This window comes from Ranitomeya variabilis, chromosome 4, assembly GCF_051348905.1.
Source record: "Ranitomeya variabilis isolate aRanVar5 chromosome 4, aRanVar5.hap1, whole genome shotgun sequence".
NCBI classification, from domain to species: domain Eukaryota; kingdom Metazoa; phylum Chordata; class Amphibia; order Anura; family Dendrobatidae; genus Ranitomeya; species Ranitomeya variabilis.
The window spans coordinates 349,602,213-349,674,301 of NC_135235.1; positions in this window are offsets into that span (position 1 = coordinate 349,602,213).

Sequence of the window (72,089 nt, forward strand, 5' to 3'; positions counted from 1 at the left end):
TCCTGGCATCCTAGTCTGTGTCAGAGGAACAGATCCTGGCATCCTAGTCAGTGTAATAGAGAACAGATCCTGGCATCCTAGTCTGTGTCATAGAGAAACAGATCCTGAGATCCTAGTCTCTGTCATAGAGAGCAGATCCTGGGATCCTGGTCTGTGTCATAGAGGAACAGATCCTGGAACCCTAGTCTGTGTCACAGACAACAGATCCTGGGATCCTAGTCTGTGTCACAGAGAACAGATCTTGGCATCCTAGTCTGTGTCATAGAGGAACAGAGCCTGGCATCCAAGTCTGTGTCATAAAGAAACAGATCCTGGTATGCTAGTCTGTGTTATAGAGAGCAGATCCTAGGATCCTGGTCTGTGTCACAAAGGAACAGATCCTGGGATCCTAGTTTGTGTCATAGAGAACACATCCTGGCATTCTAGTCTGTGTCACAGAGAACAGATCCTGGCATCATAGTCTGTGTCATAGAGGAACAGATCCTGGCATCCTAGTCTGGGTCATAGAGGAACAGATCCTGGGATCCTGGTCTGTGTCATGGAAGAACAGATCCTGGGATCCTAGTCTGTGTAATAAAGAACAGATCCTGGCATCCTAGTCTGTGTCATAGAGGAACAGATCCTGGGACCCTAGTCTGTGTCATAGACAACAGATCCTGTGATCCTAGTCTGTGTCATAGAAAACAGATCCTGGGATTCTAGACAGTGTCACAGAGAATAGATCCTGGGATCCTAGTCTGTGTCACAGAGAACAGATCTTGGCATCCTAGTCTGTGTCATAGAGCAACAGAGCCTGGCATCCTAGTCTGTGTCATAGAGGAACAGATCCTGGGATCCTAGTCTGTGTCATAGAGAGCAGATCCTGGTATCCTGTTCTGTGTCATAGAGGAACAGATCCTGGCATCATAGTCTGTGTCATAGAGGAACAGATCCTGGCATCCTAGTCAGTGTCATTGAGAACAGATCCTAGCATCCTATTCTGCATCATAGAGAAACAGATCCTGACATCCCAGTCTGTGTCATAGAGGAACAGATCCTGGCATCCTAGTCTGTGTCATAGAGGAACAGATCCTGGGATCCTAGGCTGTGTCATAGAGAATAGATCCTGGGATCCTGGTCTGTGTCATGGAAGAACAGATCCTGGGATCCTAGTCTGTGTAATAAAGAACAGATCCTGGTATCCTAGTCTGTGTCACAGGAGAACAGATCTTGGGACCCTAGTCTGTGTCATAGACAACAGATCCTGGGTTCCTAGTCTGTGTCATAGAGGAACAGATCCTGGGATCCTAGTCTGTGTCATAGAGAACAGATCCTGGGATCGTAGTCTATGTCACAGAAACAGATCCTAGCATCCTAGTCTGGGTCATAGAGGAACAGATCCTGGCATCCTAGTCTGTGTCATAGAGGAACAAATCCTGTGATCCTAGTCTGTGTCATAGAGAGTAGATCCTGGGATCCTGGTCTGTGTCATGGAGGAACAGATCCTGGGATCCTAGTATGTGTAATAATGTAATAAAGAACAGATCCTGGCATCCTAGTCTGTGTCACAGAAGAACAGATCTTGGGACCCTAGTCTGTGTCATAGACAACAGATCCTGTGATCCTAGTCTGTGTCATAGAGAACAGATCCTGGGATCCTAGACACTGTCATAGAGGAACAGAGCGTGGCATCCTAGTCTGTGTCATAGAGGAACAAGTCCTGGGATCCTAGTCTGTGTCATAGAGAGCAGATCCTGGTATCCTGGTCTGTGTCATACAGGAACAGATCCTGGGACCCTAGTCTGTGTCATAGACAACAGATCCTGTGATCCTAGTCTGTGTCATAGAAAACAGATCCTGGGATCCTAGACAGTGTCATAGAGAATAGATCCTGGGATCCTAGTCTGTGTCACAGAGAACAGATCTTGGCATCCTAGTCTGTGTCATAGAGCAACAGAGCCTGGCATCCTAGTCTGTGTCATAGAGGAACAGATCCTGGCATCCTAGTCTGTGTCATTGAGGAACAGATCCTGGGACCCTAGTCTGTGCCATGGAGAGCTGATCCTGGGATCCTGGTCCGTGTCATAGAGGAACAGATCCTGGGACCCCAGTCTGTGTCATAGAGAACTTATACTGGGATCCTATTCTGTGTCACACAGAACAGATCCTAGGATCTTAGTCTGTGTCATAGAGAAGCAGATCCTGGCATCCTAGTCTGTGTCATAGAGGAACAGATCTTGGCATCCTAGTCAGTGTCATAGAGAACAGATCCTGGCATCCTAGTCTGTGTCATAGAGAACAGATCCTGGTATCTTAGTCTTTGTCACAGAGAACAGATCCTGGCATCCCTGTCTGTATCATAGAGGAACAGATCCTGGCATCCTAGTCTGTGTCAGAGGAACAGATCCTGGCATCCTAGTCAGTGTAATAGAGAACAGATCCTGGCATCCTAGTCTGTGTTATAGAGGAACAGATCCTGGGACCCTAGTCTGTGTCATAGACAACAGATCCTGTGCTCCTAGTCTGTGTCATAGAAAACAGATCCTGGGATCCTAGACAGTGTCATAGAGAATAGATCCTGGGATCCTAGTCTGTGTCACAGAGAACAGATCTTGGCATCCTAGTCTGTGTCATAGAGCAACAGTGCCTGGCATCCTAGTCTGTGTCATAGAGGAACAGAACCTCGGCTCCTAGTCTGTGTCATAGAGAGCAGATCCTGGTATCCTGTTCTGTGTCATTGAGGAACGGATCCTGGCATCCTAGTCTGTGTCATAGAGGAACAGATCCTGGCATCCTAGTCAGTGTCATAGAGAACAGATCCTGGCATCCTATTCTGCGTCATAGAGAAACAGATCCTGACATCTCAGTCTGTGTCATAGAGGAACAGATCCTGGCATCCTAGTCTGTGTCATAGAGGAACAGATCCTGGCATCCTAGTCTGTGTCATTGAGGAACAGATCCTGGGACCCTAGTCTGTGCTATGGAGAGCTGATCCTGGGATCCTGGTCCGTGTCATAGAGGAACAGATCCTGGGACCCCAGTCTGTGTCATAGAGAACTTATACTGGGATCCTATTCTGTGTCACACAGAACAGATCCTGGGATCTTAGTCTGTGTCATAGAGAAGCAGATCCTGGCATCCTAGTCTGTGTCTTAGATGAACAGATCTTGGCATCCTAGTCAGTGTCATAGAGAACAGATCCTGGCATCCTAGTCTGTGTCATAGAGAACAGATCCTGGCATCCTAGTTTTGTCACAGAGAACAGATCCTGGCATCCCTGTCTGTATCATAGAGGAACAGATCCTGGCATCCTAGTCTGTGTCAGAGGAACAGATCCTGGCATCCTAGTCAGTGTAATAGAGAACAGATCCTGGCATCCTAGTCTGTGTCATAGAGAAACAGATCCTGAGATCCTAGTCTCTGTCATAGAGAGCAGATCCTGGGATCCTGGTCTGTGTCATAGAGGAACAGATCCTGGAACCCTAGTCTGTGTCACAGACAACAGATCCTGGGATCCTAGTCTGTGTCACAGAGAACAGATCTTGGCATCCTAGTCTGTGTCATAGAGGAACAGAGCCTGGCATCCAAGTCTGTGTCATAAAGAAACAGATCCTGGTATGCTAGTCTGTGTTATAGAGAGCAGATCCTAGGATCCTGGTCTGTGTCACAAAGGAACAGATCCTGGGATCCTAGTTTGTGTCATAGAGAACACATCCTGGCATTCTAGTCTGTGTCACAGAGAACAGATCCTGGCATCATAGTCTGTGTCATAGAGGAACAGATCCTGGCATCCTAGTCTGGGTCATAGAGGAACAGATCCTGGGATCCTGGTCTGTGTCATGGAAGAACAGATCCTGGGATCCTAGTCTGTGTAATAAAGAACAGATCCTGGCATCCTAGTCTGTGTCATAGAGGAACAGATCCTGGGACCCTAGTCTGTGTCATAGACAACAGATCCTGTGATCCTAGTCTGTGTCATAGAAAACAGATCCTGGGATTCTAGACAGTGTCACAGAGAATAGATCCTGGGATCCTAGTCTGTGTCACAGAGAACAGATCTTGGCATCCTAGTCTGTGTCATAGAGCAACAGAGCCTGGCATCCTAGTCTGTGTCATAGAGGAACAGATCCTGGGATCCTAGTCTGTGTCATAGAGAGCAGATCCTGGTATCCTGTTCTGTGTCATAGAGGAACAGATCCTGGCATCATAGTCTGTGTCATAGAGGAACAGATCCTGGCATCCTAGTCAGTGTCATTGAGAACAGATCCTAGCATCCTATTCTGCATCATAGAGAAACAGATCCTGACATCCCAGTCTGTGTCATAGAGGAACAGATCCTGGCATCCTAGTCTGTGTCATAGAGGAACAGATCCTGGGATCCTAGGCTGTGTCATAGAGAATAGATCCTGGGATCCTGGTCTGTGTCATGGAAGAACAGATCCTGGGATCCTAGTCTGTGTAATAAAGAACAGATCCTGGTATCCTAGTCTGTGTCACAGGAGAACAGATCTTGGGACCCTAGTCTGTGTCATAGACAACAGATCCTGGGTTCCTAGTCTGTGTCATAGAGGAACAGATCCTGGGATCCTAGTCTGTGTCATAGAGAACAGATCCTGGGATCGTAGTCTATGTCACAGAAACAGATCCTAGCATCCTAGTCTGGGTCATAGAGGAACAGATCCTGGCATCCTAGTCTGTGTCATAGAGGAACAAATCCTGTGATCCTAGTCTGTGTCATAGAGAGTAGATCCTGGGATCCTGGTCTGTGTCATGGAGGAACAGATCCTGGGATCCTAGTATGTGTAATAATGTAATAAAGAACAGATCCTGGCATCCTAGTCTGTGTCACAGAAGAACAGATCTTGGGACCCTAGTCTGTGTCATAGACAACAGATCCTGTGATCCTAGTCTGTGTCATAGAGAACAGATCCTGGGATCCTAGACACTGTCATAGAGGAACAGAGCGTGGCATCCTAGTCTGTGTCATAGAGGAACAAGTCCTGGGATCCTAGTCTGTGTCATAGAGAGCAGATCCTGGTATCCTGGTCTGTGTCATACAGGAACAGATCCTGGGACCCTAGTCTGTGTCATAGACAACAGATCCTGTGATCCTAGTCTGTCATAGAAAACAGATCCTGGGATCCTAGACAGTGTCATAGAGAATAGATCCTGGGATCCTAGTCTGTGTCACAGAGAACAGATCTTGGCATCCTAGTCTGTGTCATAGAGCAACAGAGCCTGGCATCCTAGTCTGTGTCATAGAGGAACAGATCCTGGCATCCTAGTCTGTGTCATTGAGGAACAGATCCTGGGACCCTAGTCTGTGCCATGGAGAGCTGATCCTGGGATCCTGGTCCGTGTCATAGAGGAACAGATCCTGGGACCCCAGTCTGTGTCATAGAGAACTTATACTGGGATCCTATTCTGTGTCACACAGAACAGATCCTAGGATCTTAGTCTGTGTCATAGAGAAGCAGATCCTGGCATCCTAGTCTGTGTCATAGAGGAACAGATCTTGGCATCCTAGTCAGTGTCATAGAGAACAGATCCTGGCATCCTAGTCTGTGTCATAGAGAACAGATCCTGGTATCTTAGTCTTTGTCACAGAGAACAGATCCTGGCATCCCTGTCTGTATCATAGAGGAACAGATCCTGGCATCCTAGTCTGTGTCAGAGGAACAGATCCTGGCATCCTAGTCAGTGTAATAGAGAACAGATCCTGGCATCCTAGTCTGTGTTATAGAGGAACAGATCCTGGGACCCTAGTCTGTGTCATAGACAAAAGATCCTGTGATCCTAGTCTGTGTCATAGAAAACAGATCCTGGGATCCTAGACAGTGTCATAGAGAATAGATCCTGGGATCCTAGTCTGTGTCACAGAGAACAGATCTTGGCATCCTAGTCTGTGTCATAGAGCAACAGATCCTGGCATCCTAGTCTGTGGCATAGAGGAACAGAACCTCGGCTCCTAGTCTGTGTCATAGAGAGCAGATCCTGGTATCCTGTTCTGTGTCATTGAGGAACGGATCCTGGCATCCTAGTCTGTGTCATAGAGGAACAGATCCTGGCATCCTAGTCAGTGTCATAGAGAACAGATCCTGGCATCCTATTCTGCGTCATAGAGAAACAGATCCTGACATCTCAGTCTGTGTCATAGAGGAACAGATCCTGGCATCCTAGTCTGTGTCATAGAGGAACAGATCCTGGCATCCTAGTCTGTGTCATTGAGGAACAGATCCTGGGACCCTAGTCTGTGCTATGGAGAGCTGATCCTGGGATCCTGGTCCGTGTCATAGAGGAACAGATCCTGGGACCCCAGTCTGTGTCATAGAGAACTTATACTGGGATCCTATTCTGTGTCACACAGAACAGATCCTGGGATCTTAGTCTGTGTCATAGAGAAGCAGATCCTGGCATCCTAGTCTGTGTCTTAGATGAACAGATCTTGGCATCCTAGTCAGTGTCATAGAGAACAGATCCTGGCATCCTAGTCTGTGTCATAGAGAACAGATCCTGGCATCCTAGTCTGTGTCATAGAGAACAGATCCTGGTATCTTAGTCTTTGTCACAGAGAACAGATCCTGGCATCCCTGTCTGTATCATAGAGGAACAGATCCTGGCATCCTTGTCTGTGTCAGAGGAACAGATCCTGGCATCCTAGTCAGTGTAATAGAGAACAGATCCTGGCATCCTAGTCTGTGTCATAGAGGAACAGATCCTGAGATCCTAGTCGCTGTCATAGACAACAGATCCTGGGATCCTAGTCTGTGTCACAGAGAACAGATCTTGGCATCCTAGTCTGTGTCATAGAGGAACAGAGCCTGGCATCCAAGTCTGTGTCATAAAGAAACAGATCCTGGTATGCTAGTCTGTGTTATAGAGAGCAGATCCTAGGATCCTGGTCTGTGTCATAAAGGAACAGATCCTGGGATCCTAGTTTGTGTCATAGAGAGCAGATCCTGGGATCCTAGTCTGTGTCATAGAGAACACATCCTGGCATTCTAGTCTGTGTCACAGAGAACAGATCCTGGCATCATAGTCTGTGTCATAGAGGAACAGATCCTGGCATCCTAGTCTGGGTCATAGAGGAACAGATCCTGGGATCCTGGTCTGTGTCATGGAAGAACAGATCCTGGGATCCTAGTCTGTGTAATAAAGAACAGATCCTGGCATCCTAGTCTGTGTCATAGAGGAACAGATCCTGGGACCCTAGTCTGTGTCATAGACAACAGATCCTGTGATCCTATTCTGTGTCATAGAAAACAGATCCTGGGATTCTAGACAGTGTCACAGAGAATAGATCCTGGGATCCTAGTCTGTGTCACAGAGAACAGATCTTGGCATCCTAGTCTGTGTCATAGAGCAACAGAGCCTGGCATCCTAGTCTGTGTCATAGAGGAACAGATCCTGGGATCCTAGTCTGTGTCATAGAGAGCAGATCCTGGTATCCTGTTCTGTGTCATAGAGGAACGGATCCTGGCATCATAGTCTGTGTCATAGAGGAACAGATCCTGGCATCCTAGTCAGTGTCATTGAGAACAGATCCTAGCATCCTATTCTGCATCATAGAGAAACAGATCCTGACATCCCAGTCTGTGTCATAGAGGAACAGATCCTGGCATCCTAGTCTGTGTCATTGAGGAACAGATTTTGGGAACCTAGTCTGTGCCATGGAGAGCTGATCCTGGGATCCTGGTCCGTGTTATAGAGGAACAGATCCTGGGACCCCAGTCTGTGTCAAAGAGAACTTATACTGGGATCCTATTCTGTGTCACACAGAACAGATCCTGGGATCTTAGTCTGTGTCATAGAGAAGCAGATCCTGGCATCCTAGTCTGTGTCATAGAGGAACAGATCTTGGCATCCTAGTCAGTGTCATAGAGAACAGATCCTGGCATCCTAGTCTGTGTCATAGAGAACAGATCCTGATATCTTAGTCTTTGTCACAGAGAACAGATCCTGGCATCCCTGTCTGTGTCATAGAGGAACAGATCCTGGCATCCTAGTCTGTGTCAGAGGAACAGATCCTGCATCCTAGTCAGTGTAATAGAGAACAGATCATGGCATCCTAGTCTGTGTCGTAGAGGAACAGAGCCTGAGATCCAAGTCTCTGTCATAGAGAGCAGATCCTGGGATCCTGGTCTGTATCATAGAGGAACAGATCCTGGAACCCTAGTCTGTGTCATAGACAACAGATCCTGGGATCCTAGTCTTTGTCACAGAGAACAGATCTTGGCATCCTAGTCTGTGTCATAGAGGAACAGAGCCTGGCATCCTAGTCTGTGTCATAAAGAAACAGATCCTGGTATCCTAGTCTGTGTTATAGAGAGCAGATCCTAGGATCCTGGTCTGTGTCATAAAGGAACAGATCCTGGGATCCTAGTTTGTGTCATAGAGAACAGATCCTGGGATCCTAGTCTGTGTCATATAGGACACATTCTGGGATCCTAGTCTGTCACAGAGAACAGATCCTGGCATCGTAGTCTGTGTCATAGAGGAACAGATCCTGGCATCCTAGTCTGTGTCACAGAGAACAGATCTTGGCATCCTACTCTGTGTCATAGAGGAACAGAGCCTGGCATCCTAGTCTGTGTCATAAAGAAACAGATCCTGGGATCCTAGTCTGTGTTATACAGAGCAGATCCTGGGATCCTGGTCTGTGTCACAGAGGAACAGATCCTGGGATCCAAGTCTGTGTCATAGAGAACAGATCCTGGGATCCTAGTCTGTGTCATAGAGGACACATCCTTGGATTCTAGTCTGTGTCACAGAGAACAGATCCTGGCATCGTAGTCTGTGTCATAGAGGAACAGATCCTGGCATCCTAGTCTGGGTTATAGAAGAACAGATCATGGGATCCTAGTCTGTGTCATAAAGAGTAGATCCTGGGATACTGGTCTCTGTCATGGAGGATCAACTCCTGAAATCCTAGTCTGTGTCATAGAGGAACAGATCCTGGCATCCTAGTCTGTGTCAGAGGAACAGATCCTGGCATCCCAGTCAGTGTCATAGAGAACAGATCCTGGCATCCTAGTCTGTGTCATAGGTAAACAGATCCTGCCATCCTAGTCTGTGTCATACAGGAACAGATCCTGGCATCCTAGTCAGTGTCATAGAGGAACAGATCGTGGGATCCTAGTCTGTGTCATAGAGAGTAGATCCTGGGATCCTGGTCTGTGTCATGGAGGAACAGATCCTGGCATCCTAGTCTGTTTCATAGAGGAACAGATCCTGGCATCCTAGTCTGTGTCATAGAGGAACAGATCCTAGCATCCTAGTCAGTGTCATAGAGAACAGATCCTGGCATCCTAGTCTATATCATAGAGGAACAGAGCCTGGCATCCTAGTCTGTGTCATAGAGAAACAGATCCTGACATCCTAGTCTGTGTCATAGAGGAACAGATCCTGGCATCCTAGTCTGTGTCATAGAGGAACAGATCCTGGCATCTTAGTCTGTGTCATTGAGGAACAGATCCTGGGATCCTAGTCTGTGTCATAGAGAACAGATCCTGGGATCCTATTCGGTGCCACTGAGAACAGATCCTGGCATCTTAGTCTGTGTCATAGAGAAACAGATCCTGGCATCCTAGTCTGTGTCATCGAGGAACAGAGCCTGGCATCCTAGTCTGTGTCATAGAGGAACAGAGCCTGGGATCCTAGTCTGTGTCATGGAGAGCAGATCCTAGTATCCTGGTCTGTGTCATAGAGGAACAGATCCTGGGATCCTGGTCTGTGTCATAGAGGAACAGATCCTGGGATCCTAGTCTGTGTCATAGAGGAACAGATCCTGGGATCCTAGTCTGTGTCATAGAGAACAGATCCTGGGATCCTAGTCTGTGTCACAGGGAATAGATCCTGGCATCCTAGTCTGTGTCATAGTGGAACAGATCCTGGCATCCTAGTCTGTGTCATAGAGGAAGAGATCCTGGGATCCTAGTCTGTGTCATAGAGAACTTATACTGGGATCCCATTCTGTGTCACACAGAACAGATCCTAGGATCTTAGTCTGTGTCATAGAGAAGCAGATCCTGGCATCCTAGTCTGTGTCATAGAGAACAGATCCTGGTATCTTAGTCTTTGTCACAGAGAACAGATCCTGGCATCCCTGTCTGTATCATAGAGGAACAGATCCTGGCATCCTAGTCTGTGTCAGAGGAACAGATCCTGGCATCCTAGTCAGTGTAATAGAGAACAGATCCTGGCATCCTAGTCTGTGTTATAGAGGAACAGATCCTGGGACCCTAGTCTGTGTCATAGACAACAGATCCTGTGATCCTAGTCTGTGTCATAGAAAACAGATCCTGGGATCCTAGACAGTGTCATAGAGAATAGATCCTGGGATCCTAGTCTGTGTCACAGAGAACAGATCTTGGCATCTTAGTCTGTGTCATAGAGCAACAGAGCCTGGCATCCTAGTCTGTGTCATAGAGGAACAGAACCTCGGCTCCTAGTCTGTGTCATAGAGAGCAGATCCTGGTATCCTGTTCTGTGTCATTGAGGAACGGATCCTGGCATCCTAGTCTGTGTCATAGAGGAACAGATCCTGGCATCCTAGTCAGTGTCATAGAGAACAGATCCTGGCATCCTATTCTGCGTCATAGAGAAACAGATCCTGACATCTCAGTCTGTGTCATAGAGGAACAGATCCTGGCATCCTAGTCTGTGTCATAGAGGAACAGATCCTGGCATCCTAGTCTGTGTCATTGAGGAACAGATCCTGGGACCCTAGTCTGTGCTATGGAGAGCTGATCCTGGGATCCTGGTCCGTGTCATAGAGGAACAGATCCTGGGACCCCAGTCTGTGTCATAGAGAACTTATACTGGGATCCTATTCTGTGTCACACAGAACAGATCCTGGGATCTTAGTCTGTGTCATAGAGAAGCAGATCCTGGCATCCTAGTCTGTGTCTTAGATGAACAGATCTTGGCATCCTAGTCAGTGTCATAGAGAACAGATCCTGGCATCCTAGTCTGTGTCATAGAGAACAGATCCTGGCATCCTAGTCTGTGTCATAGAGAACAGATCCTGGTATCTTAGTCTTTGTCACAGAGAACAGATCCTGGCATCCCTGTCTGTATCATAGAGGAACAGATCCTGGCATCCTAGTCTGTGTCAGAGGAACAGATCCTGGCATCCTAGTCAGTGTAATAGAGAACAGATCCTGGCATCCTAGTCTGTGTCATAGAGGAACAGATCCTGAGATCCTAGTCTCTGTCATAGAGAGCAGATCCTGGGATCCTGGTCTGTGTCATAGAGGAACAGATCCTGGAACCCTAGTCTGTGTCATAGACAACAGATCCTGGGATCCTAGTCTGTGTCACAGAGAACAGATCTTGGCATCCTAGTCTGTGTCATAGAGGAACAGAGCCTGGCATCCAAGTCTGTGTCATAAAGAAACAGATCCTGGTATGCTAGTCTGTGTTATAGAGAGCAGATCCTAGGATCCTGGTCTGTGTCATAAAGGAACAGATCCTGGGATCCTAGTTTGTGTCATAGAGAGCAGATCCTGGGATCCTAGTCTGTGTCATAGAGAACACATCCTGGCATTCTAGTCTGTGTCACAGAGAACAGATCCTGGCATCATAGTCTGTGTCATAGAGGAACAGATCCTGGCATCCTAGTCTGGGTCATAGAGGAACAGATCCTGGGATCCTGGTCTGTGTCATGGAAGAACAGATCCTGGGATCCTAGTCTGTGTAATAAAGAACAGATCCTGGCATCCTAGTCTGTGTCATAGAGGAACAGATCCTGGGACCCTAGTCTGTGTCATAGACAACAGATCCTGTGATCCTATTCTGTGTCATAGAAAACAGATCCTGGGATTCTAGACAGTGTCACAGAGAATAGATCCTGGGATCCTAGTCTGTGTCACAGAGAACAGATCTTGGCATCCTAGTCTGTGTCATAGAGCAACAGAGCCTGGCATCCTAGTCTGTGTCATAGAGGAACAGATCCTGGGATCCTAGTCTGTGTCATAGAGAGCAGATCCTGGTATCCTGTTCTGTGTCATAGAGGAACGGATCCTGGCATCATAGTCTGTGTCATAGAGGAACAGATCCTGGCATCCTAGTCAGTGTCATTGAGAACAGATCCTAGCATCCTATTCTGCATCATAGAGAAACAGATCCTGACATCCCAGTCTGTGTCATAGAGGAACAGATCCTGGCATCCTAGTCTGTGTCATTGAGGAACAGATTTTGGGACCCTAGTCTGTGCCATGGAGAGCTGATCCTGGGATCCTGGTCCGTGTTATAGAGGAACAGATCCTGGGACCCCAGTCTGTGTCAAAGAGAACTTATACTGGGATCCTATTCTGTGTCACACAGAACAGATCCTGGGATCTTAGTCTGTGTCATAGAGAAGCAGATCCTGGCATCCTAGTCTGTGTCATAGAGGAACAGATCTTGGCATCCTAGTCAGTGTCATAGAGAACAGATCCTGGCATCCTAGTCTGTGTCATAGAGAACAGATCCTGATATCTTAGTCTTTGTCACAGAGAACAGATCCTGGCATCCCTGTCTGTGTCATAGAGGAACAGATCCTGGCATCCTAGTCTGTGTCAGAGGAACAGATCCTGCATCCTAGTCAGTGTAATAGAGAACAGATCATGGCATCCTAGTCTGTGTCGTAGAGGAACAGAGCCTGAGATCCAAGTCTCTATCATAGAGAGCAGATCCTGGGATCCTGGTCTGTATCATAGAGGAACAGATCCTGGAACCCTAGTCTGTGTCATAGACAACAGATCCTGGGATCCTAGTCTTTGTCACAGAGAACAGATCTTGGCATCCTAGTCTGTGTCATAGAGGAACAGAGCCTGGCATCCTAGTCTGTGTCATAAAGAAACAGATCCTGGTATCCTAGTCTGTGTTATAGAGAGCAGATCCTAGGATCCTGGTCTGTGTCATAAAGGAACAGATCCTGGGATCCTAGTTTGTGTCATAGAGAACAGATCCTGGGATCCTAGTCTGTGTCATATAGGACACATTCTGGGATCCTAGTCTGTCACAGAGAACAGATCCTGGCATCGTAGTCTGTGTCATAGAGGAACAGATCCTGGCATCCTAGTCTGTGTCACAGAGAACAGATCTTGGCATCCTACTCTGTGTCATAGAGGAACAGAGCCTGGCATCCTAGTCTGTGTCATAAAGAAACAGATCCTGGGATCCTAGTCTGTGTTATACAGAGCAGATCCTGGGATCCTGGTCTGTGTCATAGAGGAACAGATCCTGGGATCCAAGTCTGTGTCATAGAGAACAGATCCTGGGATCCTAGTCTGTGTCATAGAGGACACATCCTTGGATTCTAGTCTGTGTCACAGAGAACAGATCCTGGCATCGTAGTCTGTGTCATAGAGGAACAGATCCTGGCATCCTAGTCTGGGTTATAGAAGAACAGATCATGGGATCCTAGTCTGTGTCATAGAGAGTAGATCCTGGGATCCTGGTCTCTGTCATGGAGGATCAACTCCTGAAATCCTAGTCTGTGTCATAGAGGAACAGATCCGGGGGTCCTAGCCTGTGTCATAGAGTAACAGATCCTGGCATCCTAGTCTGTGTCAGAGGAACAGATCCTGGCATCCCAGTCAGTGTCATAGAGAACAGATCCTGGCATCCTAGTCTGTGTCATAGGTAAACAGATCCTGCCATCCTAGTCTGTGTCATACAGGAACAGATCCTGGCATCCTAGTCAGTGTCATAGAGGAACAGATCGTGGGATCCTAGTCTGTGTCATAGAGAGTAGATCCTGGGATCCTGGTCTGTGTCATGGAGGAACAGATCCTGGCATCCTAGTCTGTTTCATAGAGGAACAGATCCTGGCATCCTAGTCTGTGTCATAGAGGAACAGATCCTAGCATCCTAGTCAGTGTCATAGAGAACAGATCCTGGCATCCTAGTCTATATCATAGAGGAACAGAGCCTGGCATCCTAGTCTGTGTCATAGAGAAACAGATCCTGACATCCTAGTCTGTGTCATAGAGGAACAGATCCTGGCATCCTAGTCTGTGTCATAGAGGAACAGATCCTGGCATCTTAGTCTGTGTCATTGAGGAACAGATCCTGGGATCCTAGTCTGTGTCATAGAGAACAGATCCTGGGATCCTATTCGGTGCCACTGAGAACAGATCCTGGCATCTTAGTCTGTGTCATAGAGAAACAGATCCAGGCATCCTAGTCTGTGTCATCGAGGAACAGAGCCTGGCATCCTAGTCTGTGTCATAGAGGAACAGAGCCTGGGATCCTAGTCTGTGTCATGGAGAGCAGATCCTAGTATCCTGGTCTGTGTCATAGAGGAACAGATCCTGGGATCCTGGTCTGTGTCATAGAGGAACAGATCCTGGGATCCTAGTCTGTGTCATAGAGGAACAGATCCTGGGATCCTAGTCTGTGTCATAGAGAACAGATCCTGGGATCCTAGTCTGTGTCACAGGGAATAGATCCTGGCATCCTAGTCTGTGTCATAGTGGAACAGATCCTGGCATCCTAGTCTGTGTCATAGAGGAAGAGATCCTGGGATCCTAGTCTGTGTCATAGAGAACTTATACTGGGATCCCATTCTGTGTCACACAGAACAGATCCTAGGATCTTAGTCTGTGTCATAGAGAAGCAGATCCTGGCATCCTAGTCTGTGTCATAGAGGAACAGATCCTGGCATCCTAGTCAGTGTCATAGAGAACAGATCCTGGCATCCTAGTCTGTGTCATAGAGAACAGATCCTGGTATCTTAGTCTTTGTCACAGAGAACAGATCCTGGCATCCCTGTCTGTATCATAGAGGAACAGATCCTGGCATCCTAGTCTGTGTCAGAGGAACAGATCCTGGCATCCTAGTCAGTGTAATAGAGAACAGATCCTGGCATCCTAGTCTCTGTTATAGAGGAACAGATCCTGTGACCCTAGTCTGTGTCATAGACAACAGATCCTGTGATCCTAGTCTGTGTCATAGAAAACAGATCCTGGGATCCTAGACAGTGTCATAGAGAATAGATACTGGGATCCTAGTCTGTGTCACAGAGAACAGATCTTGGCATCTTAGTCTGTGTCATAGAGCAACAGAGCCTGGCATCCTAGTCTGTGTCATAGAGGAACAGAACCTCGGCTCCTAGTCTGTGTCATAGAGAGCAGATCCTGGTATCCTGTTCTTTGTCATTGAGGAACGGATCCTGGCATCCTAGTCTGTGTCATAGAGGAACAGATCCTGGCATCCTAGTCAGTGTCATAGAGAACAGATCCTGGCATCCTATTCTGCGTCATAGAGAAACAGATCCTGACATCTCAGTCTGTGTCATAGAGGAACAGATCCTGGCATCCTAGTCTGTGTCATAGAGGAACAGATCCTGGCATCCTAGTCTGTGTCATTGAGGAACAGATCCTGGGACCCTAGTCTGTGCTATGGAGAGCTGATCCTGGGATCCTGGTCCGTGTCATAGAGGAACAGATCCTGGGACCCCAGTCTGTGTCATAGAGAACTTATACTGGGATCCTATTCTGTGTCACACAGAACAGATCCTGGGATCTTAGTCTGTGTCATAGAGAAGCAGATCCTGGCATCCTAGTCTGTGTCTTAGATGAACAGATCTTGGCATCCTAGTCAGTGTCATAGAGAACAGATCCTGGCATCCTAGTCTGTGTCATAGAGAACAGATCCTGGTATCTTAGTCTTTGTCACAGAGAACAGATCCTGGCATCCCTGTCTGTATCATAGAGGAACAGATCCTGGCATCCTAGTCTGTGTCAGAGGAACAGATCCTGGCATCCTAGTCAGTGTAATAGAGAACAGATCCTGGCATCCTAGTCTGTGTCATAGAGAAACAGATCCTGAGATCCTAGTCTCTGTCATAGAGAGCAGATCCTGGGATCCTGGTCTGTGTCATAGAGGAACAGATCCTGGAACCCTAGTCTGTGTCATAGACAACAGATCCTGGGATCCTAGTCTGTGTCACAGAGAACAGATCTTGGCATCCTAGTCTGTGTCATAGAGGAACAGAGCCTGGCATCCAAGTCTGTGTCATAAAGAAACAGATCCTGGTATGCTAGTCTGTGTTATAGAGAGCAGATCCTAGGATCCTGGTCTGTGTCATAAAGGAACAGAACCTGGGATCCTAGTTTGTGTCATAGAGAGCAGATCCTGGGATCCTAGTCTGTGTCATAGAGAACACATCCTGGCATTCTAGTCTGTGTCACAGAGAACAGATCCTGGCATCATAGTCTGTGTCATAGAGGAACAGATCCTGGCATCCTAGTCTGTGTCATGGAAGAACAGATCCTGGGATCCTAGTCTGTGTAATAAAGAACAGATCCTGGCATCCTAGTCTGTGTCATAGAGGAACAGATCCTGGGACCCTAGTCTGTGTCATAGACAACAGATCCTGTGATCCTAGTCTGTGTCATAGAAAACAGATCCTGGGATTCTAGACAGTGTCACAGAGAATAGATCCTGGGATCCTAGTCTGTGTCACAGAGAACAGATCGTGGCATCCTAGTCTGTGTCATAGAGCAACAGAGCCTGGCATCCTAGTCTGTGTCATTGAGGAACAGATCCTGGGACCCTAGTCTGTGCTATGGAGAGCTGATCCTGGGATCCTGGTCCGTGTCATAGAGGAACAGATCCTGGGACCCCAGTCTGTGTCATAGAGAACTTATACTGGGATCCTATTCTGTGTCAAACAGAACAGATCCTGGGATCTTAGTCTGTGTCATAGAGGAACAGATCTTGGCATTCTAGTCAGTGTCATAGAGAACAGATCCTGGCATCCTAGTCTGTGTCATAGAGAACAGATCCTGATATCTTAGTCTTTGTCACAGAGAACAGATCCTGGCATCCCTGTCTGTGTCATAGAGGAACAGATCCTGGCATCCTAGTCTGTGTCAGAGGAACAGATCCTGCATCCTAGTCAGTGTAATAGAGAACAGATCATGGCATCCTAGTCTGTGTCGTAGAGGAACAGAGCCTGAGATCCTAGTCTCTGTCATAGAGAGCAGATCCTGGGATCCTGGTCTGTATCATAGAGGAACAGATCCTGGAACCCTAGTCTGTGTCATAGACAACAGATCCTGGGATCCTAGTCTTTGTCACAGAGAACAGATCTTGGCATCCTAGTCTGTGTCATAGAGGAACAGAGCCTGGCATCCTAGTCTGTGTCATAAAGAAACAGATCCTGGTATCCTAGTCTGTGTTATAGAGAGCAGATCCTAGGATCCTGGTCTGTGTCATAAAGGAACAGATCCTGGGATCCTAGTTTGTGTCATAGAGAACAGATCCTGGGATCCTAGTCTGTGTCATATAGGACACATTCTGGGATCCTAGTCTGTCACAGAGAACAGATCCTGGCATCGTAGTCTGTGTCATAGAGGAACAGATCCTGGCATCCTAGTCTGTGTCACAGAGAACAGATCTTGGCATCCTACTCTGTGTCATAGAGGAACAGAGCCTGGCATCCTAGTCTGTGTCATAAAGAAACAGATTCTGGGATCCTAGTCTGTGTTATACAGAGCAGATCCTGGGATCCTGGTCTGTGTCATAGAGGAACAGATCCTGGGATCCTAGTCTGTGTCATAGAGAACAGATCCTGGGATCCTAGTCTGTGTCATAGAGGACACATCCTGGGATCCTAGTCTGTGTCACAGAGAACAGATCCTGGCATCGTAGTCTGTGTCATAGAAGAACAGATCCTGGCATCCTAGTCTGGGTTATAGAAGAACAGATCATGGGATCCTAGTCTGTGTCATAGAGAGTAGATCCTGGGATCCTGGTCTCTGTCATGGAGGAACAGATCCTGAAATCCTAGTCTGTGTCATAGAGGAACAGATCCGGGGGTCCTAGCCTGTGTCATAGAGTAACAGATCCTGGCATCCTAGTCTGTGTCAGAGGAACAGATCCTGGCATCCCAGTCAGTGTCATAGAGAACAGATCCTGGCATCCTAGTCTGTGTCATAGGTAAACAGATCCTGCCATCCTAGTCTGTGTCATACAGGAACAGATCCTGGCATCCTAGTCAGTGTCATAGAGGAACAGATCGTGGGATCCTAGTCTGTGTCATAGAGAGTAGATCCTTGAATCCTGGTCTGTGTCATGGAGGAACAGATCCTGGCATCCTAGTCTGTTTCATAGAGGAACAGATCCTGGCATCCTAGTCTGTGTCATAGAGGAACAGATCCTAGCATCCTAGTCAGTGTCATAGAGAACAGATCCTGGCATCCTAGTCTGTGTCATAGAGAAACAGATCCTGACATCCTAGTCTGTGTCATAGAGGAACAGATCCTGGCATCCTAGTCTGTGTCATAGAGGAACAGATTCTGGCATCTTAATCTGTGTCATAGAGGAACAGAGCCTGGGATCCTAGTCTGTGTCATGGAGAGCAGATCCTAGTATCCTGGTCTGTGTCATAGAGGAACAGATCCTGGGATCCTGGTCTGTGTCATAGAGGAACAGATCCTGGGATCCTAGTCTGTGTCATAGAGGAACAGATCCTCGGGTCCTAGCCTGTTTCATAGAGTAACAGATCCTGGCATCCTAGTCTGTGTCAGGAACAGATCCTGGCATCCCAGTCAGTGTCATAGAGAACAGATCCTGCCATCCTAGTCTGTGTCATACAGGAACAGATCCTGGCATCCTAGCCAGTGTCATAGACAACAGATCCTGGGATCCTAGTCTGTGTCATAGAGAACAGATCCTGGGATCCTAGACAGTGTCATAGAGAATAGATCCTGGGATCCTAGTCTGTGTCACAGAGAACAGATCTTGGCATCCTACTCTGTGTCATAGAGGAACAGAGCCTGGCATCCTAGTCTGTGTCATAAAGAAACAGATACTGGGATCCAAGTCTGTGTTATACAGAGCAGATCCTGGGATCCTGGTCTGTGTCATAGAGGAACAGATCCTGGGATTCTAGTCTGTGTCATAGAAAACAGATCCTGGGATCCTAGTCTGTGACATAGATGACACATCCTGGGATCCTAGTCTGTGTCACAGAGAACAGATCCTGGCATCGTAGTCTGTCATAGAGGAACAAATCCTGGCATCCTTGTCTGGGTCATAGAAGATCAGATCATGGGATCCTAGTCTGTGTCATAGACAGTAGATCCTGGGATCCTGATCTCTGTCTTGGAGGAACAGATCCTGAAATCCTAGTCTGTGTCATAGAGGAACAGATCCTGGCATCCTAGTCTGTGTCATAGAGGAACAGATCCTGGGATCCTAGCCTGTGTCATAGAGTAACAGATCCTGGCATCCTAGTCTGTGTCATAGAGGAACAGATCCTGGCATCCTAGTCTGTGTCATAGAGGAACAGATCCTGGCATCCTAGTCTGTGTCATAGAGAAACGGATCCTGGCATCCTAGTCTATGTCATAGAGGAACAGAGCCTGGCATCCTAGTCTGTGTCATAGAGGAAAAGATCCTGGGATCCTACTCTGTCAAAGAGAGCAGATCCTGGAATCCTGGTCTGTATCATAGAGGAACAGATCCAGGGATCCTAGTCTGTGTCAGAGAGAACAGATCCTGGGATCCTAGTCTGTGTCAGAGAGAACAGATCCTGGGATCATAGTCTGTATCACAGAGAACAGATCCTGGCATCCTAGTCTGTGTCATAGAGGAACAGATCCTGGCATCCTAGTCTGTGTCATAGTGGAACAGATCCTGGCATCCTACACTGTGTCTTAGAGGAAGAGATCCTGGGATCCTAGTCTGTGTCATAGAGAGTAGATCCTGGGATCCTGGCCTGTGTCATGGAGGAACAGATCCTGGGATCCTAGTCTGTGTAATAAAGAACTGATCCTGGCATCCTAGTCTGTGTCATAGAGGAAAAGATCCTGGGATCCTAGCCTGTGTCATAGAGTAACAGATCCTGGCATCATAGTCTGTGTCATAGAGGAACAGATCCTGGCAACCTAGTCTGTGTCATAGAGACAAGATCCTGGCATTTTAATCTGTGTCATAGAGCAACAGATCCTGGCATCCTAGTCTGTGTCAGAGGAACAGATCCTGGCATCCTAGTCAGTGTAATAGAGAACAGATCCTGGCATCCTAGTCTGTGTCATAGAGGAACAGAGCTTGAGATCCTAGTCTCTGTCATAGAGAACAGATCCTGGGATCCTGGTCTGTGTCATAGAGGAACAGATCCTGGAACCCTAGTCTGTGTCATAGACAACAGATCCTGGGATCCTAGTCTGTGTCACAGAGAACAGATCTTGGCATCCTAATCTGTGTCATAGAGGAACAGAGCCTGGCATCCTAGTCTGTGTCATAAAGAAACAGATCCTGGTATCCTACTCTTTGTTATAGAGAGCAGATCCTGGGATCCTAGTCTGTGTCATATAGGACACATTCTGGGATCCTAGTCTGTGTCACAGAGAACAGATCCTGGCATCGTAGTCTGTGTCATAGAGAACAGATCCTGATATCTTAGTCTTTGTCACAGAGAACAGATCCTAGCATCCCTGTCTTTGTCATAGAGGAACAGATCCTGGCATCCTAGTCTGTGTCAGAGGAACAGATCCTGGCATCCTAGTCAGTGTAATAGAGAACAGATCCTGACATCCTAGTCTGTGTCATAGAGGAACAGAGCATGAGATCCTAGTCTCTGTCACAGAGAGCAGATCCTGGGATCCAGGTCTGTGTCATAGAGGAACAGATCCTGGGACCCTAGTCCATGTCATAGACAACAGATCCTGGGATCCTAGACAGTGTCATAAAGAAACAGATACTGGGATCCAAGTCTGTGTTATACAGAGCAGATCCTGGGATCCTGGTCTGTGTCATAGAGGAACAGATCCTGGGATTCTAGTCTGTGTCATAGAAAACAGATCCTTGGATCCTAGTCTGTGACATAGAGGACACATCCTGGGACCCTAGTCTGTGTCACAGAGAACAGATCCTGGCATCGTAGTCTGTCATAGAGGAACAAATCCTGGCATCCTAGTCTGGGTCATAGAAGAACAGATCATGGGATCCTAGTCTGTGTCATTGTCACGATTCACTCTGTGACTGTCAGGATCCCTTAGCCGCTGCCCACAATCTGTCACGGACGGGGGTGACTTTAGACCAGCAGACGGCTATCACATGTGCAGGGGGCTTATCCTAGTTATCCCTCCACTGCCACAATGTGATGAAAAAAAACACACACGAGGCTATTGACCTCTTAGTTTACAGCAGGGGCTTATTTTAGGTATCCCACTGCTCTTCAGTATACCATGAACTGCAGGGATTTGTGTATCCCGCTTACAGTTCCACTTAACACTTGCAGCTCTCTGGCGCCCCCCTTACTCTCAGGTCAGATTAGGTACTGCACCTAGGGTGATTAGTCGCCAGAAATGCTGCCTGCTATGTACTGGCTATTGGGTGCACTGCAGCGATGCGATAACTACTCCCACTCAGGCAGGAACAATAATTATCAAGCCGAAGTCGCTACAGGGACCCCCAAAAGCCGGCACACGGTCGCTGCCACCAGCTCCAATTGAACGGGTCTGGAGCGAACCCCAAAATAGTAGCGTAATTCCCTTCAGAGACAGGGTACGGTTTAGGGCAGGAAGAACGAACTAGTATTAAATATTATACCCCATAAATGATTTTTAGGCAGTGTTTATAAAATATTTCACAAAGATGTTACAAATGAGACAATTGCAAATATGTACAAGGTAATTATGAAAATAAAAGGATTAAAGGAAGAAAAGATAACTCACATGTTCTTAGTTCATATCAGTTCAGGCAAACACCATGCTGGGGGGAGGGGCTCCCAAAAATCCCAATGCATGAGGTACAGCTCTTCAGGTCAGACCCACATGTTCTTCCAGCAACAGACTCAAAATCTCCCTCCTGAAGGGCTGCCCACAACTTAAAACCTACAGTCTGTGACCTCACAGAACGGGCTGGCTTTTCCAGATCCTCCTACCTTTCAGTCTGAGTACTTTGAATACAAATTGGTCTAATGCTTATAACTCCGTTCCAGTACATATCAGAATCATATCACACCCAGCATTCAGCTTGTATTAACATGAACTTTCTTATGAGATCAAATATGTACTATTATTTACAGAGCAATCCCTACTTCTTCCCCCGATGGAGTTAGACGACTGTGTTTAGAGTGATGGGTAGATGCTTCGATGGAGATCAAGAATATGTATTTATCATTCTACTATCCCAAATGGTTTGTCTAATATCTCACAATAACAGAACAAAGGACTTTCATGATTCTAGAATCTTCTATTCCAGTGATAGCTGGAGGAAGCTTCTACCTGGTTGTAAACATTCCTTTAGGCAATAAAACGCTCTCCCCCCATGTACATTGGCAAGGCAGCTCAACTCTGAAGAAAAAGAGAAGGGGGGTTTCTTAGCCCACATCCTGGGCTGACAAGAGAAACTAAACTTATGATATTTTATACCATATCGTGACACCTCCCCCTTTTAGCGTGCGCTACGGCGGCAGAACCTCTCGGTATGCCTCCATGCGCACCTCCGTGGGTTCACCCTGGCGGGAGAGTCCATCTGCATTCCCATGCTCTTTGCCCGCTTTGTGTTTAATGGTGAAGTCAAATTGCTGAAGGGCAAGGCTCCAGCGTAGCAACCTGCCATTGGTTCCACACATGGTGCTTAGCCAGCGCAGAGGGTTGTGGTCTGTCACCACGGTGAACGTGCGACCGTACAAGTAGGGCTGCAAGCGCTGCAGGGCCCAGACTATGGCCAGGCACTCCTTCTCAATGGTGGAGTAGGCCACTTCCCTCGGCAAAAGTTTCCGGCTCAGGTACAACACGGGGTGCTCTTGGTCCTCCGAGTCAACCTGGCTGAGCACAGCACCAAGGCCAAACTCGCTGGCGTCGGTCTGTACCAAGAATGGTCGACGGCTGTCGACTGCTTTCAACACAGGGGCGTTGCACAGTGCGGTTTTCAACGCCTGGAAGGCCCCCTCACAGCCATCTGTCCAGTTGACGATGTGGGGTAGCTTCTTCCTGGTGAGGTCCGTCAAAGGTTTTGCTAGGCTACTATAGTGCTGCACGAAGCGCCTATAGTACCCTGCAGTGCCCAGGAAGGACATCACCTGTTTCTTGTTCCTGGGAGTGGGCCAGTTCACGATCACGCCCACTTTGTCAGGCTCTGGCTTTAGGGTGTTTCCACCTACCCGGTGCCCCAGGTAGTGAACCTCCCTCATGCCCATCTGGCACTTTCCGGGCTTGATAGTCAGTCCTGCTCGGTGAATTCGCCCGAGCACCTCCTCGAGATGCTGCAGGTGTTCATCCCAGGAGGGACTGAAGATGGCAATGTCATCTAAGTACGCCACAGCGTACTTCTCCAGTCCCTGAAGCAGGAGATTGACCATCCGCTGGAAAGTGGCAGGGGCATTCTTCATGCCGAAGGGCATGACCGTGGACTCGTACAGTCCAAAGGGTGTGATAAAGGCGGACTTCTCCTGTGCCTCGGGGCTCAGGGGAATCTGCCAGTATCCGCGACTCAGATCCATTATTGTCAGGTAGTTTGCGCCAGCTAACTTCTCAAGCAGCTCCTCAATGCGCGGCATTGGGTGCGCGTCAGAGGCTGTAATGGCGTTGAGCCCCCTGTAGTCCACGCAGAACCGGGTGGTCCGGTCCTTCTTTGGCACGAGAACTACAGGTGAGGCCCACGCGCTCTTTGACCGTCGAATCACCCCCAGCTGTAACATCTCATCGATCTCCTGGCGCATAATCTGCTGCACCTGGTCAGAGATTCGATAGGGTGTTCGCCGTAGTGGGGCGTGATTCCCGGTGTCCACCTCGTGGACGGCTAACTCAGTCCGTCCAGGCCGGTTGGAGAACACGACCCGGAAGGGTTCCAGCATGGTTTGCAACTGCAACCGCTGTGGTTCATCTAGCGAGGCGCTTACCTCCACGTCCTCAATGGACCCACGGGCCTTGGCTTGGGCCAGCATGTCCAGGAGGGCGTCTTCCTCCCCGTCTTCGGGTGCGCTGCAGACCGGTAGGACGAAAGGTTCACGTTCGTGATGAGCCTTCATCATGTTGACGTGAAAGGCCTTTCGCCTACCCCGAGTGTGGTCAAGCGTGACCACATAGGTGACCGGGTTGAGCTGTTGGTGGACAACGTACGGGCCGTCCCAGGCTGCCTGAAGCTTATCCGTTGGTACAGGAACCAGCACCCACACCTTTTGACCCACGTGGTAGGTCCGCTCCCGGGCGTTCTGGTCGTACCAGTGCTTCTGATCAGCCTGAGCCTGCGTCATGTTGTCATGCACCAACTGTGTCAAGGTCTGCATCTTGTCACGGAAGCGCATGACATACTCCACTATGGACACTTCGGAAGGGTTCGGCTCCTCTTCCCAGGATTCTCTTACCAACCCAAGGGGTCCCCGGACTCGCCTGCCGTACAGGAGCTCGAAGGGGGAGAACCCCGTCGAGGCCTGCGGAACCTCTCTGTAAGCGAATAGCAGGTGTGGGAGGTACCGCTCCCAGTCGCGCCCTTGTGTCTCAACCAGCATGCGTAGCATCTGTTTGAGGGTACCATTGAAGCGTTCACACAAGCCATTGGTCTGTGGGTGATACGCACTCGATACCAGGTGCTTCACCTGCATTTTCTTACAGAGAGCCTCCATTAGGTGAGACATAAATTGGGTCCCTCGATCAGTAAGCATTTCCCTGGGAAATCCTACACGTGAAAAGATGGCCAACAGGGCATCCGCCACCTTATCTGCCCTAATGGACGACAGAGCTACTGCCTCTGGGTACCGGGTAGCGTAGTCTACCACAGTAAGAATATATTGCTTTCCAGAGCTGCTGGTGACGGCCAGCGGGCCCACAATGTCCACCGCAATCCTCTGGAAAGGCTCCTCTATCACTGGCAAAGGGATCAGGGGAGCCTTAAGAGCAGGCCCCACCTTCCCCACTCTTTGGCAGGTGACACAAGAGCGGCAGTAGTTTGACACATCTGTCCCCATCTTAGGCCAATAGAAGTGTTGAGACAGCCGGGCCTTAGTTTTGCTGATCCCCAAGTGTCCAGCTAGCGGGATCTCATGGGCAATCCGCAACAACTCACCCCGGAATTGCTGCGGGACGACCAGCTGTCTTTCCCTCAACCACTCCTTTTGTGATTCTCCGGGTACTGTCTCCCGGTACAACCTTCCTCCTTCCCAGAACACCTTCTCCTTATCAGTCTCGGAGAAGCGCGTCCCGGCGAGTTGTCTCAAACTCTCTAGGCTCGCATCTGTGTGCAGAGCGGCCTGAAACTCCTGGCTAGGGGAAGCCAAAAGCGATGTCAGGGTCCCTTCCCCACGGGAACCCTCTTGGACCTGCTCTGGGTCCACCTCTGGTTCAGTCACACTGATGACTGAGGAGGGTCCGGGAGGCAAACAGTTATCTGCGTTCCGGGCACTCTGACTGCGGGTGACAGCAGCTATGTAGGCTGTCTCCCCGGGGATTTCTACAGACCGAACAGCCGACGCTGCTATGGGCTCTACCTCCCCATCCACCCCCATTACCTCAGGAGCATTGCTACTTATGGGCCAGTTACCTTCCTCGGTGGCACTGGTCAATTGCATGGCATCACCTTGCTCACGGTTCCCATGTATCTCCCCATTTCTTGTAGCACCGACACTTGCCCCTGCTAGGGGTTCCTCAGCCGTCTCACTCCGCAGAGCGACGTGGCTGAGCACTCCTGTACCTATGGACACATCAACTTTCACAGAAACATCATTATCAGATACAGTTGGCACAGGTCCAACATTTTCACCATCGATCCTAGGGAAAAAATGGTTAACAGATGCATCACTACAAGATAAAGCATGGTCAGGTAACACATGCGATTTCCCATCATCATCATCATCATCATCATCAGGGTTAACTTTACCCTCATTAGTAGATTGGGGAGGGGTGTCAATGACGTAGTATGCAAACAACCTCCCCAAATCAGTCCCCAACAAAACATCAGTGGGCAAATTATCAGACAGCCCCACTTCCTTCACCCCGCTCCCGGCACCCCAATCAATAAAAACCCGGGCCATTGGCAAGGGACAGCTGATGCCCCCAATCCCAGTGACAGTTAGGGTTTTCCCCGGAATGATTTCTTCAGGGGCCGCCAGTTCGGGTCGGATGAGGGTTCGTTCAGCCCCGGTGTCCTTGAGGCCTGTAGCAACACGACCTCCCACAGTGACGGGCTGTACGTTGTCACACACCCTCCCAACCACACAACCCACCAAAAGAACGGCTGCATTAGGCCCTGGGGCCTGGGATGAGGGGTTCTTCTGCTTGGCTGGACATTGGTGACTGAGGTGTCCAGTCTGCCTGCAGTGGTAACACTGGCGAAGTTCGGTGGTAGGTCTGGTGTTGTTGGCCACGGGGACAGGACCTCTGGTGTGTTGGCTGGCAGGGGTACTGGCGTTGGCTGCAGGCTTACCCCCTCTCCAGCTGGTGGTGACTGGCTTCCGCACTTCCGATCTACGGTTGGCCTCATAGGCATCGGCAATCTGCGCTGCTTTCATCACATCGTTGGGTTCTCTGTCCATCACGAACTGTCGCACTTCAGTTGGGCAAAGACGGAAGGACTGGTCTTTGATCATCAGGTCTCGCAGCTGTGCAAAGGTGGTCACTGACAGTCCTTGGGTCCACTGGTCAAAGTGGGTCCCCAGTCTATGCACCACATCACTGTAACTGTCGTGTGGGCCACGTAGGAGGGTCCGAAACTTTTTGCAGTACACCTCGGGTGTAAGCTGGTACTTCGCTATGAGAGCCTGCTTGATGGCCTCATAGTCACCATCTTGTTCTTGAGGGAGTGCAGCAAACGCCTCCAGAGCTTTTCCTCTCAGCCCTGGTGTCAGGTACCGTGCCCATTCTTGTGTAGGCAGCTGGTACTGTCTGCAGGCTTTCTCAAAGGCCCACAGAAAAGTGTCCAAGTCCCCATCCTTTTCCATAACAGGAAAGTGGTCGGGCCGGGGCTTTGGTATCTGAGCGCTGCTGGGCTCACGGCTGGACTGGGACGACCCCTGCATTTGCAGTTGGGCCATCTGCAGCTGGTACTCCCGCTCCGCTTGCCGCTCGGCTCGCTCCTGGTATTGCTGGATCAGCTGCAGACGTCTCTCCAGGTCATCTGCGGAGCATTGTTGCAGAGCCAGCTGCAGCAGGAGGTCTGCGCCCCCCTGGTTGCCAGTAGGACCCGTATTCAGCGGTTGGACCTCTGCTGCAGCACCACGTTCGCTGGTGCTGGCATCTGCGGCCTCTGGGCTCTGCGAGTGGTCTAGAGCGGCTTCCCATTGCACCAGTTCAGCGACCATTTGAGTCTTGGTCTTGTTCTGGGGGTTCAGGCCATGGTACATGCATATCCCAGCAAGAGTGTCTTTCTTCTGCTGGGTGTACCAGGCTTCTCCTTTCGCAGCCATGGTTGCCAAATAAAAGATAGAATAGAAAAACGAAGAGAAAGGGAAGGGATAATTACCAGTACACAATTGTCTCACAACTAATAAACACTGAGTTCGTTCTCCAAACTTATTTGCGCAGAGTTCTCGCAAGAACTTTCTGCAAGTTTTTAGTGAGAGGAATGATTGCTCAAACCAAATCACTAATGCTCTAATATCCCACCGCCTTGCCACCAATATGTCACGATTCACTCCGTGACTGTCAGGATCCCTTAGCCGCTGCCCACAATCTGTCACGGACGGGGGTGACTTTAGACCAGCAGACGGCTATCACATGTGCAGGGGGCTTATCCTAGTTATCCCTCCACTGCCACAATGTGATGAAAAAAAACACACACGAGGCTATTGACCTCTTAGTTTACAGCAGGGGCTTATTTTAGGTATCCCACTGCTCTTCAGTATACCATGAACTGCAGGGATTTGTGTATCCCGCTTACAGTTCCACTTAACACTTGCAGCTCTCTGGTGCCCCCCTTACTCTCAGGTCAGATTAGGTACTGCACCTAGGGTGATTAGTCGCCAGAAATGCTGCCTGCTATGTACTGGCTATTGGGTGCACTGCAGCGATGCGATAACTACTCCCACTCAGGCAGGAACAATAATTATCAAGCCGCAGTCGCTACAGGGACCCCCAAAAGCCGGCACACGGTCGCTGCCACCAGCTCCAATTGAACGGGTCTGGAGCGAACCCCAAAATAGTAGCGTAATTCCCTTCAGAGACGGTACGGTTTAGGGCAGGAAGAACGAACTAGTATTAAATATTATACCCCATAAATGATTTTTAGGCAGTGTTTATAAAATATTTCACAAAGATGTTACAAATTAGACAATTGCAAATATGTACAAGGTAATTATGAAAATAAAAGGATTAAAGGAAGAAAAGATAACTCACATGTTCTTAGTTCATATCAGTTCAAGCAAACACCATGCTGGGGGGAGGGGCTCCCAAAAATCCCAATGCATGAGGTACAGCTCTTCAGGTCAGACCCACATGTTCTTCCAGCAACAGACTCAAAATCTCCCTCCTGAAGGGCTGCCCACAACTTAAAACCTACAGTCTGTGACCTCACAGAACGGGCTGGCTTTTCCAGATCCTCCTACCTTTCAGTCTGAGTACTTTGAATATAAATTGGTCTAATGCTTATAACTCCGTTCCAGTACATATCAGAATCATATCACACCCAGCATTCAGCTTGTATTAACATGAACTTTCTTATGAGATCAAATATGTACTATTATTTACAGAGCAATCCCTACTTCTTCCCCCGATGGAGTTAGACGACTGTGTTTAGAGTGATGGGTAGATGCTTCGATGGAGATCAAGAATATGTATTTATCATTCTACTATCCCAAATAGTTTGTCTAATATCTCACAATAACAGAACAAAGGACTTTCATGATTCTAGAATCTTCTATTCCAGTGATAGCTGGAGGAAGCTTCTACCTGGTTGTAAACATTCCTTTAGGCAATAAAACGCTCTCCCCCCATGTACATTGGCAAGGCAGCTCAACTCTGAAGAAAAAGAGAAGGGGGGTTTCTTAGCCCACATCCTGGGCTGACAAGAGAAACTAAACTTATGATATTTTATACCATATCGTGACAGTCATAGAGAGTAGATCCTGGGATACTGATCTCTGTCATGGAGGAACAGATCTTGAAATCCTAGTATGTGTCATAGAGAACAGATCCTTGCATCCTAGTCTGTGTCATAGAGGAACAGATCCTAGCATCCTAGTCTGTGTCATAGAGGAACAGATCCTGGCATCCTAGTCTGTGTCATAGAGAAACGGATCCTGGCATCCTAGTCTATGTCATAGAGGAACTAAGCCTGGCATTCTAGTCTGTGTCATAGAGGAAAAGATCCTGGGATCCTACTCTGTGTCAAAGAGAGCAGATCCTGGAATCATGGTCTGTGTCATAGAGGAACAGATCCGGGGATCCTAGTCTGTGTCAGAGAGAACAGATCCTGGGATCCTAGTCTGTGTCAGAGAGAACAGATCCTGGGATCATAGTCTGTATCACAGAGAACAGATCCTGGCATCCTAGTCTGTGTCATAGAGGAACAGATCCTGGCATCCTTGTCTGTGTCATTGGGGAACAGATCCTGGGATACTAGTCTGTGTCATAGAGAGCAGATCCTGGGATCCTGGTCTGTGGCATAGAGGAACAGATCCTAGGACCCTAGTCTGTGTCATAGAGAACAGATCCTGGCATCGTAGTCTGTGTCATAGAGGAACAGATCCTGGCATCCTAGTCTGGGTTATAGAAGAACAGATCATGGGATCCTAGTCTGTGTCACAGAGAGTAGATCCTGGGATCCTGGTGTCTGTCATGGAGGAACAGATCCTGAAATCCTAGTCTGTGTCATAGAGGAACAGATCCTCGGGTCCTAGCCTGTTTCATAGAGTAACAGATCCTGGCATCCTAGTCTGTGTCATAGGTAAACAGATCCTGCCATCCTAGTCTGTGTCATACAGGAACAGATCCTGGCATCCTAGCCAGTGTCATAAACAACAGATCCTGGGATCCTAGTCTGTGTCATAGAGAACAGATCCTGGGATCCTAGACAGTGTCATAGAGAATAGATCCTGGGATCCTAGTCTGTGTCACAGAGAACAGATCTTGGCATCCTACTCTGTGTCATAGAGGAACAGAGCCTGGCATCCTAGTATGTGTCATAAAGAAACAGAAACTGGGATCCAAGTCTGTGTTATACAGAGCAGATCCTGGGATCCTGGTCTGTGTCATAGAGGAACAGATCCTGGGATTCTAGTTTGTGTCATAGAAAACAGATCCTGGGATCCTAGTCTGTGTCACAGAGAACAGATCCTGGCATCGTAGTCTGTCATAGAGGAACAAATCCTGGCATCCTTGTCTGGGTCATAGAAGATCAGATCATGGGATCCTAGTCAGTGTCATAGAGAGTAGATCCTGGGATCCTGATCTCTGTCTTGGAGGAACAGATCCTGAAATCCTAGTATGTGTCATAGAGAACAGATCCTGGCATCCTAGTCTGTGTCATAGAGGAACAGATCCTGGCATCCTAGTCTGTGTCATAGAGGAACAGATCCTGGCATCCTAGTCTGTGTCATAGAGAAACGGATCCTGGCATCCTAGTCTATGTCATAGAGGAACAGAGCCTGGCATCCTAGTCTGTGTCATAGAGGAAAAGATCCTGGGATCCTACTCTGTCAAAGAGAGCAGATCCTGGAATCCTGGTCTGTATCATAGAGGAACAGATCCAGGGATCCTAGTCTGTGTCAGAGAGAACAGATCCTGGGATCCTAGTCTGTGTCAGAGAGAACAGATCCTGGGATCATAGTCTGTATCACAGAGAACAGATCCTGGCATCCTAGTCTGTGTCATAGAGGAACAGATCCTGGCATCCTAGTCTGTGTCATAGTGGAACAGATCCTGGCATCCTACACTGTGTCTTAGAGGAAGAGATCCTGGGATCCTAGTCTGTGTCATAGAGAGTAGATCCTGGGATCCTGGCCTGTGTCATGGAGGAACAGATCCTGGGATCCTAGTCTGTGTAATAAAGAACTGATCCTGGCATCCTAGTCTGTGTCATAGAGGAAAAGATCCTGGGATCCTAGCCTGTGTCATAGAGTAACAGATCCTGGCATCATAGTCTGTGTCATAGAGGAACAGATCCTGGCAACCTAGTCTGTGTCATAGAGACAAGATCCTGGCATTTTAATCTGTGTCATAGAGCAACAGATCCTGGCATCCTAGTCTGTGTCAGAGGAACAGATCCTGGCATCCTAGTCAGTGTAATAGAGAACAGATCCTGGCATCCTAGTCTGTGTCATAGAGGAACAGAGCTTGAGATCCTAGTCTCTGTCATAGAGAACAGATCCTGGGATCCTGGTCTGTGTCATAGAGGAACAGATCCTGGAACCCTAGTCTGTGTCATAGACAACAGATCCTGGGATCCTAGTCTGTGTCACAGAGAACAGATCTTGGCATCCTAGTCTGTGTCATAGAGGAACAGAGCCTGGCATCCTAGTCTGTGTCATAAAGAAACAGATCCTGGTATCCTACTCTTTGTTATAGAGAGCAGATCCTGGGATCCTAGTCTGTGTCATATAGGACACATTCTGGGATCCTAGTCTGTGTCACAGAGAACAGATCCTGGCATCGTAGTCTGTGTCATAGAGAACAGATCCTGATATCTTAGTCTTTGTCACAGAGAACAGATCCTAGCATCCCTGTCTTTGTCATAGAGGAACAGATCCTGGCATCCTAGTCTGTGTCAGAGGAACAGATCCTGGCATCCTAGTCAGTGTAATAGAGAACAGATCCTGACATCCTAGTCTGTGTCATAGAGGAACAGAGCATGAGATCCTAGTCTCTGTCACAGAGAGCAGATCCTGGGATCCAGGTCTGTGTCATAGAGGAACAGATCCTGGGACCCTAGTCCATGTCATAGACAACAGATCCTGGGATCCTAGACAGTGTCATAAAGAAACAGATACTGGGATCCAAGTCTGTGTTATACAGAGCAGATCCTGGGATCCTGGTCTGTGTCATAGAGGAACAGATCCTGGGATTCTAGTCTGTGTCATAGAAAACAGATCCTTGGATCCTAGTCTGTGACATAGAGGACACATCCTGGGACCCTAGTCTGTGTCACAGAGAACAGATCCTGGCATCGTAGTCTGTCATAGAGGAACAAATCCTGGCATCCTAGTCTGGGTCATAGAAGAACAGATCATGGGATCCTAGTCTGTGTCATTGTCACGATTCACTCTGTGACTGTCAGGATCCCTTAGCCGCTGCCCACAATCTGTCACGGACGGGGGTGACTTTAGACCAGCAGACGGCTATCACATGTGCAGGGGGCTTATCCTAGTTATCCCTCCACTGCCACAATGTGATGAAAAAAAACACACACGAGGCTATTGACCTCTTAGTTTACAGCAGGGGCTTATTTTAGGTATCCCACTGCTCTTCAGTATACCATGAACTGCAGGGATTTGTGTATCCCGCTTACAGTTCCACTTAACACTTGCAGCTCTCTGGCGCCCCCCTTACTCTCAGGTCAGATTAGGTACTGCACCTAGGGTGATTAGTCGCCAGAAATGCTGCCTGCTATGTACTGGCTATTGGGTGCACTGCAGCGATGCGATAACTACTCCCACTCAGGCAGGAACAATAATTATCAAGCCGAAGTCGCTACAGGGACCCCCAAAAGCCGGCACACGGTCGCTGCCACCAGCTCCAATTGAACGGGTCTGGAGCGAACCCCAAAATAGTAGCGTAATTCCCTTCAGAGACAGGGTACGGTTTAGGGCAGGAAGAACGAACTAGTATTAAATATTATACCCCATAAATGATTTTTAGGCAGTGTTTATAAAATATTTCACAAAGATGTTACAAATGAGACAATTGCAAATATGTACAAGGTAATTATGAAAATAAAAGGATTAAAGGAAGAAAAGATAACTCACATGTTCTTAGTTCATATCAGTTCAGGCAAACACCATGCTGGGGGGAGGGGCTCCCAAAAATCCCAATGCATGAGGTACAGCTCTTCAGGTCAGACCCACATGTTCTTCCAGCAACAGACTCAAAATCTCCCTCCTGAAGGGCTGCCCACAACTTAAAACCTACAGTCTGTGACCTCACAGAACGGGCTGGCTTTTCCAGATCCTCCTACCTTTCAGTCTGAGTACTTTGAATACAAATTGGTCTAATGCTTATAACTCCGTTCCAGTACATATCAGAATCATATCACACCCAGCATTCAGCTTGTATTAACATGAACTTTCTTATGAGATCAAATATGTACTATTATTTACAGAGCAATCCCTACTTCTTCCCCCGATGGAGTTAGACGACTGTGTTTAGAGTGATGGGTAGATGCTTCGATGGAGATCAAGAATATGTATTTATCATTCTACTATCCCAAATGGTTTGTCTAATATCTCACAATAACAGAACAAAGGACTTTCATGATTCTAGAATCTTCTATTCCAGTGATAGCTGGAGGAAGCTTCTACCTGGTTGTAAACATTCCTTTAGGCAATAAAACGCTCTCCCCCCATGTACATTGGCAAGGCAGCTCAACTCTGAAGAAAAAGAGAAGGGGGGTTTCTTAGCCCACATCCTGGGCTGACAAGAGAAACTAAACTTATGATATTTTATACCATATCGTGACACCTCCCCCTTTTAGCGTGCGCTACGGCGGCAGAACCTCTCGGTATGCCTCCATGCGCACCTCCGTGGGTTCACCCTGGCGGGAGAGTCCATCTGCATTCCCATGCTCTTTGCCCGCTTTGTGTTTAATGGTGAAGTCAAATTGCTGAAGGGCAAGGCTCCAGCGTAGCAACCTGCCATTGGTTCCACACATGGTGCTTAGCCAGCGCAGAGGGTTGTGGTCTGTCACCACGGTGAACGTGCGACCGTACAAGTAGGGCTGCAAGCGCTGCAGGGCCCAGACTATGGCCAGGCACTCCTTCTCAATGGTGGAGTAGGCCACTTCCCTCGGCAAAAGTTTCCGGCTCAGGTACAACACGGGGTGCTCTTGGTCCTCCGAGTCAACCTGGCTGAGCACAGCACCAAGGCCAAACTCGCTGGCGTCGGTCTGTACCAAGAATGGTCGACGGCTGTCGACTGCTTTCAACACAGGGGCGTTGCACAGTGCGGTTTTCAACGCCTGGAAGGCCCCCTCACAGCCATCTGTCCAGTTGACGATGTGGGGTAGCTTCTTCCTGGTGAGGTCCGTCAAAGGTTTTGCTAGGCTACTATAGTGCTGCACGAAGCGCCTATAGTACCCTGCAGTGCCCAGGAAGGACATCACCTGTTTCTTGTTCCTGGGAGTGGGCCAGTTCACGATCACGCCCACTTTGTCAGGCTCTGGCTTTAGGGTGTTTCCACCTACCCGGTGCCCCAGGTAGTGAACCTCCCTCATGCCCATCTGGCACTTTCCGGGCTTGATAGTCAGTCCTGCTCGGTGAATTCGCCCGAGCACCTCCTCGAGATGCTGCAGGTGTTCATCCCAGGAGGGACTGAAGATGGCAATGTCATCTAAGTACGCCACAGCGTACTTCTCCAGTCCCTGAAGCAGGAGATTGACCATCCGCTGGAAAGTGGCAGGGGCATTCTTCATGCCGAAGGGCATGACCGTGGACTCGTACAGTCCAAAGGGTGTGATAAAGGCGGACTTCTCCTGTGCCTCGGGGCTCAGGGGAATCTGCCAGTATCCGCGACTCAGATCCATTATTGTCAGGTAGTTTGCGCCAGCTAACTTCTCAAGCAGCTCCTCAATGCGCGGCATTGGGTGCGCGTCAGAGGCTGTAATGGCGTTGAGCCCCCTGTAGTCCACGCAGAACCGGGTGGTCCGGTCCTTCTTTGGCACGAGAACTACAGGTGAGGCCCACGCGCTCTTTGACCGTCGAATCACCCCCAGCTGTAACATCTCATCGATCTCCTGGCGCATAATCTGCTGCACCTGGTCAGAGATTCGATAGGGTGTTCGCCGTAGTGGGGCGTGATTCCCGGTGTCCACCTCGTGGACGGCTAACTCAGTCCGTCCAGGCCGGTTGGAGAACACGACCCGGAAGGGTTCCAGCATGGTTTGCAACTGCAACCGCTGTGGTTCATCTAGCGAGGCGCTTACCTCCACGTCCTCAATGGACCCACGGGCCTTGGCTTGGGCCAGCATGTCCAGGAGGGCGTCTTCCTCCCCGTCTTCGGGTGCGCTGCAGACCGGTAGGACGAAAGGTTCACGTTCGTGATGAGCCTTCATCATGTTGACGTGAAAGGCCTTTCGCCTACCCCGAGTGTGGTCAAGCGTGACCACATAGGTGACCGGGTTGAGCTGTTGGTGGACAACGTACGGGCCGTCCCAGGCTGCCTGAAGCTTATCCGTTGGTACAGGAACCAGCACCCACACCTTTTGACCCACGTGGTAGGTCCGCTCCCGGGCGTTCTGGTCGTACCAGTGCTTCTGATCAGCCTGAGCCTGCGTCATGTTGTCATGCACCAACTGTGTCAAGGTCTGCATCTTGTCACGGAAGCGCATGACATACTCCACTATGGACACTTCGGAAGGGTTCGGCTCCTCTTCCCAGGATTCTCTTACCAACCCAAGGGGTCCCCGGACTCGCCTGCCGTACAGGAGCTCGAAGGGGGAGAACCCCGTCGAGGCCTGCGGAACCTCTCTGTAAGCGAATAGCAGGTGTGGGAGGTACCGCTCCCAGTCGCGCCCTTGTGTCTCAACCAGCATGCGTAGCATCTGTTTGAGGGTACCATTGAAGCGTTCACACAAGCCATTGGTCTGTGGGTGATACGCACTCGATACCAGGTGCTTCACCTGCATTTTCTTACAGAGAGCCTCCATTAGGTGAGACATAAATTGGGTCCCTCGATCAGTAAGCATTTCCCTGGGAAATCCTACACGTGAAAAGATGGCCAACAGGGCATCCGCCACCTTATCTGCCCTAATGGACGACAGAGCTACTGCCTCTGGGTACCGGGTAGCGTAGTCTACCACAGTAAGAATATATTGCTTTCCAGAGCTGCTGGTGACGGCCAGCGGGCCCACAATGTCCACCGCAATCCTCTGGAAAGGCTCCTCTATCACTGGCAAAGGGATCAGGGGAGCCTTAAGAGCAGGCCCCACCTTCCCCACTCTTTGGCAGGTGACACAAGAGCGGCAGTAGTTTGACACATCTGTCCCCATCTTAGGCCAATAGAAGTGTTGAGACAGCCGGGCCTTAGTTTTGCTGATCCCCAAGTGTCCAGCTAGCGGGATCTCATGGGCAATCCGCAACAACTCACCCCGGAATTGCTGCGGGACGACCAGCTGTCTTTCCCTCAACCACTCTGTCACGATATGGTATGAAATATCATAAGTTAGTTTTCCTGCTAGCATGCGGGGGCTAAACCCCCCTTCTCTCTGGTTCTCTTTCTTTCCCTGTGTTTCTAGCTGTCTGTGTAGAAGAGCTTGCCTTGTGGGGGAGTTTTATTGACGAAAGGTATTTACGACGGGCATAGCTGCAAGAGAAATTTGTGTTAGCAGGAACTGTTAGAGAAACTTCTAGAATGCATGGGATTTCTTTGTTCTGTTTTTGGAAGATATTATGCAAACCGTTTAAGTTACGAACACCAAAATATATCGTCATAATCACACTCGGAGGATCTACGCATCACTCTAAATACGGGCGTCTAACTCCATCTGGTGAAGAAGTAGGGATTTCTCTGTAAATATGTATCCCAGACAGGGCATATTTGATCTCATCGGAATGCCCACGATACTATGAGATGAACGATGGGTATGGTGCGATTATTTTATGTTCTGTAGCGAAGATACGGGCATCAGATATATTTAATGCCCAGTTAGTGAAACCGAAGAGGTAGGAGGAGTTGGAAAACCAAGCCCTTTCTGTGAGGTCACAGACTGTAGGTTTTAAGTGCTGGCAGGCATCCAAGAGGGCAGAGTTGTGAGTTTTTACCTGAAGCGACCAGACTGCGAGTGCCCAATGCACTGGGATAGATGGAAAGCTCCTAGCCTGTTGCCTGCAATGCAATGATCTAAGAACATGTGAGTTATCTTTTCTTCCTTTAATCCTTTTATTTTTATAATTACCTTGTACATATTTGCAATTGTCTCATTTGTAACATCTTTGTTAAATATTTTATAAACACTGCCTAAAAATCATTTATGGGGTATCATATTTATTACTAGTTCGTTCTCCATGCTCTAAAAACGTACCCTGTCTTTGAAGGGAATTTACGCTACTATTTTGGGGGTTAGCAGCCGAACCCGTTTAATCGGCGCTGGTGGCAGCTTACCGTGTGCCGGCTGTTGGGGGGTCACTGTAGCGACTGCGGCTTGATAATTATTGTTCCTGCCTGAGTGGGAGTAGTTATCGCGTTGCTGTAGTGCGCCCAATAGCCAGTACATAGCAGGCAGCCTTTCTGGCGACTAATTACCCCAGGTGCAGTACCTAATCTGACCTGAGAGTAAGGGGGGCGCCAGAGAGCTGCAAGTGTTAAGTGGAACTGTAAGCGGGATAGACACAAATCCCTGCAGTTCATGGTATTGAAGAGCAGTGGGATACCTAAAATAAGCCCCTGCTGTAAACAAGAGGTCAATAGCCTCGTGTGTGTTTTTTTTTCATCACATTGTGGCAGTGGAGGGATAACTAGGATAAGCCCCCTGCACATGTGATAGCCGTCTGCTGGTCTAAGGTCACCCCCGTCCGTGACAGATTGTGGGCAGCGGCTAAGGGATCCTGACAGTCACGGAGTGAATCGTGACATATTGGTGGCAAGGCGGTGGGATATTAGAGCATTAGTGATTTGGTTTGAGCAATCATTCCTCTCACTAAAAACTTGCAGAAAGTTCTTGCGAGAACTCGGCGCAAATAAGTTTGGAGAAAGAACTCAGTGTTTATTAGTTGTGAGACAATTGTGTACTGGTAATTATCCCTTCCCTTTTTCTTCGTTTTTCTATCCTATCTTTTATTTGGCAACCATGGTTGTGCTGGGAGAAACCTTTTATGAGCAGCAGACCAAAGACACCCTTGTGGCCTTGTGCAAGTCACAGCACATTGACTATGCAAACAAAAACAAAAGCCAACTGGTCGCAGTCCTGATGCAATGGGAAGCCGCTCTAGACCACTCACAGAGCCCAGAAGCCGCAGATGCCAGCACCCGCGAACATGGTGCTGCAGCAGAGGTCCAACCACTGAATGCTGGCCCTGTTAGCAATCCGGGCGAATTGGACCCCCACCTGCAGGCAGCCTTGAAAGAATTCCCCACTGACGACCATGAGGGACGTCGGCAGCTGATTCAGCAATACCGGCAGGAGGCTGAGGCCCGAGCCGAGCGAGAGGCCCAGCGAGCCGAGCGAGAGGCCCAAGCGCAGCGGGAGTACCAGCTGCAGATGGCCCAACTGCAAATGCAGGGGTCGTCCCAGTCCAGCCGTGAGCCCAGCAGCGCTCAGACACCAAAGCCCCGGCCCGACCACTTTCCTGTTATGGAAAAGGATGGGGACTTGGACACTTTTCTGCGGGCCTTTGAGAAAGCCTGCAGACAGTACCAGCTGCCTACACAAGAATGGGCACGGTACCTGACACCAGGGCTGAGAGGAAAAGCTCTGGAGGCGTTTGCTGCACTCCCTCAAGAACAAGATGGTGACTATGAGGCCATCAAGCAGGCTCTGATAGCCAAGTACCAGCTTACACCCGAGGTGTACCGTAAAAAGTTTCGGACCCTCCTACGTGGCCCACACGACAGTTACAGTGATGTGGTGCATAGACTGGGGACCCACTTTGACCAGTGGACCCAAGGACTGTCAGTGACCACCTTTACACAGCTGCGAGACCTGATGATCAAAGACCAGTTCTTCCGTCTTTGCCCAACTGAAGTGCGACAGTTCGTGATGGACAGAGAACCCAACGATGTGACGAAAGAAGCGCAGATTGCCGATGCCTATGAGGCCAACCGTAGATCGGAAGTGCGGAAGCCAGTCACCACCAGCTGGAGAGGGGGTAAGCCTGCAGCCAACGCCAGTACCCCTGCCAGCCAACACACCAGAGGTCCTGTCCCCGTGGCCAACAGCACCAGACCTACCACCGAACTTCGCCAGTGTTACCACTGCAGGCAGACTGGACACCTCAGTCACCAATGTCCAGCCAGGCAGAAGAACCCCTCATCCCAGGCCCCAGGGCCTAATGCAGCCGTTCTTTTGGTGGGTGGTGTGGTTGGGAGGGTGTGTGACAACGTACAGCCCGTCACTGTGGGAGGTCGTGTTGCTACAGGCCTCAAGGACACCGGGGCTGAACGAACCCTCATCCGACCCGAACTGGCGGCCCCTGAAGAAATCATTCCGGGGAAAACCCTAACTGTCACTGGGATTGGGGGCATCAGCTGTCCCTTACCGATGGCCCGGGTTTTTATTGATTGGGGTGCCGGGAGCGGGGTGAAGGAAGTGGGGCTGTCTGATAATTTGCCCACTGATGTTTTGTTGGGGACTGATTTGGGGAGGTTGGTTGCATACTTCGTGGATGACCCTCCTCCCCAATCTACTAATGAGGGTAAAGTTAACCCTGATGATGATGATGATGATGATGATGGGAAATCGCATGTGTTACCTGACCATGCTTTATCTTGTAGTGATGCATCTGTTAACCATTTTTTCCCTAGGATTGATGGTGAAAATGTTGTACCTGTGCCAACTGTATCTGATAATAATGTTTCTGTGAAAGTTGATGTGTCCATAGGTACAGGAGTGCTCAGCCACGTCGCTCTGCGGAGTGAGACGGCTGAGGAACCCCTAGCAGGGGCAAGTGTCGGTGCTACAAGAAATGGGGAGATACATGGGAACCGTGAGCAAGGTGATGCCATGCAATTGACCAGTGCCACCGAGGAAGGTAACTGGCCCATAAGTAGCAATGCTCCTGAGGTAATGGGGGTGGATGGGGAGGTAGAGCCCATAGCAGCGTCGGCTGTTGGGTCTGTAGAAATCCCCGGGGAGACAGCCTACGTAGCTGCTGTCACCCGCAGTCAGAGTGCCCGGAACGCAGATACCTGTCTGCCTTCCGGACCCTCCTCAGTCATCAGTGTGACTGAACCAGAGGTGGACCCAGTGCAGGTCCCAGAGGGCTCCCGTGGGGAAGGGACCCTGACATCGCTTTTGGCTTCCCCTAGCCAGGAGTTTCAGGCCGCTCTGCACACAGATGCGAGCCTAGAGAGTTTGAGACAACTCGCCGGGACGTGCTTCTCCGAGACTGATAAGGAGAAGGTGTTCTGGGAAGGAGGAAGGTTGTACCGGGAGACAGTACCCGGAGAATCACAAAAGGAGTGGTTGAGGGAAAGACAGCTGGTCGTCCCACAGCAATTCCGGGGTGAGTTGTTGCGGATTGCCCATGAGATCCCGCTAGCTGGACACTTGGGTATCAGCAAAACTAAGGCCCGGCTGTCTCAACACTTCTATTGGCCTAAGATGGGGACAGATGTGTCAAACTACTGCCGCTCCTGTGTCACCTGTCAAAGAGTGGGGAAGGCGGGGCCTGCTCTTAAGGCTCCCCTGATCCCTTTGCCAGTGATAGAGGAGCCTTTCCAGAGGATTGCGGTGGACATTGTGGGCCCGCTGGCCGTCTCCAGCAGCTCTGGAAAGCGATTTATTCTTACTGTGGTAGACTACGCTACCCGGTACCCAGAGGCAGTAGCTCTGTCGTCAACTAGGGCAGATAAGGTGGCGGATGCCCTGTTGGCCATCTTTTCACGTGTAGGATTTCCCAGGGAAATGCTTACTGATCGAGGGACCCAATTTATGTCTCACCTAATGGAGGCTCTCTGTAAGAAAATGCAGGTGAAGCACCTTGTATCGAGTGCGTATCACCCACAGACCAATGGCTTGTGTGAACGCTTCAATGGTACCCTCAAACAGATGCTACGCATGCTGGTTGAGACACAAGGGCGCGACTGGGAGCGGTACCTCCCACACCTGCTATTCGCTTACAGAGAGGTTCCGCAGGCCTCGACGGGGTTCTCCCCCTTCGAGCTCCTGTACGGCAGGCGAGTCCGGGGACCCCTTGGGTTGGTAAGAGAATCCTGGGAAGAGGAGCCGAACCCTTCTGAAGTGTCCATAGTGGAGTATGTCATGCGCTTCCGTGACAAGATGCAGACCTTGACGCAGTTGGTGCATGACAACATGACGCAGGCTCAGGCTGAACAGAAGCACTGGTACGACCAGAACGCCCGGGAGCGGACCTACCACGTGGGTCAAAAGGTGTGGGTGCTGGTTCCTGTACCAACGGATAAGCTTCAGGCAGCCTGGGACGGCCCGTACGTCATCCACCAACAGCTCAACCCGGTCACCTATGTGGTCACGCTTGACCACACTCGGGGTAGGCGAAAGGCCTTTCACGTCAACATGATGAAGGCTCATCACGAACGTGAACCTTTCGTCCTACCGGTCTGCAGCGCACCCGAAGAAGGGGAGGAAGACGCCCTCCTGGACATGCTGGCCCAAGCCAAGGCCCGTGGGTCCATTGAGGACGTGGAGGTAAGCGCCTTGCTAGATGAACCACAGCGGTTGCAGTTGCAAACCACACTGGAACCCTTCCGGGTCGTGTTCTCCAACCGGCCTGGAAGGACTGAGTTAGCGGTCCATGAGGTGGACACCGGGAATCACGCCCCACTACGGCGAACACCCTATCGAATCTCTGACCAGGTGCAGCAGATTATGCGCCAGGAGATCGATGAGATGTTACAGCTGGGGGTGATTCGACGGTCAAAGAGCGCGTGGGCCTCACCTGTAGTTCTCGTGCCAAAGAAGGACCGGACCACCCGGTTCTGCGTGGACTACAGGGGGCTCAACGCCATGACAGCCTCTGACGCGCACCCAATGCCGCGCATCGAGGAGCTGCTTGAGAAGTTAGCTGGCGCAGAATACCTGACAATAATGGATCTGAGTCGCGGATACTGGCAGATTCCCCTGAGCCCCGAGGCGCAGGAGAAGTCCGCCTTTATCACACCCTTTGGACTGTACGAGTCCACGGTCATGCCCTTCGGCATGAAGAATGCCCCTGCCACTTTCCAGCGGATGGTCAATCTCCTGCTTCAGGGACTGGAGAAGTACGCTGTGGCGTACTTAGATGACATTGCCATCTTCAGTCCCTCCTGGGATGAACACCTGCAGCATCTCGAGGAGGTGCTCAGGCGAATTCACCGAGCAGGACTGACCATCAAGCCGGGAAAGTGCCAGATGGGCATGAGGGAGGTTCACTACCTGGGGCACCGGGTAGGCGGAGGCACCCTGAAACCGGAGCCTGACAAAGTGGGCGTGATCGTGAACTGGCCCACTCCCAGGAACAAGAAACAGGTGATGTCCTTCCTGGGCACTGCAGGGTACTATAGGCGCTTCGTGCAGCACTATAGTAGCCTGGCAAAACCTTTGACGGACCTCACCAGGAAGAAGCTACCCCACATCGTCAACTGGACAGATGGCTGTGAGGGGGCCTTCCAGGCGTTGAAAACAGCACTGTGCAACGCCCCTGTGTTGAAAGCAGTCGACAGCAGTCGACCGTTCTTGGTACAGACCGACGCCAGCGAGTTTGGCCTTGGTGCTGTGCTCAGCCAGGTTGACTCGGAGGACCAAGAGCACCCCGTGTTGTACCTGAGCCGGAAACTTTTGCCGAGGGAAGTGGCCTACTCCACCATCGAGAAGGAGTGCCTGGCCATAGTCTGGGCTCTGCAGCGCTTGCAGCCCTACTTGTACGGTCGCACCTTCACGGTGGTGACCGACCACAACCCTCTGCGCTGGCTAAGCACCATGTGTGGAACCAATGGCAGGTTGCTACGCTGGAGCCTTGCCCTTCAGCAATTTGACTTCACCATTAAGCACAGAGCGGGCAAAGAGCATGGTAATGCAGATGGACTTTCCCGTCAGGGTGAACCCACGGACGTGCGCATGGAGGCATACCGAGAGGTCCTGCCGCCGTAGCGCACGCTAAAAGGGGGAGGTGTCACGATATGGTATGAAATATCATAAGTTAGTTTTCCTGCTAGCATGCGGGGGCTAAACCCCCCTTCTCTCTGGTTCTCTTTCTTTCCCTGTGTTTCTAGCTGTCTGTGTAGAAGAGCTTGCCTTGTGGGGGAGTTTTATTGACGAAAGGTATTTACGACGGGCATAGCTGCAAGAGAAATTTGTGTTAGCAGGAACTGTTAGAGAAACTTCTAGAATGCATGGGATTTCTTTGTTCTGTTTTTGGAAGATATTATGCAAACCGTTTAAGTTACGAACACCAAAATATATCGTCATAATCACACTCGGAGGATCTACGCATCACTCTAAATACGGGCGTCTAACTCCATCTGGTGAAGAAGTAGGGATTTCTCTGTAAATATGTATCCCAGACAGGGCATATTTGATCTCATCGGAATGCCCACGATACTATGAGATGAACGATGGGTATGGTGCGATTATTTTATGTTCTGTAGCGAAGATACGGGCATCAGATATATTTAATGCCCAGTTAGTGAAACCGAAGAGGTAGGAGGAGTTGGAAAACCAAGCCCTTTCTGTGAGGTCACAGACTGTAGGTTTTAAGTGCTGGCAGGCATCCAAGAGGGCAGAGTTGTGAGTTTTTACCTGAAGCGACCAGACTGCGAGTGCCCAATGCACTGGGATAGATGGAAAGCTCCTAGCCTGTTGCCTGCAATGCAATGATCTAAGAACATGTGAGTTATCTTTTCTTCCTTTAATCCTTTTATTTTTATAATTACCTTGTACATATTTGCAATTGTCTCATTTGTAACATCTTTGTTAAATATTTTATAAACACTGCCTAAAAATCATTTATGGGGTATCATATTTATTACTAGTTCGTTCTCCATGCTCTAAAAACGTACCCTGTCTTTGAAGGGAATTTACGCTACTATTTTGGGGGTTAGCAGCCGAACCCGTTTAATCGGCGCTGGTGGCAGCTTACCGTGTGCCGGCTGTTGGGGGGTCACTGTAGCGACTGCGGCTTGATAATTATTGTTCCTGCCTGAGTGGGAGTAGTTATCGCGTTGCTGTAGTGCGCCCAATAGCCAGTACATAGCAGGCAGCCTTTCTGGCGACTAATTACCCCAGGTGCAGTACCTAATCTGACCTGAGAGTAAGGGGGGCGCCAGAGAGCTGCAAGTGTTAAGTGGAACTGTAAGCGGGATAGACACAAATCCCTGCAGTTCATGGTATTGAAGAGCAGTGGGATACCTAAAATAAGCCCCTGCTGTAAACAAGAGGTCAATAGCCTCGTGTGTGTTTTTTTTTCATCACATTGTGGCAGTGGAGGGATAACTAGGATAAGCCCCCTGCACATGTGATAGCCGTCTGCTGGTCTAAGGTCACCCCCGTCCGTGACAGATTGTGGGCAGCGGCTAAGGGATCCTGACAGTCACGGAGTGAATCGTGACACACTCCTTTTGTGATTCTCCGGGTACTGTCTCCCGGTACAACCTTCCTCCTTCCCAGAACACCTTCTCCTTATCAGTCTCGGAGAAGCGCGTCCCGGCGAGTTGTCTCAAACTCTCTAGGCTCGCATCTGTGTGCAGAGCGGCCTGAAACTCCTGGCTAGGGGAAGCCAAAAGCGATGTCAGGGTCCCTTCCCCACGGGAACCCTCTTGGACCTGCTCTGGGTCCACCTCTGGTTCAGTCACACTGATGACTGAGGAGGGTCCGGGAGGCAAACAGTTATCTGCGTTCCGGGCACTCTGACTGCGGGTGACAGCAGCTATGTAGGCTGTCTCCCCGGGGATTTCTACAGACCGAACAGCCGACGCTGCTATGGGCTCTACCTCCCCATCCACCCCCATTACCTCAGGAGCATTGCTACTTATGGGCCAGTTACCTTCCTCGGTGGCACTGGTCAATTGCATGGCATCACCTTGCTCACGGTTCCCATGTATCTCCCCATTTCTTGTAGCACCGACACTTGCCCCTGCTAGGGGTTCCTCAGCCGTCTCACTCCGCAGAGCGACGTGGCTGAGCACTCCTGTACCTATGGACACATCAACTTTCACAGAAACATCATTATCAGATACAGTTGGCACAGGTCCAACATTTTCACCATCGATCCTAGGGAAAAAATGGTTAACAGATGCATCACTACAAGATAAAGCATGGTCAGGTAACACATGCGATTTCCCATCATCATCATCATCATCATCATCAGGGTTAACTTTACCCTCATTAGTAGATTGGGGAGGGGTGTCAATGACGTAGTATGCAAACAACCTCCCCAAATCAGTCCCCAACAAAACATCAGTGGGCAAATTATCAGACAGCCCCACTTCCTTCACCCCGCTCCCGGCACCCCAATCAATAAAAACCCGGGCCATTGGCAAGGGACAGCTGATGCCCCCAATCCCAGTGACAGTTAGGGTTTTCCCCGGAATGATTTCTTCAGGGGCCGCCAGTTCGGGTCGGATGAGGGTTCGTTCAGCCCCGGTGTCCTTGAGGCCTGTAGCAACACGACCTCCCACAGTGACGGGCTGTACGTTGTCACACACCCTCCCAACCACACAACCCACCAAAAGAACGGCTGCATTAGGCCCTGGGGCCTGGGATGAGGGGTTCTTCTGCTTGGCTGGACATTGGTGACTGAGGTGTCCAGTCTGCCTGCAGTGGTAACACTGGCGAAGTTCGGTGGTAGGTCTGGTGTTGTTGGCCACGGGGACAGGACCTCTGGTGTGTTGGCTGGCAGGGGTACTGGCGTTGGCTGCAGGCTTACCCCCTCTCCAGCTGGTGGTGACTGGCTTCCGCACTTCCGATCTACGGTTGGCCTCATAGGCATCGGCAATCTGCGCTGCTTTCATCACATCGTTGGGTTCTCTGTCCATCACGAACTGTCGCACTTCAGTTGGGCAAAGACGGAAGGACTGGTCTTTGATCATCAGGTCTCGCAGCTGTGCAAAGGTGGTCACTGACAGTCCTTGGGTCCACTGGTCAAAGTGGGTCCCCAGTCTATGCACCACATCACTGTAACTGTCGTGTGGGCCACGTAGGAGGGTCCGAAACTTTTTGCAGTACACCTCGGGTGTAAGCTGGTACTTCGCTATGAGAGCCTGCTTGATGGCCTCATAGTCACCATCTTGTTCTTGAGGGAGTGCAGCAAACGCCTCCAGAGCTTTTCCTCTCAGCCCTGGTGTCAGGTACCGTGCCCATTCTTGTGTAGGCAGCTGGTACTGTCTGCAGGCTTTCTCAAAGGCCCACAGAAAAGTGTCCAAGTCCCCATCCTTTTCCATAACAGGAAAGTGGTCGGGCCGGGGCTTTGGTATCTGAGCGCTGCTGGGCTCACGGCTGGACTGGGACGACCCCTGCATTTGCAGTTGGGCCATCTGCAGCTGGTACTCCCGCTCCGCTTGCCGCTCGGCTCGCTCCTGGTATTGCTGGATCAGCTGCAGACGTCTCTCCAGGTCATCTGCGGAGCATTGTTGCAGAGCCAGCTGCAGCAGGAGGTCTGCGCCCCCCTGGTTGCCAGTAGGACCCGTATTCAGCGGTTGGACCTCTGCTGCAGCACCACGTTCGCTGGTGCTGGCATCTGCGGCCTCTGGGCTCTGCGAGTGGTCTAGAGCGGCTTCCCATTGCACCAGTTCAGCGACCATTTGAGTCTTGGTCTTGTTCTGGGGGTTCAGGCCATGGTACATGCATATCCCAGCAAGAGTGTCTTTCTTCTGCTGGGTGTACCAGGCTTCTCCTTTCGCAGCCATGGTTGCCAAATAAAAGATAGAATAGAAAAACGAAGAGAAAGGGAAGGGATAATTACCAGTACACAATTGTCTCACAACTAATAAACACTGAGTTCGTTCTCCAAACTTATTTGCGCAGAGTTCTCGCAAGAACTTTCTGCAAGTTTTTAGTGAGAGGAATGATTGCTCAAACCAAATCACTAATGCTCTAATATCCCACCGCCTTGCCACCAATATGTCACGATTCACTCCGTGACTGTCAGGATCCCTTAGCCGCTGCCCACAATCTGTCACGGACGGGGGTGACTTTAGACCAGCAGACGGCTATCACATGTGCAGGGGGCTTATCCTAGTTATCCCTCCACTGCCACAATGTGATGAAAAAAAACACACACGAGGCTATTGACCTCTTAGTTTACAGCAGGGGCTTATTTTAGGTATCCCACTGCTCTTCAGTATACCATGAACTGCAGGGATTTGTGTATCCCGCTTACAGTTCCACTTAACACTTGCAGCTCTCTGGTGCCCCCCTTACTCTCAGGTCAGATTAGGTACTGCACCTAGGGTGATTAGTCGCCAGAAATGCTGCCTGCTATGTACTGGCTATTGGGTGCACTGCAGCGATGCGATAACTACTCCCACTCAGGCAGGAACAATAATTATCAAGCCGCAGTCGCTACAGGGACCCCCAAAAGCCGGCACACGGTCGCTGCCACCAGCTCCAATTGAACGGGTCTGGAGCGAACCCCAAAATAGTAGCGTAATTCCCTTCAGAGACGGTACGGTTTAGGGCAGGAAGAACGAACTAGTATTAAATATTATACCCCATAAATGATTTTTAGGCAGTGTTTATAAAATATTTCACAAAGATGTTACAAATTAGACAATTGCAAATATGTACAAGGTAATTATGAAAATAAAAGGATTAAAGGAAGAAAAGATAACTCACATGTTCTTAGTTCATATCAGTTCAAGCAAACACCATGCTGGGGGGAGGGGCTCCCAAAAATCCCAATGCATGAGGTACAGCTCTTCAGGTCAGACCCACATGTTCTTCCAGCAACAGACTCAAAATCTCCCTCCTGAAGGGCTGCCCACAACTTAAAACCTACAGTCTGTGACCTCACAGAACGGGCTGGCTTTTCCAGATCCTCCTACCTTTCAGTCTGAGTACTTTGAATATAAATTGGTCTAATGCTTATAACTCCGTTCCAGTACATATCAGAATCATATCACACCCAGCATTCAGCTTGTATTAACATGAACTTTCTTATGAGATCAAATATGTACTATTATTTACAGAGCAATCCCTACTTCTTCCCCCGATGGAGTTAGACGACTGTGTTTAGAGTGATGGGTAGATGCTTCGATGGAGATCAAGAATATGTATTTATCATTCTACTATCCCAAATAGTTTGTCTAATATCTCACAATAACAGAACAAAGGACTTTCATGATTCTAGAATCTTCTATTCCAGTGATAGCTGGAGGAAGCTTCTACCTGGTTGTAAACATTCCTTTAGGCAATAAAACGCTCTCCCCCCATGTACATTGGCAAGGCAGCTCAACTCTGAAGAAAAAGAGAAGGGGGGTTTCTTAGCCCACATCCTGGGCTGACAAGAGAAACTAAACTTATGATATTTTATACCATATCGTGACAGTCATAGAGAGTAGATCCTGGGATACTGATCTCTGTCATGGAGGAACAGATCTTGAAATCCTAGTATGTGTCATAGAGAACAGATCCTTGCATCCTAGTCTGTGTCATAGAGGAACAGATCCTAGCATCCTAGTCTGTGTCATAGAGGAACAGATCCTGGCATCCTAGTCTGTGTCATAGAGAAACGGATCCTGGCATCCTAGTCTATGTCATAGAGGAACTAAGCCTGGCATTCTAGTCTGTGTCATAGAGGAAAAGATCCTGGGATCCTACTCTGTGTCAAAGAGAGCAGATCCTGGAATCATGGTCTGTGTCATAGAGGAACAGATCCGGGGATCCTAGTCTGTGTCAGAGAGAACAGATCCTGGGATCCTAGTCTGTGTCAGAGAGAACAGATCCTGGGATCATAGTCTGTATCACAGAGAACAGATCCTGGCATCCTAGTCTGTGTCATAGAGGAACAGATCCTGGCATCCTTGTCTGTGTCATTGGGGAACAGATCCTGGGATACTAGTCTGTGTCATAGAGAGCAGATCCTGGGATCCTGGTCTGTGGCATAGAGGAACAGATCCTAGGACCCTAGTCTGTGTCATAGAGAACAGATCCTGGCATCGTAGTCTGTGTCATAGAGGAACAGATCCTGGCATCCTAGTCTGGGTTATAGAAGAACAGATCATGGGATCCTAGTCTGTGTCACAGAGAGTAGATCCTGGGATCCTGGTGTCTGTCATGGAGGAACAGATCCTGAAATCCTAGTCTGTGTCATAGAGGAACAGATCCTCGGGTCCTAGCCTGTTTCATAGAGTAACAGATCCTGGCATCCTAGTCTGTGTCATAGGTAAACAGATCCTGCCATCCTAGTCTGTGTCATACAGGAACAGATCCTGGCATCCTAGCCAGTGTCATAAACAACAGATCCTGGGATCCTAGTCTGTGTCATAGAGAACAGATCCTGGGATCCTAGACAGTGTCATAGAGAATAGATCCTGGGATCCTAGTCTGTGTCACAGAGAACAGATCTTGGCATCCTACTCTGTGTCATAGAGGAACAGAGCCTGGCATCCTAGTATGTGTCATAAAGAAACAGAAACTGGGATCCAAGTCTGTGTTATACAGAGCAGATCCTGGGATCCTGGTCTGTGTCATAGAGGAACAGATCCTGGGATTCTAGTTTGTGTCATAGAAAACAGATCCTGGGATCCTAGTCTGTGTCACAGAGAACAGATCCTGGCATCGTAGTCTGTCATAGAGGAACAAATCCTGGCATCCTTGTCTGGGTCATAGAAGATCAGATCATGGGATCCTAGTCAGTGTCATAGAGAGTAGATCCTGGGATCCTGATCTCTGTCTTGGAGGAACAGATCCTGAAATCCTAGTATGTGTCATAGAGAACAGATCCTTGCATCCTAGTCTGTGTCATAGAGGAACAGATCCTGGGATCCTAGCCTGTGTCATAGAGTAACAGATCCTGGCATCCTAGTCTGTGTCATAGAGGAACAGATCCTGGCATCCTAGTCTGTGTCATAGAGGAACAGATCCTGGCATCCTAGTCTGTGTCATAGAGAAACGGATCCTGGCATCCTAGTCTATGTCATAGAGGAACAGAGCCTGGCATCCTAGTCTGTGTCATAGAGGAAAAGATCCTGGGATCCTACTCTGTGTCAAAGAGAGCAGATCCTGGAATCCTGGTCTGTGTCATAGAGGAACAGATCCGGGGATCCTAGTCTGTGTCAGAGAGAACAGATCCTGGGATCCTAGTCTGTGTCAGAGAGAACAGATCCTGGGATCATAGTCTGTATCACAGAGAACAGATCCTGGCATCCTAGTCTGTGTCATAGAGGAACAGATCCTGGCATCCTAGTCTGTGTCATAGTGGAACAGATCCTGGCATCCTAGACTGTGTCATAGAGGAAGAGATCCTGGGATCCTAGTCTGTGTCATAGAGAGTAGATCCTGGGATCCTGGCCTGTGTCATGGAGGGACAGATCCTGGGATCCTAGTCTGTGTAATAAAGAACTGATCCTGGCATCCTAGTCTGTGTCATAGAGGAAAAGATCCTGGGATCCTAGCCTGTGTCATAGAGTAACAGATCCTGGCATCATAGTCTGTGTCATAGAGGAACAGATCCTGGCAACCTAGTCTGTGTCATAGAGACAAGATCCTGGCATTTTAATCTGTGTCATAGAGGAACAGATCCTGGCATCCTAGTCTGTGTCAGAGGAACAGATCCTGGCATCCTAGTCAGTGTAATAGAGAATAGATCCTGGCATCCTAGTCTGTGTCATAGAGGAACAGAGCTTGAGATCCTAGTCTCTGTCATAGAGAACAGATCCTGGGATCCTGGTCTTGGCATCCTAGACTGTGTCATAGACAACAGATCCTGGGATCCTAGTCTGTGTCACAGAGAACAGATCTTGGCATCCTAGTCTGTGTCATAGAGGAACAGAGCCTGGCATCCTAGTCTGTGTCATAAAGAAACAGATCCTGGTATCCTACTCTTTGTTATAGAGAGCAGATCCTGGGAACCTAGTCTGTGTCATATAGGACACATTCTGGGATCCTAGTCTGTGTCACAGAGAACAGATCCTGGCATTGTAGTCTGTGTCATAGAGAACAGATCCTGATATCTTAGTCTTTGTCACAGAGAACAGATCCTAGCATCCCTGTCTGTGTCATAGAGGAACAGATCCTGGCATCCTAGTCTGTGTCAGAGGAACAGATCCTGGCATCCTAGTCAGTGTAATAGAGAACAGATCCTGGCATCCTAGTCTGTGTCATAGAGGAACAGAGCATGAGATCCTAGTCTGTGTCATAGACAAAACGGATCCTGGCATCCTAGTCTATGTCATAGAGGAACAGAGCCTGGCATCCTAGTCTGTGTCATAGAGGAAAAGATCCTGGGATCCTACTCTGTGTCAAAGAGAGCAGATCCTGGAATCCTGGTCTGTGTCATAGAGGAACAGATCCGGGGATCCTAGTCTGTGTCAGAGAGAACAGATCCTGGGATCCTAGTCTGTGTCAGAGAGAACAGATCCTGGGATCATAGTCTGTATCACAGAGAACAGATCCTGGCATCCTAGTCTGTGTCATAGAGGAACAGATCCTGGCATCCTAGTCTGTGTCATAGTGGAACAGATCCTGGCATCCTAGACTGTGTCATAGAGGAAGAGATCCTGGGATCCTAGTCTGTGTCATAGAGAGTAGATCCTGGGATCCTGGCCTGTGTCATGGAGGGACAGATCCTGGGATCCTAGTCTGTGTAATAAAGAACCGATCCTGGCATCCTAGTCTGTGTCATAGAGGAAAAGATCCTGGGATCCTAGCCTGTGTCATAGAGTAACAGATCCTGGCATCATAGTCTGTGTCATAGAGGAACAGATCCTGGCAACCTAGTCTGTGTCATAGAGACAAGATCCTGGCATTTTAATCTGTGTCATAGAGGAACAGATCCTGGCATCCTAGTCTGTGTCAGAGGAACAGATCCTGGCATCCTAGTCAGTATAATAGAGAACAGATCCTGGCATCCTAGTCTGTGTCATAGAGGAACAGAGCTTGAGATCCTAGTCTCTGTCATAGAGAACAGATCTTGGGATCCTTGTCTGTGTCATAGACAACAGATCCTGGGATCCTAGTCTGTGTCACAGAGAACAGATCTTGGCATCCTAGTCTGTGTCATAGAGGAACAGAGCCTGGCATCCTAGTCTGTGTCATAAAGAAACAGATCCTGGTATCCTACTCTTTGTTATAGAGAGCAGATCCTGGGATCCTAGTCTGTGTCATATAGGACACATTCTGGGATCCTAGTCTGTGTCACAGAGAACAGATCCTGGCATTGTAGTCTGTGTCATAGAGAACAGATCCTGATATCTTAGTCTTTGTCACAGAGAACAGATCCTAGCATCCCTGTCTGTGTCATAGAGGAACAGATCCTGGCATCCTAGTCTGTGTCAGAGGAACAGATCCTGGCATCCTAGTCAGTGTCATAGAGAACAGATCCTGGCATCCTAGTCTGTGTCATAGAGGAACAGAGCATGAGATCCTAGTCTCTGTCATAGAGAGCAGATCCTGGGATCCTGGTCTGTGTCATAGAGGAACAGATCCTGGGACCCTAGTCTATGTCATAGACAACAGATCCTGGGATCCTAGACAGTGTCATAAAGAAACAGATACTGAGATCCAAGTCTGTGTTATACAGAGCAGATCCTGGGATCCTGGTCTGTGTCATAGAGGAACAGATCCTGGGATGCTAGTCTGTGTCATAGAAAACAGATCCTTGGATCCTAGTCTGTGACATAGAGGACACATCCTGGGATCCTAGTCTGTGTCACAGAGATCAGATCCTGGCATCGTAGTCTGTCATAGAGGAACAAATCCTGGCATCCTAGTCTGGGTCATAGAAGAACAGATCATGGGATCCTAGTCTGTGTCATAGAGAGTAGATCCTGGGATACTGATCTCTGTCATGGAGGAACAGATCCTGAAATCCTAGTATGTGTCATAGAGAACAGGTCCTTGCATCCTAGTCTGTGTCATAGAGGAACAGATCCTGGGATCCTAGCCTGTGTCATAGAGTAACAGATCCTGGCATCCTAGTCTGTGTCATAGAGGAACAGATCCTGGCATCCTAGTCTGTGTCATAGAGGAACAGATCCTGGCATCCTAGTCTGTGTCATAGAGAAACGGATCCTGGCATCCTAGTCTATGTCATAGAGGAACAGAGCCTGGCATTCTAGTCTGTGTCATAGAGGAAAAGATCCTGGGATCCTACTCTGTGTCAAAAAGAGCAGATCCTGGAATCCTGGTCTGTGTCTAAGAGGAACAGATCCGGGGATCCTAGTCTGTGTCAGAGAGAACAGATCCTGGGATCCTAGTCTGTGTCAGAGAGAACAGATCCTGGGATCATAGTCTGTATCACAGAGAACAGGTCCTGGCATCCTAGTCTGTGTCATAGAGGAACAGATCCTGGCATCGTAGTCTGTGCCATAGACGACCAGATCATGGCATCCTAGTCTGTGTCATAGAGAACAGATCCTGGCATCCTAGTCTGCATCATAGAGAAACAGATCCAAACATCCTAGTCTGTGTCATAGAGGAACAGATCCTGGCATCATAGTCTGTGTCATAGAGGAACAGATCCTGGCATCCTTGTCTGTGTCATTGGGGAACAGATCCTGGGATACTAGTCTGTGTCATAGAGAGCAGATCCTGGGATCCTGGTCTGTGTCATAGAGGAACAGATCCTAGGACCCTAGTCTGTGTCATAGAGAACAGATCCTGGCATCGTAGTCTGTGTCATAGAGAAACAGATCCTGGCATCCTAGTCTGGATTATAGAAGAACAGATCATGGGATCCTAGTCTGTGTCACAGAGAGTACATCCTGGGATCCTGGTGTCTGTCATGGAGGAACAGATCCTGAAATCCTAGTCGGTGTCATAGAGGAACAGATCCTCGGGTCCTAGCCTGTTTCATAGAGTAACAGATCCTGGCATCCTAGTCTGTGTCAGGAACAGATCCTGGCATCCCAGTCAGTGTCATAGAGAACAGATCCTGGCATCCTAGTCTGTGTCATAGGTAAACAGATCCTGCCATCCTAGTCTGTGTCATACAGGAACAGATCCTGGCATCCTAGCCAGTGTCGTAGACAACAGATCCTGGGATCCTAGTCTGTGTCATAGAGAACAGATCCTGAGATCCTAGACAGTGTCATAGAGAATAGATCCTGGGATCCTAGTCTGTGTCACAGAGAACAGATCTTGGCATCCTACTCTGTGTCATAGAGGAACAGAGCCTGGCATCCTAGTCTGTGTCATAAAGAAACAGATACTGGGATCCAAGTCTGTGTTATACAGAGCAGATCCTGGGATCCTGGTCTGTGTCATAGAGGAACAGATCCTGGGATTCTAGTCTGTGTCATAGAAAACAGATCCTGGGATCCTAGTCTGTGACATAGATGACACATCCTGGGATCCTAGTCTGTGTCACAGAGAACAGATCCTGGCATCGTAGTCTGTCATAGAGGAACAAATCCTGGCATCCTTGTCTGGGTCATAGAAGATCAGATCATGGGATCCTAGTCTGTGTCATAGAGAGTAGATCCTGGGATCCTGATCTCTGTCTTGGAGGAACAGATCCTGAAATCCTAGTATGTGTCATAGAGAACAGATCCTTGCATCCTAGTCTGTGTCATAGAGGAACAGATCCTGGGATCCTAGCCTGTGTCATAGAGTAACAGATCCTGGCATCCTAGTCTGTGTCATAGAGGAACAGATCCTGGCATCCTAGTCTGTGTCATAGAGGAACAGATCCTGGCATCCTAGTCTGTGTCATAGAGAAACGGATCCTGGCATCCTAGTCTATGTCATAGAGGAACAGAGCCTGGCACCCTAGTCTGTGTCATAGAGGAAAAGATCCTGGGATCCTACTCTGTGTCAAAGAGAGCAGATCCTGGAATCCTGGTCTGTGTCATAGAGGAACAGATCCGGGGATCCTAGTCTGTGTCAGAGAGAACAGATCCTGGGATCCTAGTCTGTGTCAGAGAGAACAGATCCTGGGATCATAGTCTGTATCACAGAAAACAGATCCTGGCATCCTAGTCTGTGTCATAGAGGAACAGATCCTGGCATCCTAGTCTGTGTCATAGTAAAATAGATCCTGGCATCCTAGACTGTGTCATAGAGGAAGAGATCCTGGGATCCTAGTCTGTGTCATAGAGAGTAGATCCTGGGATCCTGGCCTGTGTCATGGAGGGACAGATCCTGGGATCCTAGTCTGTGTAATAAAGAACTGAACCTGGCATCCTAGTCTGTGTGATAGAGGAAAAGATCCTGGGATCCTAGCCTGTGTCATAGAGTAACAGATCCTGGCATCATAGTCTGTGTCATAGAGGAACAGATCCTGGCAACCTAGTCTGTGTCATAGAGACAAGATCCTGGCATTTTAATCTGTGTCATAGAGGAACAGATCCTGGCATCCTAGTCTGTGTCAGAGGAACAGATCCTGGCATCCTAGTCAGTGTAATAGAGAACAGATCCTGGCATCCTAGTCTGTGTCATAGAGGAACAGAGCTTGAGATCCTAGTCTCTGTCATAGAGAACAGATCCTGGGATCCTGGTCTGTGTCATAGACAACAGATCCTGGGATCCTAGTCTGTGTCACAGAGAACAGATCTTGGCATCCTAGTCTGTGTCATAGAGGAACAGAGCCTGGCATCCTAGTCTGTGTCATAAAGAAACAGATCCTGGTATCCTACTCTTTGTTATAGAGAGCAGATCCTGGGATCCTAGTCTGTGTCATATAGGACACATTCTGGGATCCTAGTCTGTGTCACAGAGAACAGATCCTGGCATCGTAGTCTGTGTCATAGAGAACAGATCCTGATATCTTAGTCTTTGTCACAGAGAACAGATCCTAGCATCCCTGTCTGTGTCATAGAGGAACAGATCCTGGCATCCTAGTCTGTGTCAGAGGAACAGATCCTGGTATCCTAGTCAGTATAATAGAGAACAGATCCTGGCATCCTAGTCTGTGTCATAGAGGAACAGAGCATGAGATCCTAGTCTCTGTCATAGAGAGCAGATCCTGGGATCCTGGTCTGTGTCATAGAGGAACAGATCCTGGGACCCTAGTCTATGTCATAGACAACAGATCCTTGGATCCTAGTCTGTGACATAGAGGACACATCCTGGGATCCTAGTCTGTGTCACAGAGAACAGATCCTGGCATCGTAGTCTGTCATAGAGGAACAAATCCTGGCATCCTAGTCTGGGTCATAGAAGAACAGATCATGGGATCCTAGTCTGTGTCATAGGGAGTAGATCCTGGGATACTGATCTCTGTCATGGAGGAACAGATCCTGAAATCCTAGTATGTGTCATAGAGAACAGATCCTTGCATCCTAGTCTGTGTCATAGAGGAACAGATCCTGGGATCCTAGCCTGTGTCATAGAGTAACAGATCCTGGCATCCTAGACTGTGTCATAGAGGAAGAGATCCTGGGATCCTAGTCTGTGTCATAGAGAGTAGATCCTGGGATCCTGGCCTGTGTCATGGAGGGACAGATCCTGGGATCCTAGTCTGTGTAATAAAGAACTGAACCTGGCATCCTAGTCTGTGTGATAGAGGAAAAGATCCTGGGATCCTAGCCTGTGTCATAGAGTAACAGATCCTGGCATCATAGTCTGTGTCATAGAGGAACAGAGCTTGAGATCCTAGTCTCTGTCATAGAGAACAGATCCTGGGATCCTGGTCTGTGACATAGAGGACACATCCTGGGATCCTAGTCTGTGTCACAGAGAACAGATCCTGGCATCGTAGTCTGTCATAGAGGAACAAATCCTGGCATCCTAGTCTGGGTCATAGAAGAACAGATCATGGGATCCTAGTCTGTGTCATAGAGAGTAGATCCTGGGATACTGATCTCTGTCATGGAGGAACAGATCCTGAAATCCTAGTATGTGTCATAGAGAACAGATCCTTGCATCCTAGTCTGTGTCATAGAGGAACAGATCCTGGGATCCTAGCCTGTGTCATAGAGTAACAGATCCTGGCATCCTAGTCTGTGTCATAGAGGAACAGATCCTGGCATCCTAGTCTGTGTCATAGAGGAACAGATCCTGGCATCCTAGTCTGTGTCATACAGAAACGGATCCTGGCATTCTAGTCTATGTCATAGAGGAACAGAGCAGGCATTCTAGTCTGTGTCATAGAGGAAAAGATCCTGGGATCCTACTCTGTGTCAAAGAGAGCAGATCCTGGAATCCTGGTCTGTGTCTAAGAGGAACAGATCCAGGGATCCTAGTCTGTGTCAGAGAGAACAGATCCTGGGATCCTAGTCTGAGTCAGAGAGAACAGATCCTGGGATCATAGTCTGTATCACAGAGAACAGTTCCTGGCATCCTAGTCTGTGTCATAGAGGAACAGATCCTGGCATCCTAGTCTGTGCCAAAGACGACCAGATCATGGCATCCTAGTCTGTGTCATAGAGAACAGATCCTGGCATCCTAGTCTGCATCATAGAGAAACAGATCCAAACATCCTAGTCTGTGTCATAGAGGAACAGATCCTGGCATCCTAGTCTGTGTCATAGAGGAACAGATCCTGGCATCCTTGTCTGTGTCATTGGGGAACAGATCCTGGGATACTAGTCTGTGTCATAGAGAGCAGATCCTGGGATCCTGGTCTGTGTCATAGAGGAACAGATCCTAGGACCCTAGTCTGTGTCATAGAGAACAGATCCTGGCATCCTAGTCTGTGTCATAGAGGAACAGATCTTGGCATCCTAGACAGTGTCATAGAGAACAGATCCTGGCATCCTAGTCTGTGTCATAGAGAAACAGATCCTGGCATCCTAGTCTGTGTCATAGAGGAACAGATCCTGGCCTCCTAGTCAGAGTCATAAAGAACAGATCCTGGCATCCTAGTCTGTGTCATAGAGAAACAGATCCTGGCATCCTAGTCTGTGTCATAGAGGAACAGAACCTGGCATCCTAGTCTGTGTCATAGAGGAACAGATCCTGGGATCCTAGTCTGTGTCATGGAGAGCAGATCCTGGGATCCTGGTCTGTGTCATAGAGGAACAGATCCTGGCATCCTAGTCTGTGTCAGAGGAACAGATCCTGGCATCCTAGTCAGTGTAATAGAGAACAGATCCTGGCATCCTAGTCTGTGTCATAGAGGAACAGAGCCTGAGATCCTAGTCTGTGTCATAGAAAGCAGATCCTGGGATCCTGGTCTGTGTCATAGAGGAACAGATCCTGGAACTTTAGTCTGTGTCATAGACAACAGATCCTGGGATCCTAGTCTGTGTCACAGAGAACAGATCTTGGCATCCTAGTCTGTGTCATAGAGGAACAGAGCCTGGCATCCTAGTCTGTGTCATAATGAAACAGATCCTGGTATCCTAGTCTGTGTTATAGAGAGCAGATCCTAGGATCCTGGTCTGTGTCATAAAGGAACAGATCCTGGGATCCTAGTTTGTGTCATAGAGAACAGATCCTGGGATCCTAGTCTGTGTCATATAGGACACATTCTGGGATCCTAGTCTGTGTCACAGAGAACAGATCCTGGCATCGTAGTCTGTGTCATAGACAACAAATCCTGATATCTTAGTCTTTGTCACAGAGAACAGATCCTAGCATCCCTGTCTGTGTCATAGAGGAACAGATCCTGGGATCCTAGTCTGTGTCACAGGGAACAGATACTGGCATCCTAGTCTGTGTCATAGTGGAACAGATCCTGGCATCCTAGTCTTTGTCATAGAGAGTAGATCCTGGGATCCTGGCCTGTGTCATGGAGGAACAGATCCTGGCATCCTAGTCTGTGTCAGAGGAACAGATCCTGGCATCCTAGTCAGTGTAATAGAGAACAGATCCTGGCATCCTAGTCTGTGTTATAGAGGAACAGATCCTGGGACCCTAGTCTGTGTCATAGACAACAGATCTTGGCATCCTAGTCTGTGTCATAGAGCAACAGAGCCTGGCATCCTAGTCTGTGTCATAGAGGAACAGAACCTGGGCTCCTAGTCTGTGTCATAGAGAGCAGATCCTGGTATCCTGTTCTGTGTCATTGAGGAACGGATCCTGGCATCCTAGTCTGTGTCATAGAGGAACAGATCCTGGCATCCTAGTCAGTGTCATAGAGAACAGATCCTGGCATCCTATTCTGCGTCATAGAGAAACAGATCCTGACATCTCAGTCTGTGTCATAGAGGAACAGATCCTGGCATCCTAGTCTGTGTCATAGAGGAACAGATCCTGGCATCCTAGTCTGTGTCATTGAGGAACAGATCCTGGGACCCTAGTCTGTGCTATGGAGAGCTGATCCTGGGATCCTGGTCCGTGTCATAGAGGAACAGATCCTGGGACCCCAGTCTGTGTCATAGAGAACTTATACTGGGATCCTATTCTGTGTCACACAGAACAGATCCTGGGATCTTAGTCTGTGTCATAGAGAAGCAGATCCTGGCATCCTAGTCTGTGTCTTAGAGGAACAGATTACACAAAGCTGTATAATCTGGGGAGTGACCCGGGGATCCCACAACCCTCGGCGCAGGGAATAAAAAATTATCTTAGATCCGTGAATCTCCCTAAGATTTCAGATGAGCAATTGAGCTATCTGAATGCCCCCTTTACAAAAGAAGAGATTATTTCGACCATAAAACAATCTAAGAGGGCTAGCGCGCCTGGGCCGGATGGATTTCCTAATTATTATTATCAAACTTTTCAGGAGGAGCTAGTTCCTTTCTTATTGAGAATATTTTCGAGGTGGAAGGACGAGGGGTCAATTGCTAAAGTCAACTTGGAGGCTACCATTGTCACTTTACCGAAACCCGGTAAAACACCCATAACCCCAGAAAATTTTAGACCTATAGCTCTCTTGAACACCGATATAAAATTTTTTACCAAAATGTTAGCCTCTCGTTTAAATCAGATTATTCCAGATCTGGTCTCACCAGACCAGGTAGGGTTTGTGAGGGGTAGAGAGGCGAAAGATGGAATACGCCGAATGATAGATTTAGTTCGGATTGCGGAGCTGTCAGGCCTCCCCAGTGCATTCCTGTCATTGGACGCAGAGAAGGCCTTTGACAGGGTGCACTGGGGATATGTCCGGGCAGTTCTGGAAAAATTTGGGTTTGGAGGATCAATTCTCGCAGCTATTTTAGCCATAAATGCGGCCCCTTCGGCGAGAGTGTGGACGGCGGGTGCTCTGTCGGAACCTTTTTATATAACAAACGGGACGCGACAGGGCTGCCCCCTGTCCCCAATAATTTTTGTCCTATGTATGGAACCACTGGCGGAAAGGATTAGGATCTCGCCTTTAATTTCAGGGGTAATGGTAGGGAAGGAAGCTCATAAAATAAGTCTTTATGCGGATGATATTATTATCTCTTGTCTGAATATTAAACAGTCCTTATCGACAGTCTTAGAGGAGCTGAAGGAATTCAGTGAGATATCGTTCTATAAATTAAACCTGAATAAATCATCAATTCTTCCAGTGGCAATGTCAATAGAGTCCATACAAGATATGAAGAAATTATTTTCATTTCAGTGGTTAACCCCTTCACCCCCAAGGGTGGTTTGCACGTTAATGACCGGGCCAATTTTTACAATTCTGACCACTGTCCCTTTATGAGGTTATAACTCTGGAACGCTTCAACGGATCTTGGCGATTCTGACATTGTTTTCTCGTGACATATTGTACTTCATGATAGTGGTAAAATTTCTTCGATATAAGTTGCGTTTATTTGTGAAAAAAACGAATATTTGGCGAAAATTTTGAAAATTTCGCAATTTTCCAACTTTTAATTTTTATGCCCTTAAATCACAGACATATGTCACGCAAAATACTTAATAAGTAACATTTCCCACATGTCTACTTCACATCAGCACAATTTTGGAACCAAAATTTTTTTTTGTGACGGAGTTATAAGGGTTAAAAGTTGACCAGCAATTTCTCATTTTTACAACACCATTTTTTTTTAGGGACCACATCTCATTTGAAGTCATTTTGAGGGGTCTATATGATAGAAAATACCCAAGTGTGACACCATTCTAAAAACTGCACCCCTCAAGGTACTCAAAACCACTTTCAAGAAGTTTATTAACCCTTCAGGTGTTTCACAGGAATTTTTGGAATGTTTAAATAAAAATGAACATTTAACTTTTTTTCACACAAAATTTATTTCAGATCCAATTTGTTTTATTTTACCAAGGGTAACAGGAGAAAATAGACCCAAAAATTTGTTGTACAATTTGTCCTGAGTATGCTGATACCCCATATGTGGGGGTAATCCACTGTTTGGGCGCATGGCAGAGCTCGGAAGGAAAGGAGCGCCATTTGACTTTTCAATGCAAAATTGACTGGAATTGAGATGGGACGCCATGTTGCATTTGGAGAGCCCCTGATGTGCCTAAACATTGAAACCCCCCACAAGTGACACCATTTTGGAAAGTAGACCCCCTAAGGAACTTATCTAGATGTGTGGTGAGCACTTTGACCCAACAAGTGCTTCACAGAAGTTTATAATGCAGAGCGGTAAAAATAAAAAATCATATTTTTTCACAAAAATGATCTTTTCGCCCCCAATTTTTTATTTTCCCAAGGGTAAGAGAAGAAATTGGACCCCAAAAATTGTTGTGCAATTTGTCCTGAGTACGCTGATACCCCATATGTGGGTGTAAACCATTGTTTGGGCACAGGGCAGAGCTCGGAAGGGAAGGAGCGCCATTTGACTTTTCAATACAAAATTGACTGGAATTGAGATGGGACGCCATGTTGCATTTGGAGAGCCCCTGATGTGCCTAAACATTGAAACCCCCCACAAGTGACACCATTTTGGAAAGTAGACCCCCTAAGGAACTTATCTAGATGTGTGGTGAGCACTTTGACCCAACAAGTGCTTCACAGAAGTTTATAATGCAGAGCCGTAAAAATAAAAAATCATATTTTTTCACAAAAATGATCTTTTCGCCCCCAATTTTTTATTTTCCCAAGGGTAAGAGAAGAAATTGGGCCCCAAAAATTGTTGTGCAATTTGTCCTGAGTACGCTGATACCCCATATGTGGGTGTAAACCATTGTTTGGGCGCAGGGCAGAGCTCGGAAGGGAAGGAGCGCCATTTGACTTTTCAATGCAAAATTGACTGGAATTGAGATGGGACGTCATGTTGCGTTTGGAGAGCTCCTGATGTGCCTAAACATTGAAACCCCCCACAAGTGACACCATTTTGGAAAGTAGACCCCTAAGGAACTTATCGAGATGTGTGGTGAGCACTTTGACCCAACAAGTGCTTCACAGAAGTTTATAATGCAGAGCCGTAAAAATAAAAAATCATATTTTTTCACAAAAATGATTTTTCGCCCCCATTTTTTTATTTCCCCAAGGGTAAGAGAAGAAATTAGAGCACAAAAGTTGTTGTGCAATTTGTCCTGAGTACGACGATACCCCATATGTGGGGGTAAACCACTGTTTGGGCGCATAGCAGAGCTCGGAAGGGAAGGAGCGCTATTTTACTTTTCAATGCAAAATTGACTGGAATTAAGATGGGATGCCATGTTGCGTTTGCAGAGCCCCTGATGTGCCTAAACATTAAAAACCCCCACAAGTTACACCATTTTGGAAAGTAGACCCCCTAAGGAACTTATCTAGATGTGTTTTGAGAGCTTTGAACCCCCAAGTGTTTCACTACAGTTTATAACGCAGAGCCGTGAAAATAAATTCTTTTTTTTTTTCACAAAAATGATTTTTTAGCCCCGAGTTTTGTATTTTCACAAGGGTAACAGGATAAATTGGACCCCAAAATTTGTTGTCCAATTTGTCCTGAGTATGCTGATACCCGATATGTGGGGGGGAACCACTGTTTGGGCGCATGACAGAGCTCGGAAGGGAAGGAGCGCCATTTGGAATGCAGACTTAAATGGATTGGTCTGCAGGCGACACGTTGCATTTGCAGAGCCCCTGATGTACCCAAACAGTACAAACCCCCCACAAGTGACCCCATATTGGAAACTAGACCCCCCAAGGAACTTATCTAGATGTGTTGTGAGAACTTTGAACCCCCAAGTGTTTCACTACAGTTTATAACGCAGAGCCGTGAAAATAAATTCTTTTTTTTTTTCACAAAAATGATTTTTAGCCCCCTAGTTTTGTATTTTCACAAGGGTAACAGGATAAATTGGACCCCAAAATTTGTTGTCCAATTTGTCCTGAGTATGCTGATACCTGATATGTGGGGGGGAACCACTGTTTGGGCGCATGACAGAGCTCGGAAGGGAAGGAGCGCCATTTGGAATGCAGACTTAAATGGATTGGTCTGCAGGCGACACGTTGCATTTGCAGAGCCCCTGATGTACCCAAACAGTACAAACCCCCCACAACTGACCCCATATTGGAAACTAGACCCCCCAAGGAACTTATCTAGATGTGTTGTGAGAACTTTGAACCCCCAAGTGTTTCACTACAGTTTATAACGCAGAGCCGTGAAAATAAAAATTCTTTTTTTTTTCACAAAAATGATTTTTTTAGCCCCCAGTTTTGTATTTTCACAAGGGTATCAGGATAAATTGGACCCAAAAAGTTGTTGTCTAATTTGTCCTGAGTATGCTGATACCCCATATGTGGGGGGGAACCACTGTTTGGGCGCATGACAGAGCTCGGAAGGGAAGGAGCGCCATTTGGAATGCAGACTTAAATGGATTGGTCTGCAGGCGTCACGTTGCATTTGCAGAGCCCCTGATGTACGCAAACAGTACAAACCCCCCACAAGTGACCCCATATCGGAAATTAGACCCCCCAAGGAACTTATCTAGATGTGTTGTGAGAACTTTGAACCCCCAAGTGTTTCACTACAGTTTACAACGCAGAGCCGTGAAAATAAAAAATCTTTTTTTTCCCACAAAACTTATTTTTTGGCCCCCAGTTTTGTATTTTCCCAAGGGTAGCAGGAGAAATTGGACCCCAAAAGATGATGTCCAATTTGTCCTGAGTACGCTGATACCCCATATGTTGGGGTAAACCCCTGTTTGGGCACACGGGAGAGCTCGGAAGGGAAGGAGCACTGTTTTCCTTTTTCAACGCAGAATTGGCTGGAATTCAGATCGGATGCCATATCCCGTTTGGAAAGCCCCTGATGTGCCCGAACAGTGGAAACCCCCCAATTATAACTGAAACCCTAATCCAAACACACCCCTTACCCTAATCCCAACAGTAACCCTAACCACACCTCTAACCCTGACACACCCAACCCTATTCCAACCGTAAATGTAATCCAAACCCTAACCCTATCTTTAGCCCCAACCCTAACTGTAGCCCTAACCCTAGCCCCAACCCTAGCCCAAACCCTAGCCCTAACCCTAGCCCCAACCCTAGCCCTAACCCTAGCCCTAACCCTAGCCCTAACCCTTGCCCTAACCCTAGCAATAACCCTAGCCCTAACTCTAGTCCTAACTCTAGCCCTAACCCTAACCCTAATGGGAAAATGGAAATAAATACATTTTTTAATTTTTTTATTTTTCCCTAACTAAGGGGGTGATGAAGGGGGGTTTGATTTACTTTTATAGCGGGTTTTTTAGCGGATTTTTATGATTGGCAGCCGTCACACACTGAAAGACGCTTTTCATTGCAAAAAATATTTTTTGCGTTACCACATTTTGAGAGCTGTAATTTTTCCATATTTGAGTCCACAGAGTCATGTGAGATCTTGTTTTTTGCGGGATGCGTTGACGTTTTTATTGGTAACATTTTCGGACACGTGACATTTTTTGATCGCTTTTTATTCCGATTTTTGTGAGGCAGAGTGATCAAAAACCAGCTATTCATGAATTTCTTTTTGGGGAGGCGTTTATACTGTTCCGCGTTTGGTAAAATTGATAAAGCAGTTTTATTCATCGGGTCAGTACGATTACAGCGATATCTCATTTATATCATTTTTTTTATGTTTTGGCGCTTTTATACGATAAAAACTATTTTATAGAAAAAATAATTATTTTGGTATCGCTTTATTCTCAGGACTATAACTTTTTTATTTTTTTGCTGATGATGCTGTATGGCGGCTCGTTTTTTGCGGGACAAGATGACATTTTCAGCGGTACCATGGTTATTTATATCAGTCTTTTTGATCGCGTGTTATTCCACTTTTTGTTCGGCGGTATGATAATAAAGCGTTGTTTTTTGCCTCGTTTTTTTTTTTTTTCTTACGGTGTTTACTGAAGGGGTTAACTAGTGGGCCAGTTTTATAGGTCGGGTCGTTACGGACGCGGCGATACTAAATATGTGTACTTTTATTGTTTTTTTTATTTTATTTAGATAAAGAAATGTATTTATGGGAATAATATATATTTTTTTTTTTCATTATTTTGGAATATTTTTTTTTTTTTTTTTTACACATTTGGAAAATTTTTTTTTAACTTTTTTACTTTGCCCCAGGGGGGGACAATACAGATCGGTGATCTGTCAGTTTGCATAGCACTCTGACAGATCACCGATCTGCGAGAAGTGCAGGCTGCTTCACAGTGCCTGCTCTGAGCAGGCTTCTGTGAAGCCACCTCCCTCCCTGCAGGACCCGGATCCGCGGCCATCTTGGATCCGGGTCTGGAGCAGGCAGGGAGGGAGGTAAGACCCTCGCAGCAACGCGATCACATCGCGTTGCTGCGGGGGGCTCAGGGAAGCCCGCAGGGAGCCCCCTCCCTGCGCGATGCTTCCCTGCACCGCCGGCACATCGCGATCATGTTTGATCGTGGTGTGCCGGGGGTTAATGTGCCGGGGGCGGTCCGTGACCGCTCCTGGCACATAGTGCCAGATGTCAGCTGCGATATGCAGCTGACACCCGGCCGCGATCGGCCGCGCTCCCCCCGTGAGCGCGGCCGATCGCGTATGACGTACTATTCCGTCCTTGGGAAGTAGGGCCCACCCCACATGGACGGAATAGTACGTCTAATGACAGAAAGGGGTTAAAAGAAGGAATTCCCTATTTAGGGATAATGTTGACAACTACAGAACAGATAATAAAAGTAAACTTTACAAATCTACATACACAAATTAAAATTTTATTAGAAGATATGCATAAAATCACCACTTCCTGGGTAGCCCGTATTAATGCTTTCAAAATGATAGCCTTAACAAAGATTTTGTATTATTTCAGGATCCTCCCCCTAAATATACCAAAAAAATATATTAATGATTTACAACTACTAGTTAGTAAATATATATGGGCATATAAGAAACCACGCGTAGCAAGGGCGTCACTATATCTACCTATGGAAGCAGGGGGGATGGGAGTCCCGGATTTAATGGCATATCATAGAGCCTCAATATTAGTGGGTTTAAAAGAATGGTGGCAGAAGAATGGAAACCACAGATGGATGCAGATAGAAAAATTTTATTCTAGACGGGGTTCCACGCGTCTGACGCTAGAAACAGAGTTAATTCAAATGGCACCCACCTCCCCCTTATTGCCAACAATGCAGGCGGCAATCCGGTTATGGAGATTGTTAATACCCTCGCTGCTAGGGATACCATGTGAAACATTGTCAATATATGCCATTGAGCCCCATATTCCTTATTTAAACCTCCAACAATGGCGAGGGGCAGGTATACAAACTTTAGCAGACATAATGGAAATCACTGGAGTTATCCCTTTTGATCAATTAGCCAATAAATATACCGGAATACGAAAATATTTTTATCAGTATTTACAAATTAGGAATTTTTTAAATAAAATTGTAAAAGCTAGATATTCTGGCACTATGGGAGAGGGAAAGATGGGAAAACTCATAGTAACATCAGGTCCAACTATAAAAGGAATATCAGTGTGTTATAGAGCTTTAATTAACCCAGTTGAAGAGATTAAATTGCCTTATATGGAAAAATGGGAGCTAGAGTTAGGGGAGGTATTAGAATTAGAACTATGGGGAAATAGTATAAAGGAGGTTAAGAGAGTGTCATCCTGTATAAATCACGTGGGACAATTAAAGAAGACTCAAATGAGATGGTATCTATGCCCAGAGAGAATTGCAAAATTTAATCCGCAATCCTCCCATTTATGTTGGCGAGGATGTGGACAAGTAGGCAACCAGAGACATATCTGGTACTCGTGCCCGAGGCTTCTATCCTTTTGGGGCAGTGTGTTGAAGCTGATTATGGAGATTTCAGGGGTAACGGCACAAATTACACCCTCAATGGCGATTTTACACATTGGTTTGGAAATATTTCCTAAACAAATTAGAGGGTTGATATCACATATACTGATAGCAGCTCGAATATTGTTGGCTAGAAAATGGAAGGAGACCTTTCCTCCAACCCTAAAAGAGCTGACCGAAAAGCTGAATGTGAATTGTAAATATGAACTAGATGGGCATTTCCTGAAGGAAATACATGGTGCTTGAACAGCGCTGCCAGCTGCCAATGAACCTCAGGAGCAAGTCTGGCATGCAGGGCCCTGCCCCTGGGTATCCAATTTGGCCCCTTGGTAGCCACTTTGATGTGCGGGGCCCCTTGTTAGCAACTTTGGCCCCTTGGTAGCCATTTTAGCATGCAGGAATCCTTGGTAGCCACTTTGGCCACATCCTCTTATATACAAACATCACTCCTATATACAGACACCACTCCTATATACAGACATCCCTCTATATACAGACACCACTACCATATACAGAGATCCCTCTATATACAGATACCACTCCTATATACAGACATACCCCTATATACAGACAGCACTACAATATACAGAAATCCCCCTATATACAGACACCACTTCTATATAAAGACATCCCTCTATATACAGACACCACTCCTATATACAGACACCACTCCTATATGCAGGCACCTCTCCTATATACAGACATCCCTCTATATACAGACACCACTCCTATATACAGACATCCCCCTATATACAGACACCACTCCTATATTCAGACATCCCCCTATATACAGACATCCCCCTATATACAGACATCTCTACTATATACAGACATCCCCCAATATAGAGACACCACTCCTATATACAGACATCCCTCTATATACAGACATCTCTCCTATATACAGACATCCCTCTATATACAGACACCACTCCTATATACAGACATCCCCCTATATACAGACACCACTCCTATATACAGACATCCCTCTACATACAGACACCACTCCTATATACAGACATCCCTCTATATACAGACACCACTCCTATATACAGACATCCCCCTATATACAGACACCACTCCTACATACAGACATCCCTCTATATACAGACATCCCTCTATATACAGACATATCTCCTATATACAGACATCCTTCTATATACAGACACCACTCCTATATACAGACATCCCTCTATATACAGACATCTCTCCTATATACAGACATCCCTCTATATACAGACACCACTCCTGTATACAGACATCCCCCTATATACAGACACCACTCCTATATACAGACATCCCTCTATATACAGACACCTCTCCTATATACAGACATCCCCCTATATACAGACACCACTACTATATACAGACATCCCTCTATATACAGACACCACTCCTATATACAGACATCCCTCTATATACAGACATCTCTCCTATATACAGACATCCTCCTATATACAGACACCACTCCTATATACAGACATCCCTCTATATACAGACACCTCTCCTATATACAGACATTCCTCTATATACAGACATCTCTCCTATATACAGACATCCCTCTATATACAGACATCTCTCCTATATACAGACATCCCTCTATATACAGACACCACTCCTATATACAGACACCACTCCTATATACAGACATCCCTCTATATACAGACACCACTCCTATATACAGACATCCCTCTATATACAGACACCACTCCTATATACAGACATCCCTCTATATACAGACATCTCTACTATATACAGACATCCCTCTATATACAGACACCACTCCTATATACAGACATCCCCCTATATACAGACACCACTCCTATATACAGACATCCCTCTATATACAGACACCACTCCTATATACAGACATCCCTCTATATACAGACACCACTCCTATATACAGACATCCCCCTATATACAGACACAACTCCTATATACAGACATCCCTCTATATACAGACACCACTCCTATATACAGACATCCCTCTATATACAGACACCACTCCTATATACAGACATCCCCCTATATACAGACACCATTCCTATATACAGACATCCCTCTGTATACAGACACCACTCCTAAACACAGACATCCCCCTATATACAGACACCACTCCTATATACAGACATCCCTCTATATACAGACACCACTCCTATATACAGACATCCCTCTATATAAAGACATGTCTTCTATATTCAGATATCCCCCTATATAGAGACACCACTCCTATATACAGACATCCCTCTGTATACAGACACAACTCCTATATACAGACATCCCTCTATATACAGACACCACTCCTATATACAGACATCCCTCTATATACAGACAACACTCCTATATACAGACATCCCTCTATATACAGACATCTCTCCTATATACAGACATCCCTCTATATACAGACACCACTCCTATATACAGACATCCCTCTATATACAGACATCTCTCCTATATACAGACATCCCTCTATATACAGACACCACTCCTAAACACAGACATCCCCCTATATACAGACACCACTCCTATATACAGACATCCCTCTATATACAGACACCACTCCTATACACAGACATCCCTCTATATACAGACTCCACTCCTATATACAGACATTCCTCTATATACAGACACCACTCCTATATACAGATATCCCCCTATATACAGATACCACTCCTATATACAGACATCCCCCTATATACAGACACCACTCCTATATACAGACATCCCTCTGTATACAGACACCACTCCTATATACTGACATCCCTCTATATACAGACACCAATCCTATATACAGACATCCCACTATATACAGACACCACTCCTATATACAGACATCCCCCTATATACAGACACCACTCCTATATACAGACATCCCTCTATATACAGACACCACTCCTATATACAGACATCCCTGTATATACAGACATATCTCCTATATAGAGACATCCCTCTATATACAGACACCACTCCTATATACAGACATCCCCCTATATACAGACACCACTCCTATATACAGACATCCCTCTGTATACAGACATCACTCCTATATACAGACATCCCTCTATATACAGACACCACTCCAATATACAGACATCCCCCTATATACAGACACCACTCCTATATACAGACATCCCCCTATATACAGACACCACTCCTATATACAGACATCCCTCTGTATACAGACACCACTCCTATATACAGACATCCCTCTGTATACAGACACCACTCCTATATACAGACATCCCTCTATATACAGACACCACTCCTATATACAGACATCCCTCTATATACAGACACCACTCCTATATACAGACATCCCTCTGTATACAGACACCACTCCTATATACAGACATCCCTCTATATACAGACACCACTCCAATATACAGACATCCCTCTATATACAGACACCACTCCTATATACAGACATCCCTCTATATACAGACACCACTCCTATATACAGACATCCCCCTATATACAGACAACACTCCTATATACAGACATCCCCCTATATACAGACACCACTGCTATATACAGACATCCCTCTGTATACAGACACCACTCCTATATACAGACATCCCTCTATATACAGACACCACTCCTATATACAGACATCCCTCTATATACAGACACCACTCCTATATACAGACATCCCCCTATATACAGACACCACTCTTATATACAGACATCCCTCTATATACAGACACCTCTCCTATATACAGACATCCCTCTATATACAGACACCACTCCTATATACAGACATCCCTCTATATACAGACACCACTCCTATATACAGACATCCACCTATATACAGACACCACTCCTATATACAGACATCCCTCTATATACAGACATCCCTCTATATACAGACATATCTCCTATATACAGACATCCTTCTATATACAGACACCACTCCTATATACAGACATCCCTCTATATACAGACATCTCTCCTATATACAGACATCCCTCTATATACAGACACCAATCCTATATACAGACATCCCCCTATATACAGACAACACTACTATATACAGACATCCCTCTGTATACAGACACCACTCCTATATACAGACATCCCTCTGTATACAGACACCACTCCTATATACAGACATCCCTCTATATACAGACACCACTCCTATATACAGACATCCCTCTGTATACAGACACCATTCCTATATACAGACATCACTCTATATACAGACACCACTCCTATATACAGACATCCCTCTATATACAGACACCACTCCTATATACAGACATCCCCCTATATACAGACACCACTCCTATATACAGACATCCCTCTATATACAGACACCACTCCTATATGCAGACATCCCTCTGTATACAGACACCACTCCTATATACAGACATCCCTCTGTATACAGACACCACTCCTATATACAGACATCCCTCTATATACAGACACCACTCCTATATACAGACATCCCCCTATATACAGACACCACTCCTATATACAGACATCCCTCTGTATACAGACATTACTCCTATATACAGACATCCCTCTATATACAGACACCACTCCTATATACAGACATCCCTCTTTATACAGACACCACTCCTATATACAGATATCCCCCTATATACAGACACCACTCCTATATACAGACATCCCTCTATATACAGACACCATTCCTATATACAGACATCCCTCTATATACAGACAACACTCCTATATACAGACATCCCCATATATACAGACACCACTCCTATATACAGACATCCCCCTATATACAGACACCACTCCTATATACAGACATCCCTCTGTATACAGACACCACTCCTATATACAGACATCCCTCTATATACAGACACCACTCCTATATACAGACATCCCTCTATATACAGACACCACTCCTATATACAGACATCCCTCTATATACAGACATCTCTACTATATACAGACATACCTCTATATACAGACACCACTCCTATATACAGACATCCCCCTATATACAGACACCACTCCTATATACAGACATCCCTCTATATACAGACACCACTCCTATATACAGACATCCCTCTATATACAGACACCACTCCTATATACAGACATCCCCCTATATACAGACACCACTCCTATATACAGACATCCCTCTATATACAGACACCACTCCTATACACATACATCCCTCTATATACAGACACCACTCCTATATAGAGTCATCCCCCTATATACAGACACCATTCCTATATACAGACATCCCTCTGTATACAGACACC